This window comes from Capra hircus, chromosome 5, assembly GCF_001704415.2.
Source record: "Capra hircus breed San Clemente chromosome 5, ASM170441v1, whole genome shotgun sequence".
Classification (NCBI taxonomy): Eukaryota; Metazoa; Chordata; class Mammalia; order Artiodactyla; family Bovidae; genus Capra; species Capra hircus.
This window is the reverse complement of record NC_030812.1, coordinates 107,223,729-107,283,434: the sequence shown is the minus strand read 5'-3', so window position 1 is coordinate 107,283,434 and position 59,706 is coordinate 107,223,729. Positions and strand designations below refer to the sequence as shown.

The following is a 59,706-nucleotide window of genomic DNA, read 5'->3' as shown; positions in this document are numbered from 1 at the left end:
TGAAAGCTCAAAAATTATCACTGGCGACAATAATTACCCCCTTGTTTTCCTGGAAGTGACAGGTGCACGTTATTTATTTTCTAAAAGTGTCTGTCAAATGCCTTCCTGAATAACCATACTTTGTCCATCTTCCTTTCAAGTAAAAATAGCGCTTGGTGAAAATAAAAATTAAAAAAACTAGCTCAGCTTGCAAATCAAGCATCCAAGTGTTTTCCTGGAAGTAAATATGGCAGCTTGGAGCACGTGCTTTACGCATTCTTCCTATTTTTTTCACACAGAATTTTTAAAATGTACCAAAGAGTTGAAATGCAATAAAAGTAATAATTTTTCTGCCTTACTGCATATCTAGCGATACTGGCCTGTAAAGCGCGGTGCCTGCCAGCATTCCTGCTAAGACACCTGCACTTTCTCCCACCATTGTCTTTGCAGCATTCGTGCAAAGCGAGCACTGGGCATGAGTCACGTGAGTCTTAGCATTGTCGTGAAAATGGTTCTGACCCGCAGACCCCTTGAAAGGTTCTCAGAGCCCCCCCTACTCCCCCACTCCCGGCGTCGAGGACCACACTTTGCTAACCACCCGGCGTCCGAGCACGAGAAATCGCAGTATTCCCTCCCTGTTCAGTTACGCACGCTCGAGGCGTGTACATTACTACAGGTCTGACCGCGGAGCGCCAAGAGCAGAAGTGCCAGGCGTTCAGCTACGCTCGGGTACCCGGGATGCGCACAGCTTCGCGCGGGGGCAGCCTGGCGGTTTCCGTGGCAACGATCGCGGGCCCGCGCGGGGTGGCCATCGACCAGTGACGCCTGCGCGCTCCGCGCTCCGCCGACAGGGCTGCGGCGCCCCGCGGGCGGACGGGAAGATGGCGGCGGCGGGTGGCCCGGCGGGGAAGGGGCGCGACATCAGCCTGGCGGCCCTGCGGCGCCACGACCCCTACATCAGCCGCATCGTGGACGTGGCCAGCCAGGTCGCCCTGTACACCTTCGGTCACCGGGCCAACGAGTGGGTACGTGCGGGAGGACGGGGTCGGGGAGAGGCTGGGGGCGGGGCGAGCGGGGACGACTGTCCCGCGCGGTCCCTCGGTCCGGCGACCCCGACCGCCCGTCCCCGGGCCCCTCCCGTGGCGTTGACCAGACTCACGGAGCGCGGACTGGACTGAGTCCGGAGGAGCGGGTCGGACACCTGGCACGTCCTAGCCGGCCGCGAGGAGAACCCGGACGGGACACAGCCCCGCGCGTTCCCTTCGCCTCGCCACCTCTCTCCGCAGCCGGTCATTACAGTCCCCTCGAAAGCCACTCACAAAAGCGAAAACACTAAGTGGGTCCTGACGTGAGAGAGAAGAGAACAGCTTTGCTCTAAGTTCGTAACCGCGGAAATTCACCGAAAGGGGCAGGAATGGAGGGACGCGGGGACACCTGTCCCGCGTGGTCCCGGGGGAGGAAGCGGGCTGTGTGTCCCCTGTTTTCGGGGGAATGTGTCGCCTGTGTTTGTGTAAAGGACTTTGACCGACGTAGTGGACAGTTTCAACGCCATCTTTTCAAATGCAGATATTCTACAAGTAGATGTTTGCTGCAGCGTAGAAAAGTGCCAGAGGCATAGTGTCTTAATTCTGCCGAGGAAATCCCAAAGTAGAGATGAGGGTCGGAAGTGTCGTTCCCTGGAGTGACTTGACACCAGGCAGGGCTAGAGTCTGGGGATTCAGAGAAGTTAACCTGTACAGAAACGGGTCCCCCTTGAGTAAAGGTGGTTTCCTACAGGCTCTGGACAGGGTCAGTGAGTCAGGCACGTGTTACCATAGTTACCGAGTAACTAACTATACTGGGTACCTGGCGAGGCCTCTCTGCAGCCTCATCGGAAAGCCCAGGTGTCACAATGCATTATTTACAGGACTTATGTTTTCTTGCTTCCTGGACTTGTTGCCTTCAGACAGTGCATAATTCATCCCACAAAAGGTCATTCTTTCAGAGTACTCATCTTCAAGGTTGTGGTAGCAGGGAAAAAAGACGGAGACCTGGTTTAGCTGCAGGGCAGTTGCTGGGGCAAAAGAACTGTCACTGTGTCTCCACAGTGGGGGCTTTTGGGCAGAAACCTGATGGAGGTGTGTGGGACATTCTTAGAGGAGACATTACTTGGAGGTGGACATAAAGGAGGAGGGTTCTTATGACACTAAATATGGATGAATGATGACTTCAGGCATTCAGCAGGAGGAATATGGAATGAAGAAGGGAAAATGAGCTGCTGTAAGGAAAGTTAGGGCTTCCCGGGTGGCATGGTGGCAGAGAACCCATCTGCCAATGAGGAGACCCGGGTTTGATCTCTGGGTCAGGAAGATCCCCTGGAGAAAGAAATGGCAACCTACTCCAGTGTTCTTGCCCAGAGAATCCCACGGACAGAAGAGCCTGGCACTAGAGAGGGGCCAGCTAGAGAGCCCTTGCATCACAGCTGCTGAGCCCACTCCCCCTCAAGCCCCCTCACCCTCAAGCCTGTGCTCCGCAACTAAAGAAGTGCCCGAGTGCCACAGTGAAGACCCAGTGCTGCCCAAAAGGAAGTACAGCCCACCAAATCAGAGTCTCTGGGTATGAGGCCCAGGCATCTGTTATTCGATGAAAGCTTCTTAGGTGACTCAGATGCTGCATATGTGCTTGAGAAAAGCAGGTTTAGAGGGTAAATGGAGATTGACTTTTCATTATTTTAACAGAATAATCAGATGTAGATTATGTTGTTTCGAAAGTGTCCACTAGTCTGCCAAGCCCCAGTAGTTTGCGGACCAGCATTATTTTACATCCTACTTTGTTATCTTAAATTTTGAACTGCTGAATTTTTTTAGCACGTCTTAGATTTTATAATATAGTACTGTACTTTTAAAATTTAAGCTAAAATCCCTCAGAACTGTAAACTTAATACTTTAACATAAAAGTCTTCTTTACTTGCAGGACGTAAGGAGGACCTAATAAAATTTTGCTTTCACTGTCTGTCAAACCCCCAAACCTGGCTTTGCATAGAAAGAAAAAAAATCTGATTACCCTGGATAACTGTGGAGGGAACAAGAAAATGCATGAATATGAGCTGTTTCAGCCATAATAAACCAGAAATTGACACCCAAAGGCCTTTTCATCTAAGTGTCATAGAGCCTTTGATGAAAAATATGTTTTTAATAAAAAAAATCTAGGTGATGTAAGCTGGTCATCCCTTTTCAGTGGAGAAACTGAGACAAAGAACATAAATCAATTCAGAATTGCATGTTTTGAGTCGGAAAATAATTTCAGGAGAAGCATGCCTTGAATTTCCAAAACTAAAATTAAACATTAAAGCCCTTTTTTTCCCCTTAAGGAAAAGATAATTTCTGTTACTGCTTCGTTAAGGAAAAAACAAGTCAGAGGCTATTAGCTTTCTCTAGACTGATCTGTTCTCAAGGCAAGAATATTGAAGTGGTTTACTATTCCCTTCTCCAGTGGACCACATTCTGTCAGACCTCTCCAGTCCAACCAGTCCATCCTAAAGGAGATCAGTCCTGGGTGTTCATTGGAAGGACTGATGCTGAAGCTGAAACTCCAATACTTTGGCCACCTCATGCGAAGAGTTGACTCATTGGAAAAGAGCCTGATGCTGGGAGGGATTGGGGGCAGGAGGAGAAGGGGACGACAGGATGAGATGGCTGGATGGCATCACTGACTTGATGGGCATGAGTTTGGATAAACTCTGGGAGTTGGTGATGGACAGGGAGGCCTGGCGTGCTGCGATTCATGGGGTCACAAAGAGTCGGACACGACTGAGCGACTGAACTGAACTGAACTGAACTGAACACTGATCTGTATGAACATCCTGCCTAGGATATGGGATGAAATAGTCCAGAGTCAAATACTGAAAGACAGAAAAGTGTTCTGTCTTCATAGCAAGTGGTCACTTTACTTAATCCATTTAAGGATGATGAAATTACTTGAGCGTGGAGAAGCTCATGCTTCCAATTTCTTGTGTGCCTCTTCAGAATTATCATTTTAACATTACACTTCTGTTTCCTAAAGAAAGTGTTTTTCACCAAAAAGACAAGAGTACTTAAATTTTGAATGACACTGCTAAGGGACATAAATGACAAAATATTGAGAGATTTAATAGAATGCTGAGATTAAGCCATGTAAATAGCAAAAGTATATTTAAAATTCTGAGTTACATATTCTAACTGCTAGTTAGTCAGACAAATGCATACCTAAGTTTTTTTTTTAAGTAAGCAGAGCATTTTCATCAGCGCCTGGAGAGATGGAAAAGAGCCCTTCCTAGGGAACTGAAATGATCACTTCTCATTTTCACTTTACAAGTTTCCCACTTCCTCTGAGGCAGATTTGTTGCGTCCTAGCTGGGGGATGTTTCCGTCTTACTTTATTTCAGTATTCTGCACCAAATAAGGGTTGTTATTAGGGTTAGGGTTAGGGTTAGGGTTAATTGAGAACCGCGGCTGCATTGCTGTCTTCTGTGTAGCAGATGAGGCAGGGTGACAGGCAGGTCCTCTGTTCTCCTAGGTGACAGGACACGACACGAGAAAAGGAGACGAGGAAACGGAGACGGAGGGGGACCAGTGGTTTCTGCGGCTGGCTGTGCCCCCGCCCAGAGACGGGTGGGCAGCACCTTTACTACCGTCCCTTCTTTCTTAGGGGGCTGTGGAGCGTGTTTGTTTCCTTTGTCCAACCAGAGGTGTTGTGGTCCCTGTGCTTGGTAAAGAGAGGCGTCAACGGTTTGTTTGTAAATGGCAATAGGAGGGCACTTCCTGCTGTTTAAGCAGCAAAGTCACCACTGGCAAAGTCTGCTTTTCGCCTTTCCCCAAGAACCACCCCCACTTGAAACAGGATCGAATCCCTGTTCTCCAAGATGTGTGTGTTCTCTGACCTCTGTGACTGTTTCCCATCAGTGAAGAGCATATGCTTATGTTGCTGTTTGTTTTATTTCTTAGGAAAAGACAGATGTGGAGGGAACCTTATTTGTTTACACAAGGTAAGAGTCCTTCACTTTTATAAAGAAGCTGACAGCCTTTGAGTCGCGTCTTTAGCTCTGTGTGTCACCCTTCCTCGAGTGGAGTTTTATTATAGTTCAGAGAAGTGCAGGCACCGAGTCTGAGTTTGAAGTAACTAGTTGACATACGGAAGGGAATACTGAATAATGTCATCTGTCTAGTGTGGTGAATACTAATTACAGAATACAATGTGAACTCCAGTATAGCTGAACTTAAATCTTTGTGTTCTTTTTAAAACAGAATGAAATATTTATTCTTCAGCTCAAGTGAGTGGTACAAAGTGCTTGAATATAGTGAACTGATGGAGGAGCTGGGAGTGCACTGTTGAGAATGTTAGATCATTTAAGCAGTGTCTGGAAGAGAGTGTTATTGGCCACTCCCGCCTCTGACTCTCTGAAGAAGCATGATCCAAGATTAAAGATGTCTCTGAGTCCTCCGTTGTATAGCTAACAAAATAGGTATTAGGAAAGATTTAATAAATTCATGTTTTGGGGTAATTTTTATCACATATTGTTAATATCTGTATAGTTAACACATACATACAGAGATATGTAGTGTGAGTACTATCTTAACAGCTAAACTTCTTGTTCACATAAACATTCACGTAAAATGTCATAGCTGAGTCCCGTCACCATCAGCAGGTTTCAGAGATACAGGACAGAGGCCTGGTGCACACACACACACACACACACACACACTCTCATCTGTGTTTATATGCCCATTCACCTTTGAAGATAAACCACGGTGTGGCTAGACCATCCCCAGGCTCAGGTGACAGGCAGTGCCTGGACAGCTGCAGAGGCTTTGCAGAGCTGCCGAGATACTGGAAGGATCAAATTCTGATTCTATAAAAACACCTAACTCCATTTTAAAAATGATGTCTTTGCTTCCCCCCATGTCTCTCTGTCTGTAATAGAGTTACGCCCAGTGGTGGTTTTCAGAGCACCCTCTGTTGAGAGCTTTGGAAGTCACTCTTCACACTGCCCCAGAATTTAACTTGAAACGATGGTTGTGATTACCTCTGGTATTGCTTATATGCCCAGCACCGCTCTACCACTCAGTAAAATAAATTAGGCAAGGATGGCCTTCCATCACTTTTAAAATAAATCTCAAAACCGTGGTTAGTAAATCAGATGGTTGGAGGTGAAATGAAACTTGAGATCCAAACCCCGTTTCTCCGGGTTGCGCACGGCATCCCTGTGGGCGTGTCCCCGGCCCCAGACTGCATCTGCGGTCCTGCATGTGTGCCTTGTGTTGTCACGGAAGTTGCACAGTTGGGTTGGTGTCTGGCTATCCTCCAAGGGTAGACAGATGCACTTGTTAGTTTCTGTGTGATCAGGCTTCTCCTTGCCTGTCAGAGAGTAGCCACTGCAAGTTTATTGAACAAAATTAAAAATAAAAAGTCACTAAATACACAGTTTTATGGACAAAAAATGTTATAGTAGCTTGTCTGTTGGCTTTATTTTGAAGAAAAGTAGATATCTCCTCTTTGCTTTAAATTGTATAAACTTTTAATTGTACTGTATATCCTCACTAATTCATTGACCAGAGTTACATCGTTTCCGTAAGAAATTATGCAACTTTCAATTTCAGACCAACAGTAGCATTTCCTGTGACTGTGATATACAATGTATATCAACGGTCTAGCTTCTTTAAAAGTATGTGTCAGTAATTTTTTTTAAGTGGTTACCATGTCTGCCTTAAAGGAGCTTGCAGCCTTCGTAGGGAAATGAGCTGTGTGTCTGTGCACCCCCCACCCACCCAGATTCATAGGGCTGGACTTCACCGTACGCGTGAGCCCGTTGATGCGGCCCACGGTGAAGGGGCAGGAAGGCTGAAGGTGCGACGGCCGCCCCTGTCCTGGAAACGCTTTGCTCTGAACGCCCCCTCTCCGTGTCCCCTGCCCCGGCGACCTCTAGGTCCGCGTCTCCGAAGCACGGCTTCACCATCATGAACAGGCTGAGCATGGAGAACAGGACGGAGCCCATCACCAAAGACCTGGACTTCCTGCTACAGGACCCCTTCCTTCTCTACAGAAACGCCAGATGTGAGTCTGCACATGTGAGGGACTGTGGTGACTGTCGTGGTGTTTGGTGTCCGGGACCGGGGTCAGCACGGGTGGCCTGGGAGGTGCAAGGCTCGGCAGGGGATGGCGTCTTCCTCCGGAGAGTTTAGACGGAGACAGTGTGACTGTGAAGGTGTGAATGTGTAAAGCTCGTCCTCCCACATCTGGGCCACTTTGTGTCTGAGCCCGAGCGGGGCCAGGGAGGGGAGTCCTGGGCCGGGAGACCACAGAGGACCTTGACTAGCGATTCAGCTTGTGGGTCCCTGCGGCTGAGCATCCAATGGGATGCTCGAGGGGAGGGGGCCTGTCTTCCAGAAGCACTGTCTTTTGAGTACATAGTAAATGGACATTAAAGTCCAAAGAGTTTTGGTTGTTAAGAACTTCCTAACACTTGGTAAAGCTGGAGTCCTGTTAACTAAACGGTCCCTGTCGGGGGGAAATGAGGTAGCAGCCGCCCACCCACCATCCTATGTCCATTACACTCTTGTGTCTCATCTGACCACTTGCTGCACTGTGGGGCAGCCCACAAAAGTGGATGAGAGTGATATGATTCAGGAGCTTCTCCACACAGGAAATGAGAGCAGACTCAGAGCTGCAGAAACACGGGTGCGTGTGCTTTGCTCCGTGATGACTTTGCAGTTCAGAAACGGTTTCTGTTCATCTTCCACCCTGTTCTTTGAGCTCAGGGTCCAAGAATTCGCCTACTGTGTACTACTCAGTGTTACCTTAGTAACAAATGTAACACAAGTCATATTTTGTGCTTTATCCCCATTGACTTGTTCTGAAGTAAATATAGCATCACTTTAATATTATATTTACTTAAAATTATATTCACTTGTAACTGAGTTGTCATAATAAGTGGTCATCCTATTTAGAGAATGCAGCTAACCTTTTATAAGAAAAAAATTACAAGAAAGCTATTAAACATGACTTTCTAATGGCAGGTCCTGTGAAGTGAGAAGTTTAGCATAATAGAGAAATATTTTGTTTTCTATTACTGCTTCTTTGCCCAAAGGTGTAGTTTAATCAATTGTAACTTGTAGTTCAGATTTTTTGTGTACTTACTGTTATGTCAGGTTATAGTTTCTTTTTTTGAGATTATTAGATTCTATGTGAGATTGATATGTAATTCAAATCCTAATAAACAAAATTAACCACAAAAATAAATATAAAATGAACGACTATTAGTGGCTTATAATAATTTTTGGTTGCTCTTATTTTGGATAAATACTGAGTCTAGTCGGTATGGATGATACCGACCAATTCTTGCTGCAGTATTACCTATTAGGTATTATATACTATACCAAAGATAGGAAAATTTGTTTGATGTGGTTGACTTAGCCCCACAGGGTTTGTCTGCTAGGGTCTGGTAAACATGCTCAGCCCCTCCTGGGCACCACGCTGCGCTGTCCCATGCGGTCCTGTGGGCAGCTGGTCTGAATCGAGCTGATCTGTGTGTGTCAGAAACACACTGATTTCCACAGACTTTAGTACAAAAAAAAAATGTGAAAAAGAAATCTCAGTAGTCTTATATCAGTTTACCTGTTGAAATGGTAATATATTTTTTAGTATATTGAGTTAAATAAAAAGTATTATTAAACTTAATTTCACCTGCTGCTTTTTATTTTTCATTTAAAATTCCCTCTGTGGCTCTCCTTTGTGGTTCACCCATGTTTCTGTTGGATGCACCATTCCAGGTGTTTTCCTTCATTTTCCCAGTTTCCTCGTCCGAGCTCTGAGGGGCAGACTGCTCCCTGCTGCTTTGCAGCTGAGAGAACCGCGTGTCCAGGGGCCGCAGCCCTGCCAGACCCACACGCTCTGACCTCAGGCCCGCTGCTTTCCCTGCACCTGCTGGGCTGCCCCCGACCCTGTCCCACATGAGCGCAGATCGAAGGCAGCCTTCTCGGTGCGTGTTCAAGTGTCTCTAATGAGCTTCCATAGGAAAGAAATGAAGTCAGTTGGACAGCGGGGAATGAAAGGGAGTGAATCTGTTTACCTTACTGAGTTTATTTTGCTCTTTGTCTTTATTATCTGGTGCGTCTTGACTGTGCAGCCAGTCATTCGGTTTTAGTTTATTTACAAAAGCCTCTTCGGCCTCTGACGTCCGAGTTTCCCAGAAGGCTTTGCTCCAGGTGCTCTCAGAGGGTCAGTACTTTGCAGATGTTTTTAAATAACTCTGATACTCTGTGTAATAACTGCCCCGGGTTTGTATATTCTCTGATGATGTAAAGATTCATTCATCAGCCTTTGGAAGATGAACCCAGCTTCCCTCAGGACTGTGTTTTCGACTGTACCTCTTGAGTTCTGTTGAGTCAGGGATCTCTGTTTAGTCCTAACATTGCACTTGGGCCGACGTGTGTCACAGGCCAGGGTGGGACACGTCGAGAGGCAGCACTGAGAAGGGGTTCTAGTGAGTTTTTCAGACTCTGGGTTTTTAAACATTAGGTTTAAAAAAATTAGTACCTGAGGAGGTAACTGTCCCTTCCTAGAATTATATGGATTTAGCAGAGCAAAATAAAGAGGTAGAAATCTCAAACTTTCATTTAATTAAAAAAAATGTTAATGAATAAGTAACTTTGGATTTTGGCCAAACACAACTTATATGGTTTTATTACAGTAAAACATGCATGATGTTTAAGCCTGGCTGTCATAAAGTTTGACCTCTGTAAGTTCTCACGGTACATAGGGTAGCTGCCGTATTAGGACAGAAATTTTATTTTCTCAACAAACTTACACTGAGCATTTACTGCCTCCCAGGCATGACGTCATGGCTTTCTATGGGTTATTTAATTCTCATCACTTTTCCTCAGAAATCCTCCTATTTCTGTTTTGTAAATGAGGAAATGGAGATTAGAGGGATTACATAATTTACGGAGTCTGTAACTTTTTTGAGATGGAAAGAGCATCTGAACTGAGTAAGCCCAGCCTCAGACATGCAGGCCCGCGCAGCGGAAGTGCCAGCAGAGGAGCGAGGGGTCTGAGCCAGGTTTACCTTTTAGTTTTAAAGTGTACACTCCGGAGGTGAAAAAGCGAGTTTCTTTTTTTTCAGGTTGAGAATCTACTATATCTCAGTTATTCGAAAAGAGAATATCAAATAAAAATAATGTAACGTGAAGCTGAATTCGACCATTTCTTGTGTCCCATTACCCTCTAGTAACTGTTTGCCATTTCAAAACTAAATAAGATTCTGGTATAGGGAGATGTATTTTAGAACCATATTTTCCTGTAAGACTAAATAAGACTATATCATCTTATTTAAGATAAGTTACAGACAGCAATGGCAGGAAGATTTCAGAGCTTCGCCAGCATGTTGAATACAGTATTGTCTATGGTGACAGAATTAGAATGAAATTCTTTTGAGCTGGTTGATTTTATTTCAGACATAAGCTTGGCGCTTACAGCAGATCCGAAAAGGCAGAAGTCAAGATACTTAGAATCAAAGCTGTTTTAGAAAAACTGCAGTGCTTCATTGACATTTTAGGATCTGAGAAAAGCTGCCTCAAATAGTGGGAAAGGGTGAAAGTGATAGTTACAGACAGTCCTCATCTTTCAGTTACACTGTGTCCTACAAGTTCCCTTTTAAAGTGATTGGTTGGCAGACTTTTGGCTCAACGTGGTAGATTGAACACATTCCTAGAACAACTGAAATGACAATAAAGGAGTAAAAAGAAGATACAAAGAAGAAGATGGAGGGTGGATTTCACGAACAAGATAGAGGAAGGCTCTCTGTGACTGCTTCGTTGTTCACGACCACTAGCTGTTGCCCTGCAGGAGACGGTACCTCTGGTCTGTTAACATCAGACCCGACAGTGTGATCTGGTTCCTCCCCACTCACCCCTCCAGGCGGCTCTTGTATAATCCTCTCCCCGCTCCAGGCCTCAAGTACGGTTGTGTGAGTCACTTTGGCCAGAGAGATGTGGGTAGAAGTGAGCAGATATGTACGAACCAGCTCCTGACTGACCACATCTCTTCCTTCTGCTGTGAGGACTCAGGCTGTTTAGGCAGAAGCTGCCCTGTCAGCCTGGGTCCTGGAATGATGGAGACGTGGTACAGAGGTGGCCCATGACAGACACGTACTGTGTAAGCCATTGGCGTTTGAGTGTTGTTTGTTACCGCAGCGTAACCTGGGCTATTGCGACAGACACACAAGCCACACAGGAAAGGGAGGGAATCCAAGCACAGGTTGGAGGTAAAGGAATTCTGAGAGCAGTGGTAAAGAGTCCATGGTGACCCCCTAGGCAGCTGAACTAAAGAAAAGTCTGTTTTAATTAGAGTAGGAAGATGGAGGGCTTCCGGAGGGTGTCCAAGAAAAAGTTTACACCTGAGAGTTTGAATCTCTTAGGGTATTTACAGTTCCTTTTTCAGTGATTTTGCTTAATGATGTAGAAACATTGAAAGCTAAGGGCATAGAAAACAACAAAGGAAGCAATTCTTGATTCCTGGGAAAACAAAATTTCGTACAGAAAAGGAAATTGAGTCATAGTACACCATTTGGCTCCACTGATGATGAAGACAAACACCAAATGTGAGATAGTGTTATACTTTACATAGGAAATATGGAGGGAAAAGTATGTGTGTTTCTAGATCAGAGTGTGCATGTATTGTCAGAAAACTAAATTCTCTTTAGTGGATTTTTTTTAAGAATCAAAAAGTAGTGTAGGGACCTCTCTGGCAGTCCAGGGGTTGAGACTTCACCTTCCAATGCAGAGGGTACAGGTTCGATCCCTGGCCAGGGAGCTAAGATCACACATGCTCCACAGCCAAAAAACGAAAGCATGAAACAGAAGCACTACTGTAACAAGTTCAGTAAAAGACTTTTAAAACGTTCCACATCAAGAAAAAAATCTTTAAAAGAAAAGTATACATGACATATAGAAAAACAGATTGACACAACAGAGAAACCATTGGATCAGAAAGAAATGGAAAGCAGAAGTCACTGTCATGGGGAAGGTTGCTTTTGGGGAGCAGTAGTCAGGCCCATCATGCCTGGAGAAGAACTCTGCTGTCAGTCATAAAACCTCACAGCGTCTGATATTTAAAATTTTATATATATATGTTTTACTTTTATGAAATTAAAAATACAACTGGAGAGGGCTTCTCTGGTGGCTCAGTGCGCCTGCATATCAACCAGCAGGGGACATCTTGTGCCCGTCTGTAGAGCTCGGTCTCCACGGAAGGGACTTTAGCGTACAGTGATGGCAAAGTGAACTCAAGGCTCTCACGGCTCGTGGCCGGGTCTTGGCCCTTTTCTCTTTCCAGTCCCACTTCCATCGCAGGCCAGGCTTCTGTTACATTACCTGGGCTAGCTCATACCTCGTTAGAGTGAGAGATCAGCTTCCAACACCAGCCAAAAGAGAGCAGGTTCACACTGATACTCCTCTCACTGGCTACAGTGAAAGTTGTGGACAGAACAGAATTCCAGAGAGCCTGTGGATTCTGAGAGTAAACAACAGCAGGTTTATCAAAGGGGAAGTGAGAACTTGAAGAACAGCCAGTGTGGTGGCAAGTCTCCTGGTTTATTCGCTCCTGCTTTATCTCCTGAGTGTGACTCAAGAGTGAGCCATGTCCCAGGACTGTGGACAAAACCATCAGAAGCCAGGGGGCACCTCTCTGTGGAGGCCTGGAGAATGCGCTCCTGTGAGCTCAGAGTGTGAAGAGTCTCCCCTCCTCTCCCAGCCAGGCCCGAAGCCGGCTGCCCTGCAAACCCAAGCTGCCACCTCGGCACTGAAGGGTGACAGGCACTTGACGTCCCACAGAAAAGCTGCCTGAGAGACTGGAGAAGGGGCCCCTGTGGTCTCAAGTGTGCAGGGAACTCCTAGGAGATATATATATATATATATATATATATATAGGCTTCCCAGGTTGCACTAGCAGTAAAGAATCTGCCTGCCAATGCAAGAGACGTTCAGTCCCTGGGTTGGGAAGATCTCCGGGAGGAGAGCCTGGCAATGCACTCCAGTGTTCTTGCCTGGAGCCTGGTGGACTGCAGACCATAGAATCACAGAGTCAGACACAAGTGAAGCAACTTAGCATGTACACACACACGCGCACACACACACACACGTCTTCCCTGGTGGCTCAGACAATAAAGAGTCCACCTGCAATGCAGGAGATGCAAATTCAGTCCTTGGGTTGGGAAGATCCCCTGAAGAAAGGAACAGCTAGCCACTCCAGTATTCTAGCCTGGAGAATCCCATGGACTGTATAGCCACTGGGGTCTCAAAGAGTCGGACGTGGCTGAGCGACTTTCACTTTTTCATATATAGATGAGCTTTTTTATTGATATTTCTTTGCTTTACCCTGCAAGCTGCCCAGCTATGGAGTCCACTTGACAATGTGAGAAGTCAGACCTCTTGAAAGAAACCCTGAGTCTGGCCAGAAGACTGGGGAGAAGGGCCCCTGTGAGCTGGAGAGTGCCCTGGATGAAGAGACCCCCTGATTCTATCCCTGAACTGACACAGATCCCAATCTCACCTGTGAGCATCATACACGCCCACACGCCAGAGCCACAGAACCACAGCCGAGGCCTGGAGAACTAACCCACCACGTCCGCCACCACCACGCACCAGGCCAGCCCCTCAGTGGCATCTGCATGGGGCAGACATACCTCTGAAAATAGAGCTGACGTGGGAACCATCGTCCACAGAAGGCGGGACGGGACTTCCTGTCTGTTGTTGTTCCGTCACTCAGACGTGTCCGACGGCAATCCCGTGGACTGCAGCATGCCAGGCTTCCCTGTCCTTCACCATCTCCCCAAATTTACTCAGATTCATGTCCATTGAGTCTGTGATGCTATCTAACCATCCTCCTGTCTAAACCTGAACAAGTCCATCACCGTTTTCAGAAGACTCTGAAGAGTTTTCAGAAGACAGATTCTCACAGTCTCAACAAAACGTCCGAATGCAACACAGCATTATCCATCACACAGAGAGCCAGGAAAATCCGACAGCTCTCGTGGGGAAGGTCGGTCAGCAGATGGCTGCCCCAAGATGACCCACATGCTGGCATGGTAGGCCAGCGGCTGGCTGTAAGGCAATTACTGTGCCCTGTGAGGTGGGACAGGTCCTCAGAGATGAGTGGAAAGATGGAAATTCTCAGCAGAGAAGCAGTGTAAGAACTCAGAGGGAACATTTGGAACAGAATAATAGGGTGTCCAGTGAATGGCCTTACTAGCAGTACAGAGATGGCAGAGGAAGGACGAGTCAGTGAACATGAAATACATCAGTAGATACTGTCTGACCTGAAGAATATACAGGGAAAAGGTTAAACAACAACAACAAAAAAAACAGGGCCTCGCAGCACCTGTTGGCCAATGCCCAAAGGCCTGAATTTGGGTCATTGGAGTCCCATGAAAGGAGAAAGACTGCTGTAGGAAAAGTAGTTGAAGAAAGCATGGCTGAAATTTTTCCAAATTTGGTGAGGCACAAATGTATGGATTCAAGAAATTCAGAAAACCCCAAACAGGGTAAACTCAGACAACCCCAAACAGGGTAAACTCAGAAAAAATCATGCCCATAAACATCATCAAACTGGTGAAAAACAGACTTTAACACACAAAAAGCCTTGAGCCAGAAATGATGCATTACAGAACAAAGTTTTGAACAACAGTAATTTCTTCTTTCTCTCCAAGAAACCTTGGAGTCTGGAGACAGTGCTGTCACCCTAGAATTCTGTCTCTAGTGAAAATGTTCCTCGGAAAGGAAAGTAAAACAAAGATACTCTCAGGTGAAGGAAAACCTTCAGTACTTCCCTGTCAGCAGACCTGCTGTGAAATAAAGGCTGAAAGTTCTTCAGACAGAAGGGAAGTGTTGCTGAGGGAAGGTCGGGGCCTCGGGGGTAAAGGAGGAGCAACATAAATAGTAAAAAAAAAAAAAACGCCCTCGGATTCTTTAAAATGCAAATAACTATCAAAAGCAAAAGTTACAGCAGTATCAGGAGGGGGATTCATTGTGTATAGATGTAACTCACATGCCAGCTGTGGGGTTAAGGGTGGTGGGAGACGAGCTGTGTAGTTGTAAAGCCTTTACATTTTGCTTGAAGTGGTGAAATAACTGTAAACTGAAGTTAGATATGTATAGTGTGATTCCTAGAGCAGCCAGTTAAAAAAAGAAAGAACCAATAGATAGATGAAAACTGAATACTAAAACATTTTAATAATCCATAAGGAGACAAGAAAGGAAGTACCAACAGAGCAAAAGATGGGGAGACAGACCACGGAAATGCTAATTAAAAGAAAGCCACTTGGGAGAAACATACACGTACTACTATGTACAAGAAAAACAACAGGGACCAACGGTATACCACAGGGAGCTCTACTCAATACTTTGCAATAACCTATATGGGAATTGAATCTGAAAAAAGAATATATATATGGCTAAATCATTTGCATACCTGAAATGAGCACAATATTATAAATCAACTATACTTACATTTTTAAAACAAATAGATTTTTTTAAAACTTGCTGAAAGCCAGAGATGCTATATTACTATCAAAATAGACATCAGAACAAAGAGAATTACCAGGGGTAAAGAGATACATTGCATAATCTTAAAAGGATTAATTCACCTGAAATACTTAACCATCATTAATATGTGCACCTGATGATAGAACTTCAGGATACTCAAAAGTTAAAACCCGCAGTTGTGCTTGGAGACTTGAGCTCCGCTTTCTGTGATTGGCTGAACAAATAGCAGCAGCACGTCTGTAGGAGACTTGAATAACACTATCAACTCACTTGAGGCAGTTGACGTTTATCAGACATTCCACCAACCACAGCAGAAGACAGCCTCTTCTGAGGTGCTCGTGGGCCAGCACCCAAGGTCAGCTTTATCATGGGGCATAAAGCAAGCCTAAAGATTTTTAAAGAAATAGCAACCATACTGAGTATGCCCTCTGACCACAGCAGAATTGAACTAGAAACCAGTAACAGATAACCTGGAATACCCGCAAAAGTTTTCAAATTAGACAACACACATCTAAATAACTCATGTGTCAGAGAGGGAAGAAAATTAGAAAACAAGCTGAATAAAGATGAAAAGACATGGCAAATGCGAGTGAAATTGGGCTGGTAGGGAAACTTATAGTGTCAGATACTTCTACTAGGAAAGAAGGAAAGTCTCAAACGGGTAATTCAGGTTCCACTTTAAGAAACTAGAAAGAAGAGCAAATTAAGCCCAAAGCAAGCAGAAGGAAAGAAAAATAAGAGCAGAAATCAGTGAAATAAAACACCGAAAAACAGGAGAGAAAATCAGCAAAACCTAGAACTGGTTCTTTGAAAAAAGTAAAACTGATAAACCTAAACTCCTTGCCAGACTGATCCAGCTTACCTGTCCTGTCTGTACAGGTAAACCATGACTGCCTTCTTCTGTTCTAACTAAACGTGTACATTCCCAAAAGACTTCTCCACAAATCCTCATAGTAATTTTATTTGTAAGAGGATAATAGCAGTGAGGTTTTAGAAAAGGTAGAGGAACCAGAGATCAAATTGCCAACATCCGCTGGATCATCGAAAAAGCAAGAGAGTTCCAAAAAAACATCTATTTCTGCATTATTGACTATGCCAAAGCCTTTGACTGTATGGATCACAATAAAGTGTGGAAAATTCTGAGAGAGATGGGAATACCAGACCTGCCTCTTGAGAAATCTGTTTGCAGGTCAGGAAGCAACAGTTAGAACTGGACATGGAACAACAGACTGGTTCCAAATAGGGAGAGGAGTACGTCAAGGCTGTATATTGTCACCCTGCTTGTTTAACTTCTATGTAGAGTACATCATGAGAAACGCTGGACTGGAAGAAACACAAGCTGGAATCAAGATTGCCGGGAGAAATATCAATAACCTCAGGTATGCAGATGACACCACCCTTATGGGATAAAGTGAAGAGGAACTAAAAAGCCTCTTGATGAAAGTGAAAGAGGAGAGTGAAAAAGTTGGCTTAAAGCTCAACATTCAGAAAACGAAGATCATGACATCTGGTCCCATCACTTCATGGGAAATAGATGGGGAAACAGTGGAAACAATGTCAGACTTTATTTTGGGGGGCTCCAAAATCACTGCAGATGGTAACTGCAGCCATGAAATTAAAAGACGCTTACTCCTTGGAAGAAAAGTTATGACCAACCTAGACAGCATATTCAAAAGCAGAGACATTACTTTGCCGACTAAGGTCCGTCTAGTCAAGGCTATGATTTTTCCAGTGGTCATGTATGGATGTGAGAGTTGAACTGTGAAGAAGGCTGAGTGCTGAAGAATTGATGCTTTTGATCTGTGGTGTTGGAGAAGACTCTTGAGAGTCCCTTGGACTGCAAGGAGATCCAACCAGTGCATTCTGAAGGAGATCAGCCCTAGGATTTCTTTGGAGATCAGCCCTGGGATTTCTTTGGAAGGAATGATGCTAAAGCTGAAACTCCAGTACTTTCCAGTACTTTGGCCACCTCATGCGAAGAGTTGACTCATTGGAAAAGAGTCTGATGCTGGGAGGGATTGGGGGCAGGAGGAGAAGGGGATGACAGAGGATGAGATGGCTGGATGGCATCAAGGACTCGATGGACGTGAGTCTGAGTGAACTCCAGGAGTTGGTGATGGACAGGGAGGCCTGGCGTGCTGTGATTCATGGGGTCGCAAAGAGTCGGACATGACTGAGCGACTGAACTGAACTGAACTGAATAGCAGTGAGAAGGTCAAATTTGCACAGATAGGTCAGAATTTGGAAGCAGCCTCTTGTGAGACGTTGGTTCTCAGTGCCAGGTCACCATGAATGAAGTAGTGTTGACCACCTGTGCTATGCTGAAAGCATTGGCGTGAGTCATAAATTACAGGCCCCTTGTGCAGAGACCTGATCTTGTATTTTATTTGTATTCTGTGTTACCAAATAAACACGGCAAATGACCAGATCTGGGTAAGAAGATAGGTATAATGTGCTTAAACTGAAGTGAAGTCACTCAGTCCTGTCCAACACTTTGCAACCCCATGGACTGTAACCCACCAGGCTCCTCCATCCATGGGATTCTCCAGGCAAGAGTACTGGAGTGGGTTGCCATTTCCTTCTCCAGGGGATCTTTCCGACCCAGGGATCAAACCCAGGTCTCCCGCATTGTAGGCAGATGCTTTACCATCTGAGCCACCAGGGAAATCCAGTCACTGGAGGTACTTTAAGTACATAAGTACATCCAGTCACAATGTACTTAAAGTAACTCCCAGATACTTGTATCTTAATCCGAGTCATTACACACCTACATATGTCTGATGTTTCTGTCCAGTTTAATGATGTTCTGCTCAGGGTGATCGAGAAGGAGCCACAGAGTGGCCCCACTTTCCCAAAATTCCTCCCTCTTTATGACTTCATGATGGAGATTGACACAAAGATCCCGCCTTGAGCTCAGGTCACAGCGCTTGAACCTGGGCAGGTGGCAGAAGATGCCGGGGGTTTCAGTGCCATCAGCCTCTCCTTGGCCTCAGGCCGCTGGGAGGAGCGAAAGTGAAAGTGAAGTCACTCAGTCGTGTTCAACTCTTTGCGACCCCATGGACTATAGCCTATCAGGCCCCTCTGTCCATGGAATTTCCCAGGCAAGAGTGCTAGAGTGGATTGACATTTCCTTCTCTAGTGGATCTTCCCGACCCAGGAATCAAACCCGGGTCTCCCACACTGCAGGCAGATGCTTTACCGTCTGAGCCACCAGGGAGGCAGGGAGGAGCAAAACCTCTCCCAATCCAGCAGATTCTAAGACCTTGAGGCTTTATCATCTGTTGTCTTAACCTTGGAATCAGTTCAGGCAGTTACTACAAAAGCAATTTGAAAGGTTAAAAGTGAGCCCTGTGTAAATTTATTACTAGGGAAATGAAAGCCCACAGATAATGGCAAGTTTATTTTTCCATTCTGAGATCCTTACTGGTATGTCCGTAGCCTCGGATAGTACTTCCTAACCTTTTGGGGGTCACAGAGCCCTTTGAGAATCTGATGGGCTTCCTGCTTGCCTGCCTCCACCACACCCTCAAATATCAGCTATTTTCCTGCTACGGGCCAGGCCTTGTTCTGGGGGGCTGTGCTTTGTGCCGACCCACCTCCAAAAGCACCTGTCTGCACATGCACACACCATCTCCCATACAAACTTCAGGGATTGAGTATTGAACCGCTGAAGTTGTCTAGAGTCCAGAAATCCCTTCAAAGTAATTGTACGGGACCTCCCCGGTGGCACGGTGGACAAGAATCCACCCGCCAGTGCAGGGGACACAGGTTCGATCCCTGGTCCAGGGAGATCCCACAGGCCACAGAGCAGCTAAGCCCGCACAGCACCACCACTGCTGAGCCTGTGCTGCAGAGCCCGCGAGCCGCGACGCCTGAGCGTGAGTGCTGCAAGCGCTGAAGCCCGTGCACCCTGGAGCCACCACAGTGAGAAGCCCACACACCTCACCTAGAGAGTAGCGCCTGCTTACTGCGACTAGGGAGAGGCCCACCCAGCAACTAAGACTCAGATACCTGATGCTCTTACTGGACAGAATCTCAGTGTTTGCAGGAATGACAACAGAATATTGTCCGTTCAGGACCTGGGCAGGGAGAGGAAGATCCTTAAACTCGTTCAGACCACGTTGGCAGGGAGGGGTGGGTAGGAGTTTGACGTTTCATGGCGGTCAGAAGGGGTGCCCTGTGCCATCAGTGGGCTCATTGCTATGCATGAGTGCAGTGGCCGGGGCAGCCTTCAAGGACACTCTACCTGCCCCCCTCCCCCTCCTCCCAGCCTGTGCTTCTTAAAAGAAGCAATTTTAAATTTACACTGTGGTCAACAAATCTTACTCATTGTAGCCTCCTCTGCCATTCTAACTGAAAAACTGACCTCTTTCCTACAAACCATGGCTCAGGAGCTAATGTGTTTTCATACGTGATTAAGGGGCACACGTCTACGGGGAACTGAGTGATGACACTTGTCACTCCAACCTTAAACCCAAGAGTTGCTTTTTTGTTCTCTTGCCGGGGTTCAGCACATGAACAGGTCTAAGCTCTGAAGGAGACTGTTTATCTCAAGGCTGGCCCACTCTGAAAAGCCTCACGACAGCAGAGCCTCACTGTGGGTTCTCGTGTTTCCGCTCTTGCCTTGGGATACCCGACAGCTCCCTGGGTTACATGCTCCGTGCAGGTCCTCAGCGCCCCTCCCGCCTGGCCAGCCAGTTCACACGGCCTTCATTCCTCATGCTCTGGGACCAGGGGACTCACTGCAGACAGGACCTCACCCGGAGTGCAGGGAAAAGCTCTCCTCGGAACTTAACAGTCTGGCACGCGCAGACGAGGGAGACCGGGCGGCAGCCCTGTGTAAGTGGCGCAGACTCGATGTGAGGGGAGCCAGAGAGGGGTCACTGTGCACAGACTTCCCTGGCAGCCGAAGACCCCGCTCCCAGTGCAGGGCCCCTGGCTAGGGAGCTGGACCCCACGTGCCGCAACTGCAAGAGCCTGCATGCCACAACTAAGAACCCAGCGTGGCCAAAAAATACATACATATGTTTAAAATGAGAGGTCACTTTTTACCGAGAAACATCTGTGTAGCAGTGCCGTTTGGATTTACGCTCTGCTCTTGTGGCTCGACAATGACTGTATTTTATCATTTGTGTTTGAAAGTCCAGACTGACACGCTAGAAGTCTGAATCTCGGCAGAGAGAAACTGGATTCCAAAACGTTTTCCGAAATGCTTAACGAGCGAAACGTCTTTTAGTTTCCTTAACACAGTGCTTTGCACGTGGCAATCGCTCAGGATGGCTGCATCGAGTGTTTGTGTCTATTCTTGTCCAAAAATCACTTAGAAAGTAGTCTCAGATAATCAATTTGAAGCTATTGGGATGTTATTTTTAACCCACAGAAGGAAAAAATTACAATTTTTTCATGTTCTTATGGGTTTTGGAGGAAGGAAATTTTAGGCAAGAACTGGTGTTAGAATTATCCTCTATGTCAACCATAGGACTCTAATTTAACAAAGGAACCAAACCATAATTTGACTGCTTATAACTGAAAGGGCTCTGGGTTAAGTGGGGTCTGCTGTTTCCATAATTATAGATTAAGGTCGAAACGAAAGACGTACAGAAACTCCAGCTTATTTTCCCTCAGTCACAGACTGGCATGAGGCCCCATTACTAAACCACTGTTCTGTGAAATCTTAGAAATTTTTCATTGATTATGTATTTTTATGGTTAGTGTATTTCAACAAAGCTATTCCTATCCCTGCTGCTGCTGCTGCTAATTCACTTCAGTCGTGTCTAACTCTGTGCGACCCCATAGACGGCAGCCCACCAGGCTCCCCTTGTCCCTGGGATTCTCCAGGCAAGAACCCTGGAGTGGATTGCCATTTCCTTCTCCAATGCATGAAAGTGAAAAGTGAAAGTGAAGTCTTAGCGACCCCATGGACTGCAGCCTACCAGGCTCCTCCATCCATGGGAGTTTCCAGGCAAGAGTATTGGAGTGGGGTGCCATTGCCTTCTCCGATTCCTATTGCTAGTAAACACTTAATTCAGTAATCTGATTTCAGCATGAGAAAGTCTGTTTTTCATCAAAACAAGTTTCTGACCTGTAAAAAATACTCTGTTTTATGTTTGCCTTAAACATATATTTCCCACAAACTATAATTCTATGAGACAAGACTTATTTTGCTATATCAAGATTCACTCTGGATAACACAGTTTCAGTGTATTTTGGGAAGAATTGACAGTTTTAAGATAATGTAGATGCTTTTCTATGTAAGCTTCAGAATACTATCATTAGATTTGACCGGAATATGCTGTGTTTTCTGCCACACCAAAGCACTAATGCTTGTACACCAAGAGAAACACTTGTAAACCTACAGGTTAATTGCATTATTTGAGCTCTGAGTTGCCGGTGCCTGACAGATAGTCCATCAGGGAACTGGTGTACGGTAGCCTTGTTATAATAATAAATACACAGAAAATGAGAACATTGGTACCCACGCAGTGCTAGGCTGTGAGAATTTACAGCTGCAGGGAGCTGATGGCAAAAGCCCATCAGCATAAGTTATGCCGAAGATGATCAAAGATGATCGGGTGTTTGATGCAAATTAAACTCGGAGTGAGGGCAGGAGCATGACAGGGTTGGTGGAGGAGAGCCCTATGCTGTGAGTCCCGGGGAAGGTGTGGTCGGTCATGGGGAGGACCTGCCTCGTCCAGACTACAACATGTAAGCCAGGATGGAGGCGCCTGTCGTGAAGATGGTTCAAGATCTAACGTCTTGGATTTCAGTTTAACTCAACAAACATCTGTTGGATACACCACACTGCTCGTGATGCGGTGGGGGGAGCAGTAAATACTTATGACATGGGCTTTTTTTTTGTTTAGTCCAAGGATCTACGAAAAACTATAGGAGCAAAGAAGCAGGAGTCTAGAGGAGTCTTGAAGGACAAGGCGTTGGGAGGGAAGACACATCAGAGAGCCCACACCTATCTTCTTGGAGATTTGGGGGTTAACCAGCCAGTTTATGGGCAGAATTAAACTATAAATGGCCAGCAAAACAAAATAAATTGTTCCTATTTATATTTGTTATCACCCATGACTATTTCTGCTTCTAATTTTCGTGTTTATTTACTCTGTTAAATCTCCCAGACTAAAGCAACTTTCTCCTCAAATAAATAAAATTAGGAAGTTAGTATATAATTGAGAAGATTCCATGTGACTGTTCATGAACCTGAGGGCAGAGACAGACCTCAGATTCCCTGTTTGGGGAGCATAAAGACCTCTGTGGAGGTTTGGAAGGTCTAATGACATAACATGCATTTGTTAGAAGTGAAACCTTTGGAAGATTAACCCATCTTTTCCTCTGAAGACAGTGAATTCTCATTTACAGTTGGGAGATCCATATAATGTGATCCAAATTAGTGTACCAGCTTAGTCGAGAGGCTGACTCTGTCATTGTCTATGGCCTTAACTTGGTAAGGAGGTTGTTTAGGAAGAGGAAGGTTGTTTCACTTCACAGCACTCGTCCAGGCTTTCTCCTGTTTTTCCCAAAATGTGCATGCCTCAGTCACTCACAGAATACAAGCTGCTTCTCATCCACTGGGCACCTCTAATGTCAGGAGGTCATGGGACCCCTGATGTGTGAGGTGCAGTACAACCATGTCACATGAAAAGAACCAGACCAGGGGCCGAAGATAGCAGTGCTATGTGGACTCTCGGGGCCAGCGAAGGTTCTGTCCGGGTTTGGTCAGTGGAGCTGAGGCAGAAGATGAATGAAAGAATGTGACTTTATAGGCATTAAAGAGCATGCGGATGGAATGCGTCTTTAGTGCAGAGTCTGAATGGGGCGGAAAGGCCGGTCAGCACAAAGCAGCCATGCAGCCCGTTGCCCAGCCATGGATACAGAGCCCCCCTCACAGCCCCTGCCCTCAGACACCCCGCTTCCTGCACCCCCTTCTCCTCCTTCCCTCCACCCTACCTTTGGTCCTTGTGAGAGTTCACACGAACCTTAGTTTAAACAAGATGACTTCCCATCTCTTATAACCAAGTCTCCAAGTCATTCAAACATAGACACTGTTTTTATGCGTTATGTATTCTGTTTGTAAAGCCAGAGGAGGGGCATATTTTACGCAAACAGATTGAACCTGGAAATCGAGAAACAGAACTGTGACCACAGGAGACCACCGTCCACCCCAGGTGTCAGGTGCTTGAACTGCCCACCTGCGCCCACCTCCAGCTCTGAGGGTTCACACCCTCACTCTCTGTTTAACTATCCTGTGGTCTTTCGGAAGGACAGTAGCTGTATATGTGTGCATGCGCACACACAGGCACGCTTAGGAACAAATGCCAGTAAATCAGTCACCATCCTTGAGGTCGAGCTACAAAAACTATCAAGGGAAAATCAGGACAAGAAATCAAGCAATTCTGTATTCGAGCAAAGCCTCAGCAACAAGTGTTTACACCAAGTATATGATTAGATGTTCTTCGTCCTTCCACTGGGATTATTATTCCACTCATTTGAGAAAGACTTACTGAAGGGAATGGGGTTTGAAGGAATTTTAAGATTTTTGGCTTATCCTTAAGTGCCCAGAAGAGGTTTGTGTAATTACACTCCCTGGTTTCCATGGCTTTTCCCAGTGCAAAGAGAGGACTTAAATGCCTTCTTTCCTGCCTACTGTCCTGCCCTTTTGAGAGAAATTAGTGAGATCGCTTTGAAAGGGAATGACAGCAGGGTGGGAGGGGCGGGAGCAGCACCGCACCAGACATCCTGTCCTGCTCGCACAGACGTCACTGTCGCCGTTCTAGCTTACCTCCTCAGTGACCATATGGAAGTATGGCTTGTATTTTAAAGTTGCGCACGTTAGCGTGAATATCGCTGAAAGATCGCAAACCCCCTTCACGATTTGGAGTTGAAAGATTTTTGAGACCAAATATGGAACAAATGATGACTGTCTTCAAAGGAGATTTCTAGAAATAGTTGTTAAGACATAAACTAGATGAGGTAATCCCCAGGGAGGCTGCAGAATCGCCTCATGCACCGTGATAGTGAGGATCGGAGATCCCCAGATGCAGGTGCGCTCAAGGACATTGGCTTTTCCCTCTGTGACCCTTTCAACCAGCCTCTTCAAATATCAATTTTAGACTTTTCTGCTGGATAAATTTAAAAAGAAGAAAACAAGACCATCAGATACCATCAGCTTGCTCTCTTTCATGTCTGTTGTACCCTCAACATTCAGATGTGAAATCTAATACATAAATTCTGTTTTGCTCATCTTTCTTATAGAATTAGAAGGAAAGTAGAAGGTGTAAATAGATGGCATTTTAACAGACAGGTCCCAGCGGTGGTACCTTGCCTGCTGCCTCAAACATTGCTCTTTTCAACCAAGAATCCCCAAAGCATGACATAAACCAGGTTAAGGCAGTTTTAAGGCAGAATTTCACAGCTGTGCTTTTAAAGGCCTGTATTCATCAACAGGATAAGACTGCACGCAAAGTGTTCATGACATGGGGAGGCCCATCCTGGGCGTCATTAACTGATTTAGAGTGAATATCAACAGTATCTCCCTAGTTCTCCCCCCATCTTGGGGTCTCTTACCTCCAGGAGAGACATAGGAGCAGCTCAGCTGAGCCTCGTGTACCAGCGTACCCCTGGAGCCCGCCTGGGTGGCAGCAGGGCGGCGGGGCAGCGGCTGGTACCCGGGCGTGGAGTGGGGGAAGAAGGCTCGCAGCATGGTGGGTTGGGGCCCCAGAGTGCTCAGAGCATCTCCCGCTGACCGCTCAGTACCCCGTGTCCCAGGCTCGAGCTAGGCTGCAGCGACCACTCTCAAGCCTGAGAATGCCAGGAGCACACCTTCTCCCTCGGTCCTGTTCAGCTTGTCTTCTTTCCTCCCTGCGGCGCCCACTGCCCACCCCAGGCTGGCCTCACCCTGTGGCCGCCCGGGAAGAAGGGAAGCGAGATGTGATGGATCTATCAGCCCGTCAGCTCGGCACCTCCCGGCCGGTGACAGGCTCTGGTTTGCGTGGGTCACCACCAGCCGCTGGGACACAGGACAGCGATAGGCCTGCCCAGCTGGGAACGCAGGCCCGAGAGGCGGGGGCTCCCGTGGAATGTGGCCCAGGCTGGGAAACTATTTTAAGGAGAAGAAAGTTAGGCCCAGTTCTGTGTGTTATCTCATGCTCTCTCTCGGGAGCAAGGACTTGGTAAATCTGTTTTTCCTCCTCGACTGTTTTAAGTTGTACATTCAAATGGCACATTAACTGGGATGAAAAGAGTTGTTTCAATATGACCCCGTTCTAATCTTAGAGCCATGCTGCTTTAGAGATAAGCAGTCAGTCGGGTCCTCAGGAAACCTCCACGGTGTCCCTCCATCCCTTTAGGCCCGGCCCGCTCTCCCTCCCCCCCATCAACGTCTGAAAGATGTTCCCACGGATATCTTCCCCTCCATCTGTATTTCGGGTTTCTCGTAGTAATGACATAGTCAGACTGCTTTCCCATTTATGTCAATAGTTTGCTTGGCGGCCGATCCTTACGAGAACCTGGTTCCTTATGTCAAGTGTCACAAGTGAGTAACATCCCCCCAGATGGCAACAGATGTATTTCTACTTTCACGTTCTCCTGACAAGGCATAAATGGCTGCTCTTCCCCGGCTACCAGGCTTCCACTTCCTCGGTGACGTGTTTTTCTCCACTGCTATCACTTTCCTCCTTTGGTAGTTCTGGAAAATTCTATCTCCACGGAGAGGAAGTTTTCACTGTAACCAGAGAACGGAGCTAGATCCTGGGTTTGTAACGAGGACTGAAGCCTCCAAAACACACACCGCCTGCAGGTTTCTTAGTCGCTGTGATCTTAGTGTCGGTGGTCCAGTCCACTCTCACTCGGGGGCACAGGGCGGTGGGTCGGCCTGCGGGAACCTGTGGGGGCAGCTAGCACCGGGGATCAGTGTCCCTGAGCCGGGAAGAGCCCGGAGTCAAGTCCTAAGAGCCTCGCTTAATGGTCTTGGGGTGAAAGACTTTTTTTGGCTACTAAGGCTCTCAGCGCATCGGCTTCAAAATTCTGACTCTTTTTTTCCAGTGTCCGTGTATCAGAGAGCAGTATGTGTGTGTGTTTCAAAGAACAGTGGTCCGATCAAGAGAAAGCTGGAGTTTTTTTCCACTTGCCCCGCCCCTGCACTCGCAGATAAGATAGACTCCTGGTTCACGGACCACAAAAATTACCCCCATTTATAGGGGTCAGATTTATAGAGTCCTTTTAAAGGCATCTGCTTAACAGCACTAAAACGACACTTCCTGTACCTTTTGATATCTGAATCTTTACTGACAAGAAACAGAAAGACCCACAGGGCCACTGGTAGGTGAGTCGGGATGGGACGGGGGCAGTGAGTAAAATGTCACAAATGTTTGAATGATCAAATAATACCCATATAATTAAATATTTCGGAAGTTTAAATTAAGAAAATTATTTTCTTTTAAAAGTATATTTTGTTGGCTCCCATTGCCCTGTCATAACTTAGCAGCTGTTTTCGGTGAAGACTTTTTAAATGTGTGTGTAGTTAATGTGTTATTAATGTGGTTAATATTACCAGATCCTCAACTAGATCTTTATAAACTTATTTTTTACTTGTTTGTGTCATTGTTTAGTCGCTAACTAGTGTCCAACTCTTTTGAGACCCCATGGACTGTAGCCCGCCAGGCTCCTCTGTCCATGGGATTCTCCAGGCAAGAATACTGGAGTGGGTTGCCATTTCCTCCTCCAGGGGATCTTCCCAACCCAGGGACTGAATCCGAGTCTCCCACGTCTCCTGTGCTGGCAAGTGGATTTTTTACTGCTGGGCCACCTGGGGGACCTTTGGACCTGTTTAGCCTTTGCTATAAAAATGACATAGATCGTACATACTAATATATACGACTTACTTGAAAATTAACTGAATCAGTAGCAACTGTATTATGCCACATTGTTCTTTCATCACTAAATCATCAAGTCGTGGCTGCATCTAGTCTTTAAACAGTTGTAAATATTCTGTGCAGACACTTTGGTGTTGCAGATTCATTACTGAATTTTATTTTCTCAGCACTGTATCCTCACTTAAGGCCTCCAAACCCAATCTTTCAGTTAATAATACCTTCCCAGGAAAAAGGAGAAGGGAGAGAAGCTTCCAGGCCTAATATGTGTGTCAGGTGTCCAACAGTTATAGAAGATGGAGCGTGTGTGTGTGTGTGTGTGCACGCGCGTGTGTGTGTGAATGTGTTTCTATGTGTGAGTGAGAGCTCTGTGTGAGCGTGTGTATGTGAGAATGTGTGTGTGAACGTGTTTGTGTGTGTGAGTGAGGTCTGTGTGAGCGTGTGTATGTGAGAATGTGTGTGTGTGAATGTGTCTGTGTGCGTGAGAGCTCTGTGTGAGCATGTGTATGTGAGAATGTGTGTGTGTGTGAACGTGTTTGTGTGCGTGAGTTCTGTGTGAGCATGTATATGTGAGAATGTGTGAGTGTGTGAACATGTGTGTGTGCGTGAGTTCTGTGTGGGCGTGTGTATGTGAGAATGTGTGAGTGTGAACACGTGTGTGCGTGAGTTCTGTGTGGGCGTGTGTATGGGAGTATGTGTGAGTGTGTGAACATGTGTGTGTGCGAATGAGTTCTGTGTGGGCGTGTGTATGTGAGAATGTGTGTGTGTGAACGTTTGTGTGCATGAGTGAGTTCTGTGTGAGCGTGTGTATGTGAGAATGTGTGAGTGTGTGAACATGTGTGTGTGCGTGAGTGAGTTCTGTGTGCGTGTGTGTATGGGAGAATGTGTGAGTGTGTGAAGGCATGTGAGGCAGCGACGCTGCAGAGCTGGAGGTGAGAGAGTTGGGGCTCGTCTTCAGTCTGCTCATTGGCTATGCGCTCGCCACGTGCCTGTTGTGTCCAGGTGCTGTGTTTGCAAGGACAGGACACTTCGGTGTGCGTCTGTGCATGCGTGTGTGTCTGAGTGCCTTCTCTTGGGGCTGAAAAAGCCCCAGCTCAAGGATTTCAAGCTTCAACTCCAGCAACTAGTTCATTTATTCTACGAGTATGTACTCCGCTCATGGTGGAAAGGGGATTTGTTTCCCCTTCTTGAAGACACTCATTCACTGGTCCTCTGGGTTTCTTGCAGTGTCCATCTATGGAATTTGGTTTTATGACAAGGAAGAGTGCCAAAGAATCGCAGAGCTAATGAAGAAGTAAGTGCTGTGGGATGTGTTCTGTGTTGCTGAGTGTGTGGGACTGCACCGCGGGGTAAACAGAGCCCGTCTCTGATAGCAGCTCCTTCACCACGCTTAGGAACACCTTCACCGTTACTCACCAGATGAAAAATAAGCGTAAATGACAATGTCTCACACTTCCACTCGGCAAGATTTATTTTGTAGAATAGTCCCCCTCTTTTTTTTCTGTGCATGTGATCTGTAATATCAATTTTTCTGGGTGGCAGTTTTCCTTAATACCATCCTCATTTGTAAATTAGCAGCTTTTTCCTCTGAAAAGCTATTAGTATATCTCAGTGAGGAGAACATTCAGAGTCTTTCTGAAAGGCTGCCCCTTCTCCTCTGGTGTCCCCATGCCCTCCTGCCCCAAGGACTGCCCTCCATCTGCCTGTGGGTCTTGAACCTCCTTCCCGTGTGACTCTTTAGGGCTTTGCTCAGTCTTTGTTTTCAATATCTTTGGAAATACCTGAGCTAATACTAGTTTAGGGATCAGCAGATGGACTCTCTCTGTCTCTCTCTCTGTCTTGTGTTCCTAGTGTCTTTTCTATTAACCTTTCCAGGCCTTGTTGACTGGTGCCAGTAGGCATGAGACTGGGGGGTATGTACATGACTGTCTCCTGGTCCCGCTCTTGCTCCCCTGATGACCTGAAAGGAAGCCCAGGGCAGCACACTGTCCCCCTGGGGATCTGTCAACCCTCTGAGGTTCTTGAGCCCCAGGGCCGCTCTGGGAAGGGAGTTATTTCCCTGCATTCCTGTGGCTGGTTCAGAGCTTGGGAGCGAGTGAGCTTCCTGCATGCCATGACCCTGGGCCGGGACTGGGCTCAGCCATACACGGAATCCAGCTGCCTCCCACACAGGCTCAAGCAAGCAGCTCCGTCTACAAGAGAACCAACCATTTGTCAGTTTTAAATCCTAGGTCACTGAAATGGCCAAAGTAGCAGGGAAACCTATACATTACCATCTGTCAAATAGATAGCCAGTGGGAATTTGCTGTGTGGCTCAGGGAGCTCAACCCAGTGCTCTGTGACAACCTAGGGGTGGAAGATGGGAGGGAGGCTCAACAGGGAGGGGCCATATGCAAACCTGTGGCTGATTCTTGTTGATGTATGGCTAAAAAGTGGCCCTAAAATATGGGCTGGGGGGAGCACTTTTTTATAGATAAGACTGATTTCTGAAAAGCCGAGCTGGTAAGAGCTAATTTTAAGTAAGCAGCTCAGGCTGCAGATGGTGATTAAGTGTGTTCAAACTGGTATTTACCACCATAACAGCTAGTTCCTAGAACATTCCTGTGATTGTAAACTGCGGTGGATAATAATAGCAGGGCTTCATATAGATTAAAAGGCACCGTGTCCCCCAGCCAGGAGGCCATGTGAAGACACTCAGGCTCTGTGGCGATGCCTCAGCAGCCGGGGCAGGACCTGCTTGGTGTCGAGCAATTAGCCAAGCACGATGCATGTGGACTCCCCGCCCATCCTCAGAGCTGAGCCTCAGCGAACCCGCAGCTTGCTTTCCCCACAGACCTCATGGCAGCGATGGGGAAGCACGAGCCGTGGTCAGAGCCCTCCCAAGGAAGGGAGACGCACCCCCTGCCAGCGGGAAGCGGCCTGGCCTCCCCTCTGCAAGGTGTTCCGGAGGACAGAGGCGCTTCCCAGCGCTGTGTTTTCACACCCCCTCTTCTGGGGTGGTACCTTCGCTGTGCTTCTAAACCACCCAGGACATGGGGGCTGGGCTCAGCTGCGCTTCGACTCCCAGGCACTTTGGAAGAAGGGGGAGACTGGATCTGCCGTGTTGGGAACCTAGTCTCCAGGTGAGAACCCTGAATTGGGTTCCTCAGCAGTTCAGGGGTCCCTCCTAATGCTCACAATGAGGAGTCACAGACTTCTTCTGAGAAGGACCCGATAGTGAATACTTTCAGCCTTTCGGGGCCACCTGGGTGACTGCGCCAGATGCAGTCCAGTGGTCAGTGAACTTGGGACCTCGACTCCCATGTTTCTCCCATCAGTTCCAGTGGTCTTTTTTCTAACACGATTGTAACAAGATAAAAACAACTGGGTGAGAACTGGCTGGTTGTGTTGAGCTGTCTTTTCTGGTATGGATCTCGTCTTTGTTTTTCTAGCCTCACTCAGTACGAACAGCTGAAAGCCCACCACGGAGCGGGAGCCGGGGCCTCGCCCGTGAGCCTCAGCTCAGGAGAGGGCAAGGAGGCCGACATCTTGCGGATGCTGACCAAGGCCAAAGACGAGTACACGAAGGTGAGTCCCGTCCCCACGGTGACGCAGACTCAGATTCCAGGTGGGGACCTGCCCGTTGAGGCAGACTTGGTCCCCTTCCTTCCGCCAAACAGAAGCCTGTGAGTAACACCATCCTTGTTGACTTTTAGTAGACTGAAGACTGTTTGCTTTTAAGTGGATTAAAGCGCAGTCCCAGGGGCTTCCCTGGTAGCTCCACGGTAAAGAAGCCGCCTGCCACTGCAAGAGATGCAGGTTCGGTCCCTGGGTCGAGAAGATCCCCTGGAAGAGGAAATGGAGCCCGCTCTAGTGTTCTTCTCTGGAGAGTCCCATGGGCTCTGGTCTATAGGATCTGGTGGGCTGTGGTCTATAGGATCGCAAAGAGTTGAACGTGACTTAGCAACTGAGAAACAACAGCAGAACACATCGTGTGCACACTGTTCATCGCTCAGCTGAGCGATGAGGAACAGAGGACGCTCTTCCTCCTGCCGTCACCAGCCAGGGAGCGTCCAGAAGCACCTGCGCAGTCACACTGTCCTTGCTCCACGTCCTTCTCGCCTCTCACTGCCCAACGTGTGACACCAGGGCCCTGCCGGGGCACCCACCGTGTGACCAGGGCGATCCAGCCTCGCCGCCCTGGAGGAGCCCCCTCCTCCTCTACTCATCCGTCGGCAGGGGACATCTTTGAAGGCTCACTTCACATGTTCTCGGTCCCTCATGTGGCTTCTGACCCACCCACTGGGGGTACCTGCCCCGAGAGCCCCCAGGTGGGGCAAGTCTGCTCACGTCTGTGTCTCTTCCGATACACAGAGCGTGGGCATCATAAGCGGCCCAGGCCTGGGTACGGGAAGGTGGGCATGGAAACACTGCCCTTCCTCAGGAGTCTTGCTATGAGAGCATGGATCTCCAGTGACCACAAGTCTTCAGGAGGACAGAGTGCTGGATGTCGGGCACATCCCAGGAGAACAGCACAGCTCTGATTGAGTCTTACACCAGTTGACCACTGAGGCCTCTGCAACTCCAAACCTCTTAAATGTGTGATAATCCCAGAAAGTGAGAGAGGAAATACTTTGAGCTGGAGGAAGATGATATTGATAAAGCGAAGCCTGGCAACACTACAAATGCCTTTTTACATGAAGTTAATAGAGTAATTTGAAAAACTTATATTGGACAATATTTTATGTTTTCTCCCTGAAGAAGCAAATGCCTAGCAGCACCGTGACCTTGAGCTTCCTCCTCCATTAGACTTAGTTGGAGGGCAGGTGAGGTTGGGGCAGTGGCCGGGCCAGGGGGGTCAAGGGCTGTGGGGCTACATGCCGAGTCTTTAGAAGTGGCCTGTTGTGAAGAACATGTGTGCACACGTATAACTGAACCACTTTTCTGAACACCTAAAGCTAATACGATTTTGCAGCTCAACTATACTGCAATAAGAAAAATAAAATGATCGGTGGACTATTCTGTATTTAAGACTGTTTTGTGGTTTAAGGCAAGAAGGAATATTTGTCCTCTGGATATACATCTGAGTTAGCTATGAAATTAAAGAACTGTTGTATCTTGATGTTCAATGAGAAGATTTAGTGGAGAAAGGGAGATCAGTGGAGAAATAACTCCAGAAAGAATTAAGAGAGCCAAAGCAAAAACAGCACCCAGTTGTGGATGTGACTGGTGATGGAACCAAGGTCCGATGCTGTAAAGAGCAGTATTGCGTAGGAACCTGGAATGTTAGGTCCATGAATCAAGGCAAATTGGAAGTGGTCAAACAGGAGATGGCAAGAGTAAACGTCGACATTTTAGGAATCAGCAAACTAAAATGGACCAGAATGGGTGAATTTAACTCAGATGACCATTATATCTACTACTGTGGGCAAGAATCCCTTAGAAGAAATGGAGTAGCCATCATAGTCAACAAAAGAGTCCAAAATGCAGTACTTGGATGCAATCTCAAAAACAACAGAATGATCTCTGTTTCCAAGGCAAACCATTCAAGGTCACAGCAACCCAAGTCTATGCCCCGACCAGTAATACTGAAGAAGCTGAAGTTGAACAATTCTATGAAGACCTACAAGACCTTCTAGAACTAACACCGAAAAAAGATGTCCTTTTCATTATAGGGGACTGGAATGCAAAAACAGGAAGTCAAGAGATACCTGGAGTAACAGGCAAATCTGGCCTTGGAGCACAAAACAAAGCAGGTCAAAGGCTAACAGAGTTTTGCCAAGAGAACGCATTAGTCATAGCAAACACCATCTTTTCAGCAACACAAAAGAATACTCTACACATGGACATCACTAGATGGTCAATACCAAAATCAGATTGATTATATTCTTTGCAGCCAAAGATGGAGAAGCTCTATACAGTCAGCAAAAACAAGACCGGGAGCTGAATGTGGCTCAGATCATGAACTCCTAATTGCCAAATTCAGATTTAAATTGAATAAAGTAGGGAAATCCACTAGACCATTCAGGTATGACCTAAATCAAATCCCTTACAATTATACAGTGGAGGAGACAAATAGATTCAAGAGATTAGATCTGATAGACAGTGTGCCTGAAGAACTATGGACTGAGGTTTGTGACATTGTACAAGAGGCAGTGATCAAGACCCAAGAAAAAGAAATGCAAAAAGGCAAAATGGTTGTCTGAGGAGGTCTTACAAATAGCTGAGAGATGAAGAGAAGCTAAAGGCAAAGGAGAAGAGGAAAGATCCTCAGTGATCAGTGCAAAGAAATAGAGGAAAATAATAGAATGGGAAAGACTAGAGATGTCTTCCAGAAAATTAGAGATACTAAGGGAACATTTCATGCAAAGATAGGCATAATAAAGGGCAGAAATGGTATAGATCTAACAGAAGCAGAAGATATTAAGAAGAGGTGGCAAGAATACACAGAAGAACTGTACAAAAAAGATCTTCATGACCCAGATAATCACAATGGTGTGATCACTCACCTAGAGCCAGACGTCCTGGAGTGCAAAGTGAAGTGGGCCTTAGGAAGCATCACTACAAACCAAGCTAGTGGAGGTGATGGAATTCCAGTTGAGCTATTTCAAATCCTAAAAGATGATACTGTGAAAGTGCTGCACTCAATATGCCAGCAAATTTGGAAAACTCAGCAGTGGTCACAGGGCTGGGAAAGGTCAGTTTTCATTCCAATCCCAAAGAAACAGAATGCCAAAAAATGTTCAAACCACTGCACAATTGCACTTATCTGACATGCTAGCAAAGTAATGCTCAAAATTCTCCAAGCAAGGTTCAGCAATACGTGAACCGTGAACTTCCAGATGTTCAAGCTGGATTTAGAAAAGACAGAGGAACCAGAAATCAAGTTGCCCAGCATCTGCTGGATCATCGAAAAAGCAAGAGAGTTCCAGAAAAACATCTGCTTTATTGACTACACCAAAGCCTTTGACTGTGGGGATCGCAGCAAACTGTGGAAAATTCTTAAAGGGATGGTAACAGCAGACCACCTGACCTGCCTCCTGAGAAATCTATATGCAGGTCAAGAAGTAACAGTTAGAACTGGACATAGAATAACAGACTGGTTCCAAATCAGGAAAGGAGTATGTCAAGGCTGTATATTGTCACCCTGCTTATTTAACTTATATGCAGAGTACATCATGTGAAATGCTGGGCTGGATGAAGCACAGGCTGGAATCAAAGATTGCTGGGAGAAATATCAATAACCTCATATGTAGATGACACCATCCTTATGGCAGAAAACGAAGAACTAAAGAGCCTCTTGATGAAAGTGAAAGAGGAGAGTGAAAAAGTTGGCTTAAAACTCAACATGCAGAAAACTAAGATCACAGCATCCAATCCCATCACTTCATGGCAAATAGATGGGGAAACAATGCAAATAGTGACAGACTTTATTTTGGGGGGGCTCCAAAATCACTGCAGATAGTGACTACAGCCATGAAATTAAAAGACGCTTGCTTCTTGGAAGAAAAGCTATGACCAACCTAGAAAGCATATTAAAAAGCAGAGACGTTACTGTGCCAACAAAGGTCCATCTAGTCAAAGCTATGGTTTTTCCAGTAATCATCTGTGGATATGAGAGTTGTCCTATAAAGAAAGCTGAGTGCCAAAGAATTGATGCTTTTGAACTGTGATGTTGGAGAAGACTCTTGAGAGTCTCTTGGACTGCAAGGAGATCCAACCAGTCCATCCTAAAGGAAATCAGTCCTGAATATTCATTGGAAGGACTGATGCTGAAGCTGAAACTCCAATACTCTGGCCACCTGATGGGAAGAACTGACTCATTGGAAAAGATCCTGATGCTTGGAAAGGTGAAAGTCAGGAGGAGAAGGGGACAACAGAGGATGAGGTGGTTGGATGGCATCACCAACTCGATGGACATGAATTTGAGTAAGCTCTGGGAGTTGGTGATGGACAGGGAAGCCTGGCGTGCTACAGACCATGGTGTTGCAAAGAGTCAGACACAACTGAGCAACTGAACTGAACTGAAAAATTTTAAAGTAGAAGAAAGAAAATGAAATTACCCATAACCCTACCACCCAACAATGTCTGCCTTTAGCACTTCAAGTATATTTTCCCCCAGGCTTCCCTGCCTCGTGGGTACTCGTGTCTGTGTGATAAACAGGCTCATGTGATGTAGCTGTTAAAGCCTCAGGTTCTCTGCAAAGAATCCGTTATACACTTTTGCCAATTCTGTCTGTTTTTCCAAGTAAGGAAGGGCATAGAAGCTTTGGGTAGGGAGAGGCGTAGAAGCTTCAACCACTGGATAATGAGCTGCAAGCCTCGGAAGTCAGTCTTGTTCTGAGCACTTTTTACATGAAAGTGAAGCTTCATTGGTAGATGGCCTGTGGTGGTGACTCAGGAAGCAGCTGCTGGCCGCTTCCCCTGGGGGGTGCTGTCCACGGCCCGCCTCAGCGTGTGCAGAGTAAAGCAGTTGGCAACCCAGGGACCCTGAGCGCAGAAGGGAGCACTTGCAGAAGTGAGCTGAGCTCCGCTGTCTTCGGCATAGCCAGCAGGCTGTCCAGCCTTTTCACGCCAGCATTCCATCAGTGACTCTGTTGGGGACCACACTCTGGTCTCCTGTTCCTGATCCACATCTCGGAAGCCAGGCCAGTGGTCCTGTGGCCATAACTCACCTGAGAGTTAGAAATAACTTTTTATGACTCAGAAAGTGATTCCATGTGCCATTTAATACTAGCGCCAAATATGCGAATGGTGGACGGAATTCTTGGCTGAAAAAAATCCTTTGTGCAGTGAACTTTCCAAACCGAAGCAAGCACAGTGGTGATCAGCCCCAGCCCCGACATCCTCGGGTAGAAAGTGCAGCCAACAGCCACGAAGCTTACGGAAACACTCAGGGTCCGGGGGCGGGAGTTGGGGGGGAAAGTTGTATTCACGGCCACTCCACGCTGGGGACAGAGAAGTGTGTCCTGGCCCGAGGGCACAAGTGTGCCATGGAAACGAATGATGCCACAAAGCCCACCTGGCAGAAGCCCGCACTTTACAGTTTTATTTGCTGTTTCAGCGAGGGAGTCACAGACAGCGCTGCTGCACTCTCCCTGCTATGAATCCCAGTGTGTGAGCAATTGCATGGTTGATTAGATTAATGGGTGGTGATGACTCGGGATCTGAAATGACGAGGCTTGTCTCTCATCTCTTTCTCTGTGAAATTCTAATTTGTAGTGAGCGGTTCAGAACACTCGGATTTGAATTATTCTGTTTATGCAAAAATCACTCATTAAATAAGGATGATGTTAGTAATTTTTAAAAATCAGTGGTTTGAGTCAGCTTTCCCCATTGGTTTATAGACCAAGGTCAGTCGCTCTGAGAACACAGCTCTCCAGTCTTAAGTCAGCTGCCAACTGGGCTTGGAGCCCTCCCCTGACCCAGACGAGGCGCCAGGGGAGCCTTTGTATTGCTGATTACCGTGGGAGAGCCGGAGACTTTGTTAAAGCTGCTGCTTCTCAAGCAGACCCCCAGACTGTCACACCTCCGGGCGTCTCGGGGCCTCTGGATCCTGCAGGCCGATGGAGTACCGCTGAATTGTGCCGCTGCGACACACTCAATCTGAATTTGGTTTAGACTCAAACATAGCTTGGGCTTCCCAGGTAGCACTAGTGGTAGAGGACCCACCTACCAATGCAGGAGATGTAAGAGACCTTGGGTTCGACCCCTGGGTCAGGAAGATCCCCTGGAATAGTAAATGGTTACCCACTCCAGGATTCTTGCCTGGAAAATTCCATGAACAGAGGAGCCTGGCAGGCTACCATCCGTGGTGTCACCAAGAGCCAGATACAACTTAGCAGCTGAGCACACAGATACGATAAAGAGCATGAAGGTGCGTTCTTCTCAAGAGATTAAAGTTTCTTTTACACCGAAAATGAGGTGGTTTTTTCCATTTCAGTGTAAAACCTGCTCCGAGCCCAAACAGATCAGCAGCTCGTCCGCCATCCACGACAACCCCAACCTCATCAAGCCAATTCCAGTGAAACCCAGTGGGAGCCGGCAGCAGCGGGGCCCTCGGCCCAGCCAGGTGCACGGTCCTTGCTCTCCACCCGGTCCCAGTGATTCCTGAGGGACTTTGGCCCTGAGGCTGGTCAGAGGCGAGGGGGTGGGGGGCTGTGCTATGGAGGTGCCCTAGTAGTTGATCCAGGAAAGAGAGATTTCAAAGTGCAGGTTTTGTCATTATGTATAATTTGCTCTTCCTACAAAGGATTGCCGTTTTGACATTTGGCATTTCCCTTACTCTGTGAACTTGATTCCTTAGAGGTTAATTTGTTCCAAAAAGACAGCAGCCTAGTACCACATTGGAGCTGACGATACTATTACCCGTTGGGCCATATCCTTCTGAAGTTGGCCACTGACAAGAGATGCAGCCCTCCCCACTTAGCGCCCAGTCTGGGGCCATGTGCCCTGTGTGGGTGGGACTCCTGGCCTAAGGACTGGTGTCAAGTCCCCCTTTAGACCCCATGACCCTCGCTGCATTTGCATCTAAGATACAAACTTGAAACATGACATCAGTTTTTGTATGAGTATATATATTTTTCAGAATACGCCAGCATCAGCAAAAGGGCTGATCTGCAAGTTCCATCACTGAGTGTGGGTGTAACCAATACCTATGGTTATTCTTCATCAAAAAAAGTTTTTATAAGGGAATTGTTGGTTTAAATCAACTTTAAAGATGAACATGGAGCCAAAAGACAGTCTCATGCAAGTCTTGCATTGAATTTTTTTTAAATGTCTTTTCTAATTATTTTTTAGTTTTTATTATAAGCTTGCTTTTCGTGGAAATTGTTTACAAGAGAAACTGGAATGTGTGTCTTTAGGGTACACGCATGTTCTCCTAGCAGAGGCACCAGGGCACAGGCAGGAAGGAAGAAGGCCTGTCGCCAGCCACAGGGGCATCTACGCCTCTGACGGGCTGTTAGAGCTACTACTCTGTATTCGCATCAAGTTAGAGAGAGTGATGACTTAGAACTCTCCAGCCCTTAATTTCTGTCATTCTGTGGAAAACTGTCAGGAATTCGGAAACCCTTGTGTTTCTGTGTTTGCTCAGTGTCCCAGGTACTTTGCAGGGGGAGGTGTACTTCCTGCTGGGGAGACGGTCCTCCATCTGTCAGTGTCTGTGCTTTTGCACACGGTCGTTCCCAGGCCCAGCAAGCATCTCCTGACTGCTCGTCAGTCAGCGGATAGTGAGGGACTTCCACGGCGGCCCAACTTTTAGGGCTCCGGGCTTCTGCTTGCAGGGGGCCCAAGTTCCATCCCTGGTTAGGGAACTGGATCCCTTATGTGGCCCAGCCCCACCGAAAAAAAAATTCAACAGATACTGAAATATGACAGCTGTCTTGGGATGGGAGGGAGAAGCCTGTGACAAAATTTGATGTTAGAAAGGCAGTCCCAGATGTGTAAAGTTTATGATCATTAGGCTTTTCTATCCTCTAATCGACCCCTTGTAAATAGAAATCATTGGGTGGGTAAGTTAGGTTTCGTTCCCCCCATCACACATAACCAGATCACACGTGGACATGCTCTCAGACGTGTGTGTTTGTTCCAGACCTCAGACCCGGAACCCCAGCACCTGTCCTTGACGGCGCTCTTCGGGAAGCAGGACAAAGCCCCATGTCAGGAGGCCACAGGGCCTCCCCAGACCCTCCCCCTGCATCAGCAGCAGCCAGAGAAGCTCCCGGTGCGGCAGGGGGTCGTCCGATCCCTATCCTATGAGGAGCCCCGGAGACCCTCGCCCCCCGTTGACAAGCAGCTCTGCCCTGCCATTCAAAAGCTCATGGTCAGGAGCGTGGACCTACAGCCACTGGCAGAGCTGCCTGAGAGCCGGCCCTGCACAGACGCCCTCAGGGCGGCCTGCGCTGGGCCCGCCCAGACAGGGTCTCCCCACAGGCACGCACTCGCAGCCCCTGGGATTCAGAACCCCCTCCAGGTGCAGAGCATCCCCGGGGCCGAGAACAAGTGTGAGCCCGGAGCGCCAGCACCAGCCAGCTCGGCCACCACCCCCGCGGCCCCAGCCCAGCCCACCCGTCTTGGCAGTGCCCTCCTGCCCCAGACTCCGGGGCCCTGGGCCCTCCCCAGACCAACACCCCCCGGCCCTGGCCCCGGCCATCAGCCAGTGGGGCCGGGGGAGGTCTCCCCACGGGAGCTGCTGCGGAGGCTCCAGGCGGTACAGCAGGAACAGCAGCTGCCAGCGCCCGGCCGCCCAGCCCTGGCGGCCAAATTCCCCACAGCAACCCCGAGCACCCGAGTGCGGAACCCCCTGGAGCCCTGGAGGGACCCGCCCCCCAGCACTGAGCAGCCAGCTCCCCTCCTTCAGGTAAGTGTCCTGCTGGGGAGCACTGGACGGGGTCCATGCAGGACACCACGCCCACCTCCACCTCCTGCCAGGAAGGGGTCTGCTCTCTGCCCAGTGGTTCTGGGAGCCCTCCTCTCGAACACGCTTCATTCCTAGAGAGAAGACTTCTTGTTTCCACGTGTGACATGGATACAAGAAAACCCTAGGTCTTTGTGGTTGGAAACTTAGGGCCTGAAATTGTTCCAGGATGCCATACCTCGGGTCCCCGCTGGTTACGTCGCCCACAGTGAACTGTTGTGTATTCACGATGCAGTACGTGCTTTCAGGCACTGGCTGTGGGCCAGGCCCCTCTGCACGTGCTGCGTGGAGGTGAGCCGGGCGCCCCGTCCCTGTGGAGGCCGCAGCCCGTGGCGTCTTGAGGTCAGCGGAAAAGTGGGTCACCGACCCTGGAAGGCACAGCCTCCCTGCCCATCTCTGCAGGGATAGCTTAGTGAGAGTCAGGAGAAGCCAGAAGCTGCCCCTGCCCCCGTCCCGACGACATGCACACTGACTGCCAGAAAGGAAATGTCCTTCTTAGAAGTGCTCCGTCCTCCGGGGAAGCTGGTTCTCTGTGGTCACTAATAACTCGGGACAGTGACAAAACTGAGAGCTTGTCCATTTCTTCACTGCTCATGCGCAGGCAGCATCTGGAGATCTGAGGGACGTTTTTCCGTTTGGGCTGGTGCAGATTCATTGACAGTGCCTCAGGGCTCAAGTTCAGGAAGTTCTTCCTATGTATTATGTGTCCTCGTTGCTCCTTCTGTCCTGTTTCGGCGAGCGGCTTACAGCAGGGCCCCAGAATCGTTCACTTTCAGGAACCAAGGCTGCAGGCGTGGAAACACAGTCTTCATGTTTGTCAGACTGTGGGTCAAAGTGCTCCTGTGGGCCGTTGATGGAAATCTCACCTGTGAGCACCTGCCGTCCTGAGACAGAGGCTGCTCCCCACCCTCATCCTCGCCCCAGCGCGACCGTGCCCCCTTTCTCTGCTTGTTCCCGAGGATTCAGACCGGGCACTAGGAAGCTGGAGTTAATGGTTGGCGGTCACCCTCATGGGCACGCCCCCTTCCCTGCTCACAGGCCACAGAGCCGGTGCTCCACTAGCCGCCCGTGGAGCCACCTCTGCTTCAAACGACGACCGGGGACAGTTACACAAACCACCCGCCCCCTCCACCTGCTTTCTGCCCAGGATAGCGCCGAGAGGGTGACTGAGGTCACAGCAGCTCCCGAGGGGCCAGGAGACACTATGGAAAACTTGGTTTTAGATCTGGTAGCCAAGAAAGGCAGACTGACCCGCCCAGACAGACTGGTCACTTGCAGGGCCTGCAGGAATAGTCCCCAGGGCACTGTCCCCCCGGGCCCGAGTGCAGAGAATTAGGAGGTTGAGGGGTGAAGATGTGACCCTGCCCGTCCTGCCCACGCCAGGCAAGGAACAGGGCGGCTCCCTCATAGAGGGAAGATGGGCCCCAGCGGGCAGGGGCATGGACGGCCAGCCCCAAGGGAAAGGACAGGTTCTAGATGCGGTCAAGTGGTAACCGGAAGCGGGGAAGTGAGGTGCTACTCAGAGCACAAGCCTTCCTGCCGAGTGGCCCGTGGGTATGACAGCGGACGCCAGGCCGATGGTACCGGGGTGGGGCGGGGGGCGGTGCAGGCGCAGGCGCAGCCGGCCTTCTGTGGGCTGCCCCAACGCTGGAGCCGCGGGCGGTTAGCCTTGGAGCCTGCCGTGTCCCCCTCACTGTCCTCGCCCTCCATGTGCGCCGGCGCCGGAGGCCCGCACCTGCCCACCTGCCTCCGTCTCCCCGGCCAGGCCCTCTCGCCGCAGCGCATCCCGGCCGCCGTGACCCCGCCTCCACTCATGTCACCCCTGGTGTTCGCGCAGCCCAGCTGGGCCCCGCTGCAAGAGAGGAGCCGTGCGCCCTTGCCCCCAGGAAACCAGGACCCCGCTGCCACACCCCCTGGCCTCCTCCTGCCCCTGCGGACGCCCGAGCCCTCGGGGACCCCCGGCAGCGCCCTGAGCAAGCTGCAGCTTCAGGAGGCCCTGCTGCACCTCATCCAGGTAGGGAGCACCGCCCCCTCCTCTGCCTCACCCAGGGCTCCCTGCCCACTCCTGCTCCCCAAGAACCAGAGGGTGATGCGGCAGCCCAGAGCTTCCGGGCGGATGCGTCCGCTCCTCAGGGTGCTGTCCTTGGAGGAGGGACTGGTCCCCTCCAGTGCAGGAAAGGAAGAGGCAGGCACCACCCCTGCCACTGGAGGGTCCTTGGCCTGGGGGCGTTGGGAACCAGCAGGAGGTGGAGAGGCTGCCCTGAGCCCCGGGGAGGGGGCAGCGGGGACAGCAGGAGCGGCTGTGACAGCCCAGGCGTGTTTTACAGAGATCCTTAAAGCCTGCAGTGAGGATGGGGTGGGATGACTTCCTGTGCTCACTCCTCCCTGTGAAATAAGAACAAGGACACTTGCACAGAGCTATGCCGGGCTGGGTTTCCAAGACCAGGAGGCTGAGGCCGAGGGACAGGCCTGCGGGCACCCGCCAGCGAAGAGCAGAGCTAGGCCGCAGCCTCACTGTCCAGCGCCCCTGCCCACCTCACAGACCCGCCACGAGGTGGCTGAGCGGCCCAGAGAGAGCACACCCCAGGACTCGGGGCAGGCCCTGAAAAGCCGGCAGACCCAGACAGCTCAGGTCTCACGTTCAGGGGTCTTTTGCGTAGTCTCTTCGGGTAAAAGGATTTTCGTGTCATTTTGCTTGAGTGTCAGGGGGCCTTGAGAGAGCAGCCAGCACTTCCTTGCTCTGTAGTCCGGCTCAAAAAATGGAAGTGTCCTCTAGTCAGACTGTTTAGTTTGAAGGTAACGCATTTTAGAGAGGAGGGGAAGGGGTCAGGAAGCAGCTGAGCATGAAAGCGGAGCAGACAGGAGTCGCCCACACCTCCCTGATTGCCAGGAAGGGGAGCCCCCTCCTTTTCCAGGGGCCGCTCGTGGTAAGTTCATGAAGGCTTGGGGACGACATCTATACACCTCTGTGAGCAATAGACAAAAACCCCTTAAATGTGAATGTACAGGCACTTACTCCATCTAATAACCCTGTCCACAGTTCTCGGCGCAGGGGCAGAGACGCTGCGGGGCTGCAGCGGCCTCTCCCCCAGGCCTCGCTAGTTAGATTTCACACGTCTGTCACCTGCACTGGCCGCTCCCCCGTGAGCCCCTGGGAGTGAGCAGGCGTGTGAGCCATGGGTGGATCACCAGAGCGCCACAGAGCCCGGCGGGAGGGAGTCTCCAGCTTCAGAAGCAGAAAACCTCCATGGGTCCCTCGGCCCCTAGAGCAGCAGCAGAGCCCCCCGGTCTCATCGCTGTCCCCCAGCCAAGACCAGAGCCCTCCTCAGCTAACGGGGCCAGGGCAGGGCTCTGGCTCTGGCTTCACCAAGCACATTGCCCTGAAGTCTTCACTTTGGCCCACAGTAAAGGCCGGCCTCCCCGGTGGCTCAGTAGTAAAGAACCTGCCTGCCAATGCAGGAGACCCAGGTTTGATCCCTGAGTCAGGAAGATCCCAAGGAGAAGAAAGTGGCAACCCACTCCAGTATTCTTGCCTGGGAAATCCCATGGACAGAGGAGCCTGGTGGGCTACAGCCCATGAGGTCATAAAGAGTCGGACACAACTAAACAGCAACAACCACTGCTTGTGGGTGACTTGGGGACCTTTCAGAGCCACTAGTGATCTCGCAGCCAGGCGGGCAGGATCGAGTGGGTCCTGTCCTCCCCCAGCAGCCTCCAGAGGCCTGGTGTCTCTGCAGGCAGTGGACTGACCAGGCCTCTCTGGAGCCGGCCTCACTCCGTGCTTCCCCAAGGCTGGGGCCCTGAGCTGCAGGCCACAAGCACCTGCTGCTTCCCCACCTGACCGCTGAGGACCCACAGCTGACTCGTATCCCTACCACCTCCACAGCCTGGCCTCAGCCCCCCTACTCACACAGGTGCTTAGAGACCAGGCACGTGAGCACCCAGGTGGGGAGGAACAGCTTAGGATCCGGTGCCAGCCCAGCCCCAAGACAGACTAAGCCTCTGGTTTCTGCAGCCGAGTCTCACCCCCTCAGGGCCTCTGATTCTGTTTTCCAGAACGACGACAACTTCTTGAATATCATCTACGAGGCTTATCTCTTCAGCTTGACACAGGCGGCCGTGAAGAAGACTCTATGAAAGCAAGACATTTCAAAACCCATGTCCGAAGTCCTCCAGTTCAAGGCTGTTTCTTGTCAAATGTTTCCCTAAATGTTTCTGCCTTTTTAAAAAAAAGAAAAGAAAAGGATGTATAATATGAAATAAAATGTTTCAGACATTTTCAGTCACGCGTCTTTTTTCATTCCATCCTTCAGGGCACCGGGTGCCAAGGATTGCGCGCGTGGGAAAAGCCCTTTGCTCACGTCACATCGCAGCGAATGCCGCGCTTCAGCAGTGTTTGCTTCTTCCCATCCTCATTTCTGAAGAGTATTCTCCCCGTGGAAAGAGCCCTTCCCTTCCAGGAACGCGGTTTCTTTTTCATCAGCAGCTGCAGTTATTTCGGGACCTCAGAGAACATGCCAACCACCAGGTGGCAGTGTAGGCCCGCAGCCACCGACGCGCCCCACCGGCCTCGCCAGTAGCAAGAGGAGCGATTTTCCAGACAAAGTCAACCTGTTTGTCAGCACCCATTGGCACCAAGTGCCGGGCCCTTGATGGGAAATGCTTGCTGAAAGTATTCACCGCTGGTTTCTATGGGGGTCATCCCAGGACTCCAGACACGTCCCAGGCTTCCAGCAACACAGCATCTGTCCAGCCCCTTCGGCAGAAGCCAGCCTCTGCTCCCAGGGGAACACTTTGCAGTCTTCAGCGAATAGAGCTGAGAGGAAGGCCACAGATCTTGAAGCCAGTTCTTGGCCTCTGCAGGATGGCTGCGGCCCAGACGGGCTTGTGTTCACAGAGCCAAGGGGCTCGCCTTCGGAAGGAGGCAGGAGGGCTCTCTCCAGGTTGACCTAATCCCTGCCGAGCATCGGAAATGAAGTCAGCTTTGCATTTCTACAGCCCTGTTTCTTCTCGGACCATAAAAAGATCTCCAGATGCCTACACGGGAGCCAGGCCTCGCTCTCCTTTTAGGGTCAGAAAAGAGGCAGGGGAAGTAGGTTTCCTCACAGCTTCTGCCGCCTGGACATGGACCGGGAGCGCAGACCTGGGGCAGGCGCGTGGCCAGGCTGGGTCTTGGGGTGCCTCCTCGCCCGCCCCCGAGGGAAGGAGCTAAACTTTCCGGGCCCTTCAAGTATACCCTGAGTCCAGGGACCTGCTGTCACCCCCTGAGTCAGGGAGGGACAGGCCCTTCTGCTTCTCCAACACTCACAGCATCTGACGCGACGGCAGACCCTCAGGACACCTGAAGCTCGTCGCTGCCTGTGCAGGATCTCTGTGTTCTTACAGGGCAGGAGGGCAGGGGGAGACACGTGGACCTGCTGCCCCCACAACGGGAACTACTGCCCTCAGCCCCACACCCCCCATACTCAACCTGGAGCAAAATCAACCTTCTCCCCAACTGCAGGCCGACCTCTAAAACAAGCCTGCATATCCTTGATCAGTGTTCAGGGTCGCTTCTCCAGCTGGGGGAAATGAAAGCCACCGAAAAATTTCCCAATATACTTGTGGTGGCAAATGGCTGATTTCTGAAATAAGGATTTTTTTTACTTGATTTGGATAAACAGCCCAGTCAGAACACTGACAGTGCAGACAGCTGGGAGGGCGCCCCCCGCGCACACCCCCCCCCCGCACACCCCCTTGCAGCATGGTTGGAAGGACGCCCCCGCCTGGCATGGTCCCGCTGTCACCACAGGCTTCACTGGGCCATTCCAGGTCAGCACCGCGGTGATTGGGTTTGAAGACGGATTCTCCATTCTTTCCTGGAATGAATCGCTTTGGAAATGACAGGCCCAGTTTGTTCAGAACAAACACGGAGCCCCCTTCAAAGGGCTCTCGGAGGTGGGGGAGCTGAGTCCCTCTGTGTTTGGGGGGGCGGGGGCTGCTTTGTCCAAAGGCCTTTCCCTGGAGGGTTCAGGAGGTGGACTGCAGGGCCACCTACACATAAACCGACTTTCCTTTTTCCCACCTCACCCCAATCCTGAGACCATTGCAGACAGCCCCCCTCCACGTCGTCGGCTCCCGACAGCCCCTTGAGGCTAACGGAATCCCACAGGAGGAAGGTGAGATGCGTCCCCGGGCTCTGGGCTTTAACCCTGGAGACGGGACCCAAGTCAGTTCTGCCTGCTGTGGGGACAAAACACAGGGCCTTGGTCAGACGGCCTCGCCCCCAAGTCCCGGATGAGGGACCCCGTCTCAGACACTGCTGTTTCATTTATAAAGCGAAAGCTGCACGCACCTCTCAGGTCCTCATGGGGATTAAAGAGGAGTGATTCAGGGAACTGCCTCCTGAGGCCACGAGGGCCCAGCTGGGACTCCCGTGACCTCGCCTACCGCCCCGAGGGGCGCTGTTCTCCCCTACTCCTCTATGGATGACGGGGGATAGTTCCCCTCACCCCTTCTCTTCAGAGGAGAAGCCCTGACCTTCAAGGCACAGCAACCCCATCCCCATGACCCAGCTGCTGCTGCCACCACCCTACCCTCACTGCAAGGCTGGGAGAAAAAGAAAGTGCCACTCAGTCGTGTCCAACTCTGCGACCCCACGGACTATAGCCCTCCAGGCTCCACTGTCAATGGGATTCTCCAGGCAAGAGTGCTGGAGTGGGTTGCCATTCCCTTCTCCAGGGGATCTTCCCGAGCCAGGGATCGAACCTGGGTCTCCTGCACTGAAGGCAGATTCTTCACCGCCCGAGCCACCAGGGAAGCACTCATTCTGAGGCTGGAGGAGGAGAAGTTGAAGGGATATCCTGTCCTGCACCGTCTTTGCAGAGACTACGCTCTGCTGTTCCCTACTCATCAGCGTCCTTAGGAACGTCTGAGCCTGGCCCTGCAACGCCCACCCACAGGGCCACCTCTGCACGACCCCCCTGCGCTGACAGGGACTCCAGGCCAGGGGCCACATCCCTGGTACCGGGTGACCGCCTTTCCCTCAGACACTGGTCACAGCCCATGGGTCCTGTCCCAGGACAGGCAGGAGGACATGCGTCCTGCACAGGATGGTCAGCCGCAGGCCAGCCCAGCCAGAGGACACATAGGCCCGCACCATGAAGGCCGGTGTCCCTGGTGCGTAGCCCCAGGGCAGATGCTGTCATGTCAGGTTCTGGCCCCTGAATACCAGTGTGCAGGTGGTCTGGCCGGATGTCACCCAGACGCAGGCGGGAGAGGGAGCCCAGAACCAACCTGCAGAGCCCCCGGGATGCGGGATGGGGGGAGGGCACAGTGTCGTCTCTACAGCCCAGCTGCTCACTCCCGCCAGCAGAGCAGCCGCCTGCCTTTCCACCTGCCTGCTCTGTTCAGAGGGCTTCCCAAGTGTCTCAGTGATTAAAAGATCCGATGCCTGCCAATGCAGGAGACCTGAGTTCAATCCCTGGTCTGGGAAGAGCCCCCGGAAAAGGAAATGGCAACCCACTCCGGTATTCTTGCCTGGAAAATCCCATGGACAGAGGAGCCTGGCGGGCTACAGCTCATGGGGTCGCAGAGTCGGACACGACTGAGCGACTGAGCCCGCACACACACACTGCACGCAGCCCTGTGCCACCCCTCCTATTCGGGGAGGCCGGGTGCGTCCCCGCCTTGGTGCGCAGAGCCATCTCCATGGCCTCTTGTTGCCGGCAGCCAGCAGGCTCAGCAGCTCCGCGTCTGCACAGTGGTGTGGGGCCCCAGCATGTGCTGAGTGCCTGGTTTTCTGGTTTCCGATGCTCAGCACTCTTACAATTGTAAGCGGGGTGGGGTGAGAGAGGTGGTTACAAACACTCGGTATATTTACCTCAAGCGTGAGTATCCAGATAGATTTTCATCAAACTGAGTTATGAGTAATGCCTCCCAACAGAGCCTTGCGGAAAGCACACAAATAAAAACTGTGTGCAGACTGGTCCTAAAATTCCAGGGGGAGGTTGAAAGCCACGCACGGCCGACCAGCCCCCTGGTGGCAGCTCGAGCGCCACGCAACCGGCCCCCTGCGGGAGTTACCTGGAGCACTGTGGGAGGGAGGAGAGAATGTTCTGGATGGTGAGAGGGGTGGGAGCCAGCAGTTGTGAGCCAGAGGCTGCAACAGCCCCCCTGGGCAAGCCAAGGTGGGCTTCCCCGAGGTTGGCAGGCGCCGGATGGACATGCGAGGGGGCAGTGGACCTCTCAGGTCTGGAGGAAGAGGTCCCAGCTAGCTGAGCCCACACGCGACCCTGGAAGACATAACCCGACACCTGGGCGGGGGTGATGATCTGAGGACCGGGGCGCTGCCCAGCAGCCAGGTGACCAGGCTCCATGTGTCCTGTGATGATGAGCCCAGGGGTTCCAGGAGATCTCTCCTCCCAGCCCCTGTATCCTCCCTTAACCGGTAGCCCCGGAAAAGCCGTCCCTGTGTGTCTGCTGCGGGGACAGTGAAGTCGTCACTGGAGCAGAGCAGTGTTTCCTGGGCAGGCCCCTGGCAAGCATGGCCCCTGCCCACCCGGGGTCCCCAGGGTCCTCCTGAGGGAGGAGCAACCACTTTGAAGTGGCCCCGCCAGTGGGCACCAGGTATAATCTGTAGAAATTGGGCAGCAAGGGGCCTGGGACCTCTCCCCACTGCCCAGGCCTGGATGTCATCGGGGCCCTGCCCGACGTGAGTACCCAGAGCTAGGCAGCAGAGGACGGAGCAGGGCCTGGGAGACCCACTTCTCAGGTGCACTGGGCTGTCAGCCATCTACAGACCTCACCCTGCTCTGGACATCCGCGTCCCCAGTGATAAACTGCGGGGGTGGGCTTGGTAACAGAAGGTAACCAACGCCCTGGGGCACTCTCTGCTGTTCCTGGCCCAGCGACCCAGCATCCAGGTGCTGCTGTGGCCACTTGGTGCATGAGTTTCGGTTCAGAACTCACGGGTCCTGGGGGACTTTCCTCCCCCCACCCCCCAGGGAGCAGAGTGATCGTGTCCTCAGCACGACGACAGGTTTAGCGCCCGGACTTTGGGGAGTGGGAGTCTGCAGCAGACAGAGATCCTTTCCGAGCTGAGGCCAAGGGTCCCAGGCCTCAGTCCTCTCTGTTGTCCACGCATGTCCATCAGGGGGGACCCACGTGAACCAGGCTGCTCTGAGCCCGAGCGGTCTGGTCACTGTCCAGACAGAGGCCAGATGTGGGCGTCCTAGGCTGCCTGGACGGGTGGTCTCTGCCCGCATCGCCGTGCACACATGCCGGTCACCCAAGAGGCTCAGGGCTGTGGGTGAGCAGCTCCTCAGGTCAGGAGGCCGAGTCCGGGCCTGGCTCTGTGGTTCATCTGCTCATCTCTGGGTGGAACTGACCAAGGCCCCCAGCCACAGCATCCCCGTCAGTGAGGGCTTGAACCAAACGTGGCCTCGTCCAGCCCCGCCCGCCTACCCCCCGTGTTCTCCGAGGGCCTTCCTTTCTGGTTATGATGTAAGTCCAGGAAAGGTCATCCCCAAGCTGACCCAGATGCCGGTTGTGACACGGCCCCCACCACCTCTGCCTCTGCCCTGGGACTGGGGTCTTTGAAGGACACTCGAGGACCAGTGGCTTTGCAGCTGGTGTTACCTCTGAGGGGTCCCTGGGCAGGCCATGGGCCTTTCCCAGCCGCCTTCAAGGAGTGGCCGGGTCGTGTGTGGACCAGGCCAGCCACGCAGCCCTGCCTGCTTCTCTCAAAGGCCCTGGAGCTGAGCGGGAGGCCGCTTTGTGACCCTGGCCAGAGGCCGGATGGGAAAGAAGACAGAGGACCTTGTGAAGATAAAGATCCAGTCTTGATTTTGCTGCTAGGGACACAGCCCCAGGAGGAGTCCCGACCTTGTCCAGGACGCCACCTCGTGCTCTGGGGACCTCCTCCGCCGCCCCTCCCCCAGTCCTACGCTCTCCCCGCACCCAAGGGCATGGGCATTAGTCAACCTTCAGAAGTCAGTGTTTATTTATAAAGCTGCTACTGCTGCTTCCAGCATCTGAGAGCATCTTACAGGCATTAATTAAGGAAGGTTCCCAAAAACCCGGGAGGGAAGGGAGGAGGGGCCTGGGGTCGACAGGGACCAGTTCCCAGCTGGGGGCCCTCCCTGCGTTTCCCTGTAGCCTCTCAGTCTCCTCAGGACATGCACATGTGCACACACATGCATGCACGTGAAAGCACATGCATGTATGTATGCACACATGCACACGTGTGCACGCCCAACAGCCCCCTGGCACGCTTCCTAACTGCCTATCCCTGACAGCATCTCCTGAGCCTCCCCGAGCAGTGACCCCTGTAGTCTGACCCCACTGCCCAGGGGGGCGCCCCACAGTCACCCCACACCCCTTTCAAAACCCACTCTGGAAGCCCCTTTCAGCTCCAGGCCCCTCCCTCGTGGTGGGGAGGTTTTCCTTGAAGCCAGAGGGTTGGGAGTGGAAGCCCAGGACTAGAAGAGGGTTCAGAACCCAGCAGTGCTGGACTGGCTCCTGGGGTGCACAGCAAAGCGCCCCGGGATTAACAGCAGGGATGGATTGTCTGGGGTCTGGAGGCCAGAAGTCAGGCTAAGAGGCCAGCAGCAGAGGCTTCTTCTGAGGGACAACTGGTCCACACCTCTACTCACCTCTGGCGGCTTCCGGCCGTCGATGGGCGTTGGGGGCATATGGGAGGGGGGCTTCTCAGGGCCCAGAGGCGCCACCTGGGCTCTGCTTCCCCCTCATGCAGTGTTCACCCTCCCCGTGCCTCTGCCCCAGAGTCCCCTCCAGTAGGACATCCGTCGTGGAGGATGAGGGCCCATGCTGCTCCACGAACTCTGAGCGAGGTTACATCCGCAGGTCCCAGGGGTTAGGACCTCAGCTTGCAAACTGGGGTGGGGGGCCCCATTCAACCCTCACCGCTGTGTCTCTCTCCCGAATTTCACACAAATGGGTCACGTAGCCCATGGTCCTGGTGGCCTTCCCCAGCTCCCGTGCTCCACCCCACGCCAGCTTCTTGTCTGGGAGGTTGGTTTCGAGGGCCCCTGAGCTGCTAGACCTGGGGCGGCCTTCGAGGGCGTCCAGGCAGCACTGCCGAGAGCACTTACCCGCGTGGCTCCCGGTGCAGGTCTGGGCTTGTTCTTGAGAGTGGAGGGGTCGCCGGGAAGCAGCCCCCTCCCAGATAGGCTGCAGATGGTGTCCCATGACTCCGCGCCCCTACAGCAGCCCCTCCAGTTCTAACCTGTCCCCTCTGATGTGGTTTGTGGTGTCTGGTGGTCTAGCTTGTGTATCCCAGATAACTCCAGATGTGGAGCATGGGTTCTGCACGTGTGGTCCTGGCCACGCACATGTGGTCTTGGAGCCACACTCCAGCACTTTCTTGCCCTCTTTTCAGTGTGGGTCTGTCCCCATCCTATTCACGTCCCCGCTGAGTCTTCTGCTGGAGAGGGAGACGCCTTCAGTCTGTTGCCTTTCCATCTTCTAATGGTGCATTTTGACACAATTATAAATGCTCTTCATCTTAAAGAAGCCCAAGTTATTAAATTTTCTCTTACAATTTAGTGCTTTTTGTGTTTTAAGAAATCCTTGCCAAGCCCAGGGTGTGTATTTTTAATTTACGTCAGTATGATCATGTTACAAATCCTTTCTTCCCACGAGAACTGTTTACACTTTTTATCCTTCGCCGTCTGCACATGGAATCTGCCGTTTCCAGTCAGCTGTTTGTCCCCACAGCCCCTCACCCTGTGCGCTCCCTGCGGTCACTCCTGTGTCGTACTGGACGGTGCTGCTGGGGGTGGAAGCGCCTGGTCCAGGCAACCTCTGTCCTCACGCTGGGCAGCTGCTCAGAACTTGGTCTCCAGGCTGACCCATCCTTCCCTCTGCGGAGGGCAGCACAGCTAAGGGGGTGCTCCAGGTGCCGGGACCGCCAGGCAGAGACCTGGACCGGCAGGCCTGGGACGCAGCCTAGGGACCTGCATTTCCGGCAGGCTCCCTGCAGGGCTCTGATCTGCAACCAGATTCCTTCTATTCCAGGAGCATTGATTGGGCACTTGCTGTATGTCTGTACTGATTCAGTGCTGGGAATAGTGAACAAAGCAAACAGCCTTCCTCTGAGAGGAAAAGATGAATAGCCGATGGGAGAGATGAGAGTGATGTGCACACGTCACACTGCCCTCGGGTCAGAAGTTTCTCGTGGCGTCTGCCTCCTTGGCAGCCTGTGGGCTTCCCCCTCCCTGCAGGAGCCCTGCTATCGTGGCTCCAAGCTCCCAGCCCCCACAGAGCCGGAGTATGGCAGGAGGGTTTGCTGGGTCCTGACAAGAAGAGAAAATGAGAAATGGACAGGGAGAGGGGATGCAGGGGTAACAGATGGGGAAAGTGAGGAGGGTCCCGGATGGCTCACAGACAAAGTTGCCTGGGATGAAACTTCTCCAGGGGACCAGGCATGCATGTGCGTTAAGTTGCTTAGTCATGTCCAACTCTTTGCAACCCCATGGACTGCAGCCTGCCAGGCTCCTCTGTCCAGGGGATTCTCCAGGCAAGAATACTGGAGTGGGTTGCCATGCCCTCCTCCAGGGGATCTTCCACACCCAGGAATCAAACCTGTGTCTCTTATGTCTCCTGCATTGGCAGGCAGGTTCTTTACCACTGTGCCACCTGGGAAGCCCCCAGGGGACCAGGAGGCCCCATGAAAGGAGAGATCAAGGCAGTGAGCTGGAAGGACAGAGAGCACGGGACCCAGAGGCCAATGGTCTCGGTCCAGTGAGCCTGCAAACACCTGGCTGCAGAGGCCCTGGGCACCCCGCTCTCGCTGCCCTCTGCCTCCCGCCCCCCCACTCTCCCCCTCCCGCTCAGGGGAAATGAGGACACGGCTTAGGCTAAGAGGGATGAGCCTCTAGCTGCACTTCCCAAAATTGCCGAGAGGCTCCCGCTGCCTGTGCTCGCTCACGTGTGGCTCCCACACAGCTGCTGACACTCGGGGTGGGCAGAGCAGCTGCACGGCTGCCCCCCAGGCCTCCCCACTACCCCCCAGGGATGTGCCACGGCACCCTCCCCATAGAGGGCGACTGGCCTGCCGATCCGCCGTGGTGTGAGGACAGTAACAGGACAGGAAGGGCTAGGGTGGCTGCAGGACCCCATGATGAGGGGGCTCTGCAGAGCTTGGGCAGTGGGCAGGGATGAACCATACACAGTCCTCCAGGCCTGGGCTTCATCCTCTGGGGGGTGTGGAACTGAGAGCCAAAGAAATGAGGGGTGTTACTCTCCCTTCCCACTAGAACCTCTGCCACTCTTTCTCCAGGTAAAATCAGGATCCCTTCCTTGGAAGCACCCAAGGGCATCGTGGACTGAAACTCCAGTCCCCTGTACTCTAGGCAAGACCTGGGACACCCCCTCGAAGGACACTGGCCAGTGAAGCCGCCTCCTCCTTCCTTCCTGGAACACAGGGTCCCTTCCTCAAGGAGCGGGCACGCCAGCTCCCCTGAAGGCATCCTGGGCTGGAGGGTCGCCCGTCAGTCAATGCACAGGAAGAGAACTTACGTGTGAACAGTAACAGAGGCCGTTTCTCAGCGCCAGCTCCCGTGCTAAGAACTTGGGCAGAACCTCATCCATGCTCAGGCGTGCAGCAGGAACGTTGTCCGAGCAACACCTGGCCTCTTGGTCTTCCTTGGTACCAACGCCAGCCCCAGGTGAGACCCTGGGACTCAGACTCGGGAATGGGGACCGTCCTCCTCCCATCTCTCCAGCCCACCTTATACCTTCAGGTGACAGTGTTGCTCACTTCAGGCCGGTATGTCAGAGCTAAAGTCTGCCAGCAGAGGGCGCCAGTGAGACTCTAGGGAGAATGTGTGCCTTCCTGCTAAAAAGTATAGAAGCATGTGGCAAGGCCCTTCTTTCTCCTGCCTTGAACTCATATGTGATGTCTGGAAGAGCAGCAGCCATCTTGTGACAATGAGGTGACAAGCGTGAGGATGAACCCAGAATACAAAGGAGGGGAGAGTGGAGAGATGAAGCACCCAGACCCTGGCTCTGTGCCGAGTCCTCGGTTGTTAGCTGGGCTTCCTGTTACCTGCACTGAATACATACTTGCCCTATGCAGACAGGGAATGTCATCTCTGTTCCACAGACAAGAAAAACAGGGTGCTCTGCATGACAATGCTGAAGAAATGAGGTAGAATTCAGACCCAGAACCCAGACACCAGAGCCTGAGCTCTCATTGCCTATGAAGTCTGTTAAACAAATGAGTCGTTTAAGTAAGATTGCAAGGAAAATGTTTGTTCTATTTAAAAGGATAATTACAGGCTAATTACCAATGAGTCCTGCCTTCCTATTAAATTCAGTGCAGTGGCCCCAGCTCTAGGGACCGATGCATCCTTCCCTGGCGGTGGTCACTTGGATCACTCCTCCCCAGAGGATCTGGGACTTACCAGACTGAACAAATGCAAAACCTGTTGTGGGGCCAGAGCTCAGGGCAGCCTGGGCGGACACCATGCCCCAGCCCTGTCCCAGCCACCCAGTCCAAGACGGAGCCGGGGCCGCCAGGGGAGCCTCTGCCCTGAGTCCCACCTGCAGTTACAGGCAGAGACCACGCACCAGTCCTCCAGCACTTTCTGGAGCCCTCTCTTCTAGCTGCCTCTCGAGCCCACTCAAGGTTGGCAGTGGCTGGGAAGACAGAGGCTGTGGGTTCCCTCTGTGTCCCCTCAGTGAAGCACGGTCCTGTCCTGCCCCCGTGGTGCTGCTCAGCCTCCGCCCTGGACCACGTCACATTCCCATGTGTCACCCCCAGCCCAGCTCTGAGCCAGCCCCCACTCGTGGGTGCAGGAGGGACTCAGTGGCTGGCAGCTGGTCTCGTTTCCCCTTGTGGTTTCTCTGTGCTGCTCCTGGGGCTGAGAGAGCATGGAAATTCACCAAGTCCTTTTCCACCAAGTCCCCCCAGCTTCCCAGGCCCTTCGGGGCCTCCCCTTCTCCTTTCCCTCCCCCTAAACACACTCACTTCTTCTAACAGGTATTTATAGACCCAGCAGGTTCCCAAGGGGCCTCTCTGGGCAACCGGCTGCCTGCCTGGCCAGGCTCTAATGAGCCTACACCTGCTGCCCCGGGCTTTGAAGGGTCCGAGACTCCACAGGCAGAAGGTGGGGGTCTGGTGTCCCACAGTGCCAGTGCCAGCAAATCCAGCTTGACACCAGGGTGGTGCTGGGCTTGTCACCTGTGTCCCAGGCATGGTTCCTGTAACCGCAGAGTGGTATGGGGCTGGAAGAGGTGCATGGCAGTTAGACACACAGCACCCTCCCTCCTGGCCTTATTTCTCTGTCCCTCCTCCCAGGTTAAGAGTAGGATTGGCCATGTGTGATTAAAGGCACTGGGAATCTGAGCCCAAGCTCTCCTGGGCCAGAGTCTCCAAATCTCCTGGAGCCAGAACCAGTGCCTTGTAGCAGTGAATGCTTTAAATGAGAAGCGGTCTCCAGGGGTCCGAGCAGGGGTCCAGACACATGGCCCTGCCCAGGGCAGCTGCAGATGTGCCCCTTTCTCCAGCTTTTAAAAAACCCACTCACCATCTTAATCATTTCTAAGTATACAGTTCAATACCACTAAATACCCTCCAGTATTCTTGCCTGGAGAACTCCATGGACAGAGAATCCTAGCGGGCTACAATCTGTGAGGTTGCAAGAGTCAGACATGACTGAGCGACTATCTCACACACACATGCACACACACACACACACACACACACAGACATTCATACCACCATACGAGCATCTCCAGAACTCTGCGTCTTGCAGAACTGAAACACCGCCCTCACCAACACTAACCCCCCAGCCCCTGATATCACCCTTCTACTTTCTGTCTCTATGACTCTGACTCCTCCAGGGATCTCTTACAAGTGGAATCACACAGTACACATCCCTCCCTGTCTGGCTTATTTCACTGATGCAGTGTCCTCAAGTCCCCTCCGTGGTGCGGCAGGTGCCAGAGCCTCCTTCCTCAAGGCTGAGCCGCGTCCCCCTGCGTGCGCAGACCGCTCTGTTTGCGCATCATCTGTTGCTGGGCACCTGGCCCCGCAGCTCGTGGTGATTGTGGCTGAAGCTACTCTGAGTGACAGCTCAGGCCATCCAGGCTCGCAGCCTCCACTGTGTCCTGCTGGCGCGACTGCAGTGCCTGAGGTTTCCCCAGCACCCTATTCTCCTCTTTGTAAATGCTGCTGTTGTTGTTCAGTTGCTTAGCCGTGTCTGACTCTTTTCAACCCCATGGACTGCAGCACACCAGGCTTCCCTGTCCTTCACCATCTCCCAGAGCTTGCTCAAACTCGTGTCATCGAGTCAGTGATGCCATCCAACCTCTATCACCATCTCCTCCTGCCTTCAATCTTTCCCAGCATCAGGGGCTTTTCCAGTGAGTCGGCTCTTCACATCAAGTGGCCAAAGTATTAGAGCTTCCGCTTTAGCACCAGTCCTTCCAATGAATATTCAGAGTTGATTTTCTTTAGGATGGACTGATTTGATCTCCTTGCTGTCCAAGGGATTCTCAAGAGTCCTCCCCAGAACCGCAATTCGAAAGCATCAGTTCTTCGGTGCTCAGCCTTCTTTATGGTCCAGCTCTCACATCCATACCTGACTGCTGGAAAAGCCATAGCTTTGACTATTCAGACTTTGTTGCCAAAGTGACATCTCTGCTTTTTAACCGCTCTCTAGGTTTGTCATAGCTTTTCTTCCAAGGAGCAAGCGTCTTTTAATTGTAAATAGTCCCTTTAATAAACTCTTTCCAAGTCAATTCAGTTGCCATCCCCCCCTTCCAGGGCTTGCCCAATAGAAACAGGGGCAGAGGCCAAGCAGGGCCACAGAGGGGGCTCAGGCCCCTCGTGGAGCCGCTGTGGGCCTGTGGTGCAGCAGCTGGCAAGATACGGGCCTGGGAGGAAGCTGGGTCAGCTCGTGATGGGCCTGGGACTGTGGAACAAGCTCTGGCTTTTACTCTCATCAAGGTGAGCAGCTGCTGGGTCCTCTGAGCAGAGTGACATGGTCTGACTTACGTTTTCAGATGGCTTCCATGGACCTCCCTGGCGGTCCAGTGGTTAAGAGTCTGCGTTTCCACTGCAGGGGACACAGGTTCAATCCCTGGTTGGGGAACTAAGATCCCGCATGCCAGAAGACGTGGCCAATAAACAAATAAATATTTAAAACAAAAAAAGTAAAAGGACTCAGTTTCTGGGTTAGAAATGGACTGAATGGGTGTGAGGGCAGAGTCTCGCTGTCAGAGGCCCTGCACTCACGATGGGGTGATTGGAGGAAAGTTTCTTTTCCAAAGAAACCCGAGTCCAGCCACTGTGCTGTAGGAAAATCAAGCAGCCCATGAGGAGGGGAAGCAGGTCTCCCAGCCTCAGCCCCTGCTGAGGTCCCAGCCGACAGCCAGCAGCGACCTGCGGAACGTGTGAGCAAACCCTCCTGTAGGTGGACCCGCCGGCCCCCACTGAGCTGCCCAAGCTGACACCACGTGGGATACCAATGAGCCTTTTCTGTGGAGCCTTGCCCAAAACACACACTCAGGAGCTAAACAGATAATTGCTTTTATTTTTAAGCCGCTAAGTATAACTTTGCAGTAATAAACAATGAGAGTCTCACTTCTTACCAAAAAGTGTTTACAGCATTATATACCCACAGTTCCCTGCTTTTGCTCCTTCTGTTTCTCCTATCCTATCTGTTCTGTCCCTTCGAGTCTCCAACTGGTGAACTCCTGTTCATCCTTCAAAGCCCAATTCAAATGTCCTTTTCACTATGGAGGATTTCCCTAAAATTGCTCCCTGCCTTCTTCCCACCACAAGGAGAGAATAAATGTCTCTTCTATCCATACTATGCTGCTAAATACTTCACTTAGACATGATGGCACTCAGCTGAGTGGTGGCTTTGAGACCAGAGTCCCTGGATAGATTCTAAGTATTTATCTCAAGCATCATGTCCACCCTTCCTTCCAATCTGTGCCTCACATCTCCAGGGCATGGTGGGGGCCTGACACCAGGAAGATTCCCTAGAAAAGAGGGTTAAATGTAGGGAAGTTGAGATGAAAGACTGAAATACTCTTCCCCTTGTGGGAATAAAAGCTGGATGTAAGAATAAAGCCAGATGTAAGTTCCCTCCTTCCTGGCCGACAGCTGAGTGCTGAGCCCTGAGGTCTGAAGGTCAGAGGCCTCTCTGAGTTTGGTAATGCCCTTAGCTATTGCTCTGGTCATTTTATTCCTGCTAAGAAATGCCCCCTCTGAAGCACTCAACTCTGAAGCCCTCTGCCCTCCCCACCGAGCCCCTGCAGGCCTGGGGAGTCACAAGTGGTGCAGTAAGGGGGCCCATAGCTGGAGCGGGCCAGAGTGGACAACGTGTGCACAGCGAGCTGTGTCTCAGAGAGGCTGGAAAGGCGTGCTTCTTTGCACAGCCTGTTGGGGCACACCCAGTGCTTTACCCCACCATCAGCCTGCTTCTTTGCAAGAAGTCTTCGGGCTTCCCAGCAGATCTGAGGGGCTGGGGAACCAAGTCACCCCCGCGTCTGTGATGTGGACAGGACTTCCTAGCAGCTGCAGGGCTTAGAGCGTCAGAGTCAGGCAGCGGCCACAGTGAGCAGGTACCAGAACTGGGCGGGGCGGGCCGGGGGGTCATGGCTCACGTCACGTGGGGAGTCACCCACAGCAGACACGGAACACGGGTGCAGAGGGAGGCACAAAAGGGAGCGTTTATTTAAAATAACAGTGTCTGGGGGAGGGAGTAATTAGGAGTTTAGGATTAACAGACAAACACTACTATATATAAAATAGATAAACCAGGCCCTACTGTGTAGCACAGGGAAATATATTCAATATCTTGTAATAACCTATAATGGAAAAGAATCCAAAAATAGTGGTCTATGTGTATGCATAACTGAATCACTTTGCTATACACCTGAGACGTTATAAATCAACTATACTTTAATTTTTTAATTGAAAAACAAAAAATTAAAGTAAAAATAAAATGAGAGTTACTCCAAATGACAAACTTTAAGAAGTGGGTGAATACCCCAAAAATCACAAAACCTAGAAAAGTCACAGATTCTTTTTATTTGCTAATTGACCAATACCCATCTGTGGCACTTTTTCTAAATTTGTTATGATTCAAAATGAAGAGTATGCAGAATTCTCCTGAAACCCAGCATTCCTAGGAGCTAAATTCCAGCATCTGTAGCGATCGATGCCCCTCCTGGCACGCAGCACTGACTCCCCACCAGAGATGCACAGGAGTTTGTCATGGGAATCCTTGCTTCTCCGGGCGTTTCTCTGCTTTTGTGGCAGCCCCATGCCCTGTTTTGCAGGAAGCAGCGAGTTTGATCAGGACAAGATTCATCAACCAAGAAGCACTCTGAATGGTGGCAGGGGTGGATGTGGCCTCATATGGCACTATTGCCAGTTTGGGCCCACAGAGACAAGAATTTTCATCAAATCCTGTTGTGTGTAATTCCTGTCGGAAGAGAAGACAGCATATGTCATGTTTATAATTATGGGCAATCAGTGTCGACTGCTTCCTAACAGGAGCACCAGGCCTGGAGAGAACCAGGTCCCTCACTGACCACTTTGTTCCATTGTGGGTAGAATCTTCTGCAGATGAGCTTGTGGTTTTGTTTCTCTCCCCTCCCGCACACTGCTAGCGGGGGATGCTGTGAGGTGGTCACGCTGCTGCTGGGGGTGGTCCTGTTGTGGGGCAGCAGCCCTGAGGGCAGGCGGTGAGTGTCCCTGGAGCCACCCTGCCGGGACGGCTGGAGACAACAGTCTAGGTAGCTACACAAGCCAGACTCATTGTATCCCCACTCGGCTTCCTCTCGGCCGGACCCCTGCGGCCCACAGTGCCCCCAGGTCCACCTAGGATGGGGGAAATCAGACAGTGGGCCTGAGATGCAGATGGACGTAGGCCTTGAC

The 59,706-nt window shown here is 50.7% G+C and overlaps 1 protein-coding gene across 2 annotated transcripts; it reads left to right on the top strand.

Annotated features, from left to right (window-relative positions):
- DCP1B (decapping mRNA 1B) lies at positions 813–44,085 on the top strand. Of its 2 annotated transcripts, none has more exons than XM_018048690.1 (9): positions 813–1,004; positions 4,941–4,981; positions 6,920–7,047; positions 28,634–28,700; positions 30,838–30,973; positions 37,329–37,457; positions 38,979–39,746; positions 41,641–41,817; positions 43,860–44,085. In XM_018048690.1, the coding sequence occupies exons 1-9, from the start codon at positions 861–863 to the stop codon at positions 43,938–43,940; spliced, it is 1,671 nt and encodes a 556-aa protein (XP_017904179.1). In that variant the 5' UTR covers positions 813–860; the 3' UTR covers positions 43,941–44,085. The 2 variants fall into 2 exon arrangements, with proteins under 2 accessions (XP_017904179.1, XP_017904178.1); XM_018048689.1 differs by having other exon boundaries at positions 816–1,004; positions 41,569–41,817.

Excerpts from the sequence above, each read along its gene's own strand:
- DCP1B (XM_018048689.1), top strand. The coding sequence starts at position 861 with ATGGCGGCGGCGGGTGGCCCGGCGGGGAAGGGGCGCGACATCAGCCTG. Across the intron at positions 7,048-28,633 it reads TCTCTACAGAAACGCCAGAT|TGTCCATCTATGGAATTTGG; the intron begins GTGAGTCTGCAC and ends GGTTTCTTGCAG. Across the intron at positions 41,818-43,859 it reads CCCTGCTGCACCTCATCCAG|AACGACGACAACTTCTTGAA; the intron begins GTAGGGAGCACC and ends TCTGTTTTCCAG.